At 41.2% G+C, this 72,089-nt stretch overlaps 2 protein-coding genes across 2 annotated transcripts; both read right to left on the bottom strand.

Annotated features, from left to right (window-relative positions):
• Positions 1-2,702: 2,702 nt before the first annotated feature.
• On the bottom strand, positions 2,703-13,048 carry LOC136365684 (phospholipid scramblase 1-like). The gene is made up of 9 exons (XM_066326371.1): positions 12,718-13,048; positions 12,001-12,032; positions 11,109-11,189; positions 9,417-9,571; positions 8,367-8,409; positions 7,074-7,294; positions 6,103-6,264; positions 4,443-4,604; positions 2,703-3,240 (listed from the first exon to the last, which is right to left on the bottom strand). The coding sequence occupies exons 2-9, from the start codon at positions 12,005-12,007 to the stop codon at positions 3,208-3,210; spliced, it is 864 nt and encodes a 287-aa protein (XP_066182468.1). The 5' UTR covers positions 12,008-12,032; positions 12,718-13,048; the 3' UTR covers positions 2,703-3,207.
• A 15,268-nt stretch (positions 13,049-28,316) lies between these two features.
• On the bottom strand, positions 28,317-40,232 carry LOC136365475 (phospholipid scramblase family member 5-like). Its single transcript, XM_066325967.1, has 8 exons — positions 40,140-40,232; positions 39,507-39,646; positions 36,713-36,920; positions 32,575-32,617; positions 31,504-31,724; positions 30,078-30,239; positions 29,284-29,445; positions 28,317-28,389 (listed from the first exon to the last, which is right to left on the bottom strand). Exons 1-8 carry the CDS (start codon positions 40,230-40,232, stop codon positions 28,351-28,353), a joined length of 1,068 nt encoding a protein of 355 aa, XP_066182064.1. The 3' UTR covers positions 28,317-28,350.
• Positions 40,233-72,089: the final 31,857 nt, after the last annotated feature.

Here is a 72,089-nt window from a genome sequence, read left to right on the forward strand (position 1 = left end):
TTTTTACCTTCATGAGAGAGTGTGAACTGTTTCACAAGACAGAAGTTTATGAGCTGTGTAAGCAGTGTCAGAGTTATCCAGTTCCCCAGCTGATGGAAAGTTCCTCCAAGTCCAAGGCTCTCTGTTGTTTTATGATCTGAGGCTGTAGAACTTCTTTCCAGTTCTTACCACAATTCTGGCAAATCTAAGATGCTTAGCTGCCACTTCTTACTCCTTAGCTGGATTCACTTATTCTCTCAGGTTATCTAAATTTTCACCTTATTTACTAATTTTGCTAATTATGTGCTAAAAGAATAAACTGCAGCAATCTGACCACTAAACTTGAGCAGCACAAATTCAAAAAATATTAACAGGCAACAGCAAAACTTACACAACTTCACTGTTGGATTTCATTGTATTTGAGAAACCTGTGTGTAAGCACAGATATCTTGGCTTTGATTAAGCTTCACACAATTGTTACTCTTGCAACTGAAATTCTCCTTAAGATACAAGAATTTCAACATTGTTTTCCTACACATCTTGATGTCAAGTTGATCACTCTTAACAATTTGCATTCTCCCATTCTTCCCCTACTGCCCAACAGAGATGTACATTCATTTTTCTATGTAAATTTGTATGCAAGGTTATTGGAACAATGGTGCTTTCAGGACTTAGGGTGAATACCTAAGAAAAAAAATTTGAATTAAAAAAAAATAATTACTTGGAGGAATGAAAATAAATTCTCCTGGTTATGTCCTATTAGGCCAACTTCTTAATACCTCACTTGAATTTGGATGCATTCCCCAGTTTATTGTCAGCAGATGAATTTATGATACAAGATCCTTTTCACCAAAGAAAAGGCATCCCTATTTTGCCTACTACCAAAATATTATTCCATCTATTCCTCAAACAGCCATAGACCTCACTCTAATGCAAACTGTAAATTCAAATTCTATGCAGCACCTGCCATGGAAGTAAACAGGTATTTCCAAATACCTCCCAAGCAATGTTTGTGGAATACTTGAGTAACTGCTGAAGTGCAGGGATCAAATATGCTTGAGCCTGGGATTCAGAGCTACAGGCAGAAATGAAGCTGTGTGCCACTCCTTGCAGAAAAAATAATAATGATGGGCTTAACCATGTGAATCCCTAGAGGACAGGTCTGGTTTCTAACACGTGTAGCTTCTACTCCTAACTCAAGTAATCAGAAACTTTTTAGCAGATTTTAGCAAGATTGGATTTCTGGTATCTCATTAACAGCTGGTCAGTAAAGCACAAAATATTTTTTTAAATAATAATGTTAATTCCCTAAGAAGAGTGCTGATGAACCAAAAATGCACTTCCGGAAATTCCATATACAAAGAACTTTAGCAGCAGAAGCTAATTTAACAAGGAACATTATACAATTTAAAGACTTTCAGAACAGTCTGGACTGATGTCCCAAATTTGGACAATTATCCCAACATCAAAGAGAGTCCAGGTACACAGCAGCAATGGCATTTCTCTTTCCTTTTGCTTTTGGACTGGCCACAAGCAACCAATAAATTGAAAATACTGAACAAAAGGACTGTTAAGCTGGACCAGAATGCAACTGAAAATACTGGCAAGGACTTCTCCCCATAGCTGGATCCCAAGAAGCATTCTGTGCATGTCCTTATGCGCTGGGGTAATAAAATGCAACTTATCCATTGCCTGGAGATTTAAATATAATATTTAAATAATTTATATACAGCTATAAATGCTAAGAACTAGACCTGCCATTTCATGTGTCTGCTTCTGAAGTGAAACTGTTTTGTTTACACAGAACACTTCTGTTCACTCCGTGCCCTCAAAACAACAGACAGACTCAGAATCTGTGAGAACCAAGGACTAAATGAGGAGCAAAGAGCACTGGAGAACCTGAGAAGTAACTCACTGTTTTTTTTCCTTGCCTCAGGTCACACTCATGCACAAAGCAAATACTAAAGGATTATTAAACAGAAGCAAGCACAGACAGTTATACTTCCTGTCACCTCTGCATTTCTGATGGTGAACATGCAAGCCCTAAGTTTCGAAACAGCCCAAATAAGAAAATCAGGTCATGCTCAGGAGGAGTCATAGTTGACAACATATCCATCACTAGATGTGGGTTGGTCTTAGCTGGGTGCCAGCTGCCCACCAAGCCACTCTGTGCCTCCCCTCCTCAGAGGGACAGGGGAAATAAGACACAAAACAACTTGTAGGTTAAGATAAGGCAGTTTGCTAAAATAAAAGTTTGTGTGTGCGCAAAGAAAGAGTAAAAGAAAGAAAAACGTTGCTCTGTATTTCCCATCAGCAGGCAGTGCCCAGCCGCTTCCTGGGAAGCAGGGCTTCATCATGGAAGTGATTGCTTGGGAAAGTAAACACTGTAAAAAATGAATGCAACACTTCCTCCTCCTTTCCTTATCTTTTCTATCCGAGCTGATGCCATATGGGATGGAAAGTCCCTTTGGTCACTCTGTGTCAATTGGCCTGGCTGTGTCCCCTCCCAGGACCTTGCCCGACCCCAGCCTACTCCAGGCAGGTGGGAATGCTGGAGGGACAGAGCTGCTGCTGGGCCAGCACTGAGTTATCAGCACCCTCCCAGCTCCCAGGGCACAGCACAGCTCTGTCAACTCCAGCTCAGACACACCCAGGACACCAGAGTAATAACATCTTACACCGATTTCGGATAGTTCTGTTCAAACGCATTACTTTGCTCTGAATGTATATATTTGATATATTTATTTGATAGGAATATGGAAACAAGAGAATGTGAACACCAAGGCAAAACTATCAAAGAACACCCAGGAAAACATCAGTGTCTCCTTATTAGGCTTAGGTTATTATTAATATTAAATATAGAAATAATTCTCTCTTTTAGGCTCAAAGTATTATAATAGTAGTTTCAAGTAACTATTATACGCAGTTACTTTAAAATTACAGAGTTCTTGGATAAAAGAAGGTTGCTATATGTTTCTCTAAATCACATTATTGATCTGTACAAATAAAGAGTCCTTATTTGAATACCACAAATTATTTCTCCAGATTAAAAAAAAATAATAAAAAAGTCCATAAATCTTTTAGCTTATAGAAATGTAACTACAACATGTACATTTCTCATATTCTTACTGAAGCTCTGCAGTTCATTGGAAAGTTGGGACATCCATGTTCTTCCTCCTTCCATATGGAACATCTAGATTTCATCACCAAACTCCTGCTCGCTGATGCTTAGTTACCACTATACTCAAAAAACATGAAGTCCTAAGGGAGATTTAAAAAAAAAACAAAAAAGCAAACACATGAATTCTTAAATGCGGTTCTTAGTTCCAAGATCCCCTGGCTGCATTGCAAGATGTACACCTTCCTCTAAGATACCTGAAAGGGTGAGAAGAAGGTGGGGGCACATTGGCCATGGCCTCACCACCTGGGTCTCTCAGAATGGAACATCCAGAGAGACAGAAAGATGGTGAAACACCAACACGGGAACTTACAATTTTTCACTAGCCAAAGCTATGCTTCCTTTACTCAGGACTTCTGCCCTGACTTTGTTCAACCTGACGCATTCCCTCTCATTTTACCTCAGACAGAAGTCCATCACAATAATGGCTATCTTTAGTTGACTGGTGGGGCCTCATTTCTGTGCCCGAAAGCCTGGGTTGCTCACACTGACTAATGCTGCACTTGGTAACACAGGAACACACACAGCTGATCAAAACCTCGCTCATGCACAGGGCTGTCAGGGGTTGGTGAGACCTTTCCAAATGCAAGGTGCTTCACATGCCCCTTTCCTGCCCATCAGCAGCCCAGCCCGCACAGAAGCAGTGCACATTTTGAAACGGAACCTCGATGCAGAATTGTACTGTTAGGTGGAAACACGAGTGTGTTCCACACTGTTTCCAAAGAGGAAGGTGAAGTGCACTGCACTATTGACACTGAGTGCAGCTGAGAAGTGCTCTGACAAGTTCAACGACCTCAGCCTCCACAGTAGTCCCTCCATTTGGAAATTACTGCTCTGAGAACATAAATCCTGCTCAATTCAGTGCGTCACATGCTTCCAAAGAGATCTGGGAGGCAGTGGCTGCAGCACTCAGCTGTCCACAGAGGGCTGCTCAGGCTTTGGATGGGTCTCTTGGCTATTGCTAACCAGGATTTTTCTGGTTTCCCCATCCATAACCTTGCCTTCCTCTGCTAATGAGTCTGTAAGAAGTCTTCCTTTTTCTTTTTTTTTCAGTTCCACCAAATATGAAACTTTTCTTAAATACACTAAGCACTTCATGTAGTCTAGAAAAAGCTCCTTGTCTAAAATAATTCTGTGTTGCCTTTTGTGGTCAGTTTTACACATAGGAGTTCACAAGCTGTCCCCCACTTGAAGGAGCTCAGAATTGACTCCTTTGCCATCCCAATTTAAACATGGAGATGAAAAAGTTAGTTTATGTTCATGTATCAGTGAATGACAGACTTACGATAAGGAAGCAAGCACCAATCATGACAGCTTTCATTTTCACATCAAGGTCCATTGGGAATGAGATTCCAAAGTTATCTGTATCTGTAAACATTTCCTGCACCAAACCAGTCCACTTCTTAGAAATTCTCCCAACAGCACAAGTCTCATCCAAAGACTGCACCTATAGTTTAACATAAAATTTAAAAAAGCATTATCAAACCTCTCATTCATAATATTCCCAAATCCATTTTGGAATTGATCCATTTAAAAGCTGCAGACTGTTATTTTAATTAATACAGTCATTGAGTGCAAGGGTTTGTACCAAAAGGCAATCAGGCTATCAGAGAGTTGGTCTAAAGTATCAGAGCCATGAACTTGACGCTGAATCTGACTGGGAAGTTCAGTTCCTTGATGGTGCTGGGATACAGTAACCATGGGCACACTCTGCTGGAAGCGGCGTCTTTTAGCCAAGACACTGAATCAGTTTCCCCGCTCAAGTGAAAATTAAACAAATTACATTCTTCTGTTCAAAAGCAGAGATTAACCCTCTGGAACATTATGTTTTCTACAGTGAGATCCAGTCTTCTGGGACATGTAAAAGATTATTTTCCAAAATAAAGAGATTATAAATTTACAACACTATTTTAAAGATGTAATCGTGGCCTTGTATATATTTTACTTAACGTCCACAAAAACAATGTTGCATTAATCAGTATTATTTTAAAAGGAAAGTTGTAACTCTTCATTCAATCAACTCTGTATTTCAGGTCTAAATTATCTTAACTTACTAGTTCATTGAATGATTATTAGATGATTAAATAAGTGGTTGAAGGAAGTAATTTTAATAAATACCTGATACAGCTGATAACAGATACCTGATAACGGATTCAAAATAATTATGCTGCTAAATATTTTAATTAAGTGATTTGTGTGCAGCTGTTAGGATAGGGTTAATAATTTCTGTTACCACAGAAGCTGGGAATAGAGTCTCAGCTTCACTGCAACCAGGTGTTGCTTCCATTGTTCCAACCAAATCAAGTATAACTCTGCTTGGGTAATCGGGATGGGGGGAGAAGGAGAAGATTGGGATGGCTTGTACTTGGAAATGAAGTAGGTCGGGTGAAACTGTACCTAATCATCATAAGATAGATGATCGAATTGTAATGATTGTTGGTAGCTGAACATGATTATTATTTCAAACTAGAATCGTGAGAATCGTAAAGGAAGGTATTTACAAAATTCATGCTTGGATGTATACAATAGAACAATGTAAGTTTAATGATTAACATAGAGTTAGGTAATGAAATGGTATAATACAGGGCCCCTTTTGGACCCTCGTTGGAGTTGGATTTGGGTCTGCACCCCGACTCCCAGAGCTCTTCAATAAAGCACCTCATAATCATTCCGATGGTTATGCGTTTTCCTCGCTAACACAGCCACAGGGAATTCTCAGTGATCACGAGTGGCTTTAACATGTCATCTCTGGAAGTTTGTCTGGTTTATCTAGAGTAATTTAGCTATATAGAGAAGTAATTTGATTTTACCAGCATTGAAAGATGATATAGCAATTACTTAAAATATACTATAGTTCATCTGATAGGTAGTTAAATTGGGCAACAAACTAACATCAAACTACTATCTGAAAATAGATACATGCAAACAATTTTTACATTCCGTACCTCAAAATTAACGTCCTCGCAACACCGACACACAATACATGGGCCAGTAATTTTCAGTACATCCATTTTTTTTTCATCTTGAATGGTAAACTTTGGCAGACAGGGATGCCAGTTCTGGACAACATAGCCAACTGTTGTTCCTGGAGGTGACTGGACTTCCAGCTTCACAGGGAAGAGAAAACCTTCAAGTGAATGATTATGCTTCCATATGCTTGTGAGACAAAACCCACACTGGCATACAAATGTAAAGCAACTTATTTTTCCACAACAATCTGGCCTTACAAAGCATTTTGCTGTAAGTGTTTTCAGAAGACCACTCAGACTGCAGACTTCTTATTCAGTTTTTGCCTTCAAGAAAACAGTAAGAGGCTTCTCAGGCTCTGGAGCACACAAACTATTCATCTACAATATAAAGATCGAAGTCCAGTAAAAGAAAGGCAGTGAATATCCCAAAAGCATTCAGTGAAGGAATTATAGGGCACAGCTACTACAAACACCTCAGCAGGAGCTCTGAGTAGGCTTAGATTTAGAGCTTCAGAAGTTGCATCATTCCAGAATTATATTAGTATTTACAAAATTTCATGATCTCCTGTGTTGAATGTCACTATAGCTTTCAGAGCTGTAAAATGAAAATTCTACCTGTTGTATTACGAAAGCTGTTGCCTTACTCTTCTATTCCAAGTCCATCCCCAGTGCAGATTTTAGCACCAGCCTGACAAGTTCCCTGACATGCTGTTCAATCAGGTTTTTCATTCCCACAATCAGAATTGGCCAGCAAGTCCAAGTGTTGCAGCACGCTTGCTTCTTCCCAGACCGAGAACCGCCGGCACAAATCCCACAGAACTCTCTTCCCACACCTTACCAGTAAACCATGGCTCATTTCACCTCACCTCCTGATTCAAGACCACCATAAAACTGCACAGGAGGTGCCTGTCCCAGGAGGAGGAAGGCAGTGAGAGGCAGGGACTCACCTCCTGCAGGCAGCAGGGGCAGCAGCAGGAGGCACAGCGGAGAGGTCTCTGCAGAGTGATCACCTCACGGCCCAGGTTATCAATAATCCGCAGGGTGAAGGGCCGGGCTGACCCACAGCAGTTCCTGGTGAGGCAGTCAGTGTCCTCTGCTGCAAAGTACACCCTTTGTCCCAGTGAATTCTTGAGTTCGTATTTGTTGCTTGTTTCAAAGCCGGTCACAACTGAGAAATGGGAAAAAACCTGCTCAGTTCCTAGGAGAAGGTGGTCAGACACTCCCTGCTGACTCTGCTGCTGCCCTTTGGGAAGGCAAGCCTCGCTCAAAGTCTGCCAGAGGCAGCTTCTGGCAAAGGGAAATGACAGGGAAGGACCCTCAAGCATCAAAGCCTGACAGAGAAGTTCAGAGGGAGGAAGCCACCATGAACAAGGACAAATGGAGATCCCCATCTGTCCCCAGTGTCCTCTCCAGCCACAGGCACCTGCTGCCTGAACAAGCATCACCACTAACACAGCAGGGAAGGTTCTCAGGAGAGACACGAATGGATAAGAGGTAAACAGAGTTGTGAATTTGGGGGTGAAGCCAGAAAAGGCCACAAATCTGTTCAGAATTAGAAAGCCACAAAAAGCCCTCTCAGTCAATATTCACAGCAGCATACATGAAAAGCCATAAGAGACATGACAAAAATTTTAATTTATTTCTGTAACAAATGAAAGCATTCTTAAGTTTTAGAAAGAATCAGAAAGGAAAATGCAAGAGCAACATTAGGGGTCAGCTGGGATGTATGGTCCATTTTATTCCTTCTATTTGAAAGACATTGATAACACAACTTGGGTATTCTTAAAGCACAGAATGAGGGCAGCAGAAGGAAAGCCATTCAGTTTGCTAAAACAGCAGGATTGCCTGTAAAATGGATCAAAGCTACATGCCAGTCCATGGAATTAGGTGGGATATGACAGGACTGAAAACAAGATCCTTAAGTAAGGAAGAGAGGAAAGTAGAAAACACTGCTAACAGAAATGTGTGACTGCATCTATAACTAGCTATATACCAACAATAGCATCTATAACCAAGATTATTCAGTTGCATTGCTGTGTAACTTTTGATATATAGAGCCCACTGAAAATCTTCTTCCCTCCTATATTCTCCTTCCTCCCCTCCACGTCTTCAGGACTTCCGCAGGAGTTGACAGGTAATACAAGAAAGACAAAGGTGGTAAGCACCTTAAAAACATAGGGTCAAAGAAAGCCTGAATTTACTGTTCTTGGGATTATTAGATTTAAATACTTTGTACTTACTCTCAAGAAGTTCAAGTTGCTGATGAACCAATATCTGGTCAATCTGCTCATGGTTGAAAAATTAAACAGAATAAACAGTAAACAGGTTACAACTAAGAAAAACTGTAGTTTTAAGAACCACTGCTGTTTCATGTTAGAATAAAAATGTCTGGATGGATACATTGTGTAGAGGCAGATTATCTACCAGTTAGGCTATGGAAATAGCTCACTCCCCTCCCTGTCCTGTCCTTGCCAGTTTAGCAAAAGATTTTCATGGCACTGGAATTGAGGGAGGGAGCTGAACCCAAAGTGCTCTGGCTACAAGCACACACAGGGCTAACACACCTCTGCTCCTGTCAGGACTCAGAGCTGGCAGAACTCTGACATCCTCTCCCAGAGACTCCATACAGACAAAGCAGGAAATAGGCATATTTTAGAGGAAGCTCAGCTACTGCTCAGCTCTAAGGAAAATTCAGGAGAAAATTAGCCTCTTCTCAACAGTGCTTTTTTTTTTTTAATTTAAGCACTTTGCAAAACTGGCAACAATACATCAGTATTAATCATTCTAGTGCTAAGTTGAACTGTATTTTACAGTACAAAGACATATTCAGTAATGTGGAAACAATTCTTGTTTTGCTATTAGCATTCTCTATGCTGTGAAGTCTGACTGGCAGCTCTATTAACAATATTAATAGATGTGAAGAAAAGCATCATGTAGAAAATTCAGTGCTTCTAATGTGCTACAGTTGCCCATATGATGGGGATTTATTCTGTACACCTTTCCAAAGGACATTACATCTCCCAAGCAGTAACTTCAGAAATGGGAAGGATGTGTGACAGCCCTGTGTCCCTCATCCTTTAGCACCCTACTTAGCAGGAAGGTACTCCAAGTGCTACATCTCTAACAGGTATCTCTGCATTCAGACATTACAAAAGTCTTCACTCAGCAGCACAAGCAGCAACCCATGCAGCTGCAACATAGCCAGGTGCTTTATTTAGCTATTTTATGGATGCAGGCCGCTTCCCAGAGCAGAATACCCCATCTCTGGGAAGGAGGAAGGGTGCAGGTACCTGTGTGAGGTACTCCAGTCCAGGAGGGCAGTTGGGAATAGAAGGAGGGATAGGCATCCAGATTGTCCCATTCACCATGGGCTGGTTCTGGACAGGTGGAACAAATCCACCTGGGAATCCCGTGGGCTGTGGCTGGAATCCATAGTTCACTGCACCTGTGACATTTGGCATAGTAGGAGAGATTTGGTTATGAAAGTTAAATGTTGGGAACGAATTGCCCCGTCCTTCTTCAAAAGACTGATTCATTCATTATTTGGAACTGTGGAGGTCCTGACACCTTATACATTTCAGTTAGGAATACAGTAAGTCTCATGAAGGGAGTTACACTGCTGTGGGAGATTCTGATGCCTCACACAAAACCAAACCAAATAAATTTTAAAAAAGCATCACTCTTGAATACAGAAGAAATTTCATTCACATAGAGACAGTCAATTAAAAAAAAAAAAAAAAAAAGTTACTTCTAAGTAGAAAAGAAAGACTACTTTAAATTATATGAAAAGCATTGGCATTTACACTCTCAGTTGAGCAAATGAGGAATTTTAAGACAAAGTTTTCCTGGAACTATACCTGCTATTTTGTGAAATAGCAAAATTCACAGCAGCAGATGAATTTTGGCAAAATTCACCTACAGTTTTTAAACCAGATAACTCGAAGACCTTCAGCCCACACCAGCTCAGCACCGAATTTCACATTACATTACAACACATGGACAAGTGCACATGAAAGACCAGGCTGTGGCCATAAGTAGGCCAGTGCCTCACGTGATGTGAACAGTAGCTTAAAACTCACAGGTGGCCACATTGCCCACCCCAGAGAAGAATCCTCCCCTTGGGAATTCAAAATCACTTTTATGTCTGAGCACAGGCTGGGCACACAAACCACTGACTGCTACTGTGGGCAGGTGTGTGCACATACAATTACCCAAAATAACGATGCTCCTGTGACCTCCATGGCACAAGCAGTGAGTGCTTCTTCCCTGCTAAAGCCAAGTGTACTTACAGACCTCAGAGTGCCATGCACAAGCTTTAACTTATGAACAGCACGGTAATTTAGGCCAAACTTTTTGCTTTTTACCTCCGACTTATGCTCTGAGCCTGACTGTTAGATATTTATTGTGATTTGGTTCTTCGGAAAGAAATCATTGACAGAATGAGAGAAGTTGTTCAGGAGTGCTGCATTTTGAAGTAGAAAATGAGACAGAAGAGGAGAGAGCAAGTGAGGGTAAGTGTAAGGTATAACCACCTGCAAAGTACAGCAACAGAATTCATAAATCAGGAAGTGAATACACGCAGAACTGCAAGAGGAAAGCAATTCTTCCTTCATCTCTGTATTTCTAGAGAAAAATACAGTGAAATACTGAAGTAACATGGTAATTAAAAAATGCAATTATCAGTAAGAACCTGCACATTAATTGTGATCAGTAACACCTAGCAAACCTCCCTAGCAAACTCCCCACAACGACCACTGAGGAACACCTGAATTTTTACTTCTCCCACTGTTGGTACTGCTCAGCACTTACTAACACGTAGAACCACAAAGGGAAGAAATGGCTTTTCAGCAAAACAGAAATTTAAAGAAACTCTATAGAATTAATAGCAGAGAAGTAAATTGGAGATGATCATCCTTTTACAAGCCCATATTCCCCGTGCCTATTTTCTAATGGTCTTAGAGGTCTGTAACCAAGCCACCCACCTTGGTAAGCACCTTGGTAAGCGCCAGGGACCTGCTGAGGGGGGCCATAGGGCATTCCAGGTGCTGTGGCAGGCTGAGGTTCTGGAAGAATGGAAAATACACTCTGAGTATGGATCATTACCTCCTACCCTGGGTGAAAGATCCCCAGTACTGACTCCTTTTCCAGAGTACACACAGAGCAAAATCTAGGCAGCTGTTTTCTGTATAGCAACAATATACATCAAGATTGTATTCAGGAACAAGGCATGCATCAATAAAACTTAACAGAGTTCTGGTTCTTAAAGCACAGAAAAAAGAAAGATACTGCACAGGATGTCATAAAGATGTCACAGGATCACAGAATCATTTGGCTTGGAAGAGACCTCCTGAAACATTGGACATCTAGTCCGATGCTCAAGCAGGTTCAGTTCACTCTGTCTGGAGCAAAGATGTCTTTGTTCACTGATACTTAGAAAGAGGCTTGAATTCAAAGCATTGCCAGGAACTGCCAGGCTGCCCTCCAGTGCAGACCATGGCAGTGAGCCATTCCCCTCTGTGTAAAACCTTTTCTCCCAACTTCTTCAAGTTCAGACTGTACTAATGCCTCACCAGCAGATGGAGAGGGTTATGGATTTAAAAACATTTACCAGCTTCAGTGTGTAAGCAGAAATAACTTGAATTTCAAGATTACTAAATTATTTATTATTTTTACTTAACTTCACAAATCAAGATCAAGAAAATGTCAGCTCTACATTTTGTAAAATATACCATTTTAAAATGTAAATAATTTCAGGTTAGAACATTCATACATATTTCATATAATTAGAAGGTAAGCTAATAGCTAAGCTAATATTGCTTAAATGTGCTGTCTGATGGTAGCAAAAGTTGACATTTTGGTTATATTTTTACTTACCTTGCATTGTCGCAGATCTTCTTGTAGTTGCTCTGCAAAAGAGCATTTTTGTGTCATGAGTTTTTAAATACATAATTTCACACAAGAGCTATTCAGAGTTCTTTATTATTGATAAAAGATATTTCCCTCCCTAAACTGTATGGGAAAGCAAAATTACAAATGCAAGAAAAAATAAATATCTCGGCCTCCTTCTAGGTTATATCACAACCACTATGTAAGTCGGAGTTCTCTATGCCTACAGTCATGCTTAAAGCATCCTGAAATCATCCTCAAGTCACAAAAGCACTGGGATGTGCAAGACTCCACTGTGCTGCCTTTCAGAAACATCCTGTAATTCAGATGAACAATTTACTGCAGTAATTTAAGGGCAGCTGGTTCAGTGTATTGATGCTGACCCCAAAACCTGTTCAGGTAAACCCTGGAGCAGCCCTGCTACCACCGACTCAATTCTGTAAGCTGTTCCATTTCTCAACGGGTACTACTAAATGTCACACATCCAGTATTTGCCTTCACAGGATAACAAGGGGTGCTTGCCAAGAGGAATAAAATAACAATTTAAAAAAAAAAAAAAAAAAAACAAAAAACAAAACAAAAAAATCCCCAGAACTATACAGCCCACATCAAAGAAAAACCAAAAGAACCTAACCCAAACCACAATAAAATAAAATGGCACATAAAAAAAAAACCCCAAAAAACATCAGAAAAAACCTCACTTACTGATACCAGCTTCAACCGTGAGAGTTATTTCTTTCTCTGGGGTAATGAGTGAAGCAAGACAACTGCAGCAACTGCTGTTACAGACAGATTCAAAACAGCCAGGAGACCCAAAAGTGGAAGTGTAAACAGGAATGGTACAGGCACTCCTTTTTAATAGGACTGAAAGCTTTAAAATAAAAAAAAAAAAAAACCTAGCTGCTCTGTGAAAATAATCTTGTTCAAGTTAAAGCATTAATGGAATTCGTCTGTTATGATTCTCCTAACTACTTCGTTTCCATGAAGACGGCTGTGGAAAGCCGGAAAGTGAAACTGAAAGCAATTCCTTCCTGTTGTTCACAGGAGTAAAAATCAGACGTCACAGGGTTATGTCTACTGCTTCTGGAAGGTCATGGAACTCTTCAAATCCTACAGAACATCCTATTTCAGAGCAGCTGATTCAGTTGTTCTTAAACCATCTCTTTTTTAATACATTTTTCTTTCCATGTTACTAACTTCTTTACTAACAAAACCACCCTCCTGTATCACATCCTTTAATTCGGTTCTGGTCATAGGGTAGGAATGTAGTCACTGTATGAATGTAGGAATATCACAAATTATAGAAGGATAAAACTAGCAAAAGATCAGTTTATATTGGGAGATGTTCCTGCTTCATGAACTTCAGTGAAATACTGAGAATTACAACTAAATCCTTTAGTAAAGGAAGAGACAGAATCACATGATTTATTTAAAAGAAAGGCTTTGTAGTCGTCCAGAATCTTGCATTGTCCCTACTACCACACATACAAGCAACCCACTGCACAATCTAGCATTTAGAAAGGTTGATATACTTATTCTATAGCAGAAAGCAATAAAAGGTTTTACAAAGCTCAGCCCTCATCTCACCCTTATACAGGTTTTTTTTATGAATGTCTGTGTTTCTTTTTGATCACTCCCACATTTTCAGAACTACATAGCACAGCTACATGTCCCTCAGCCTGATGCATGTCACTGGATATGCTGCAAGTAATTCAGACATGTCATAATTACAGCAAATATTAGGCTTCTGCTTTTTATCAGAAAAGCAGAATACTAGCAGGACAAGTAGTTTAGTTTCTTATCCAGGTCACTAAAATGCTGCAAAGAGCATCTTAAGGTTAGTTCCCATGCAGAAACACGCTTCCAAAACAGGAAGTCAAATGGCCGGAAGGCATGCAATTAGTTCACTTTTTTTTTTTTTTTTTTTTAATGTTGCATTATATTCATTCTATTAGACTTTTTTTTTTTTTTTGTCCAATTTTTATAATTTTGTTAACAAAATATTATTCAGAGAAGGAATGAATTTTTTGTTGACGTTGTAGATTTGTTGAAGCAGCGGAGTACCCTCTCCCCGCACACGGACCGTGTCCCCTGTGGCCCGGGCGCGGCAGCAGGGACAGGCAGGGACAGGCAGGGACAGGCAGGGACAGGCAGGGACAGGCAGGGACAGGGAGGGACAGGCAGGGACAGGCAGGGACAGGGAGGGACAGGCAGGGACAGGCAGGGACAGGCAGGAGCGGCCGGGATCCGCCTCACCCACACGGCACACAGCGGCTGCTGCCACTGCCGGCACGGGAGCGTGCCTCCAGGACAGACCTGTGACAGCCAGGACACACCTGTGACAGCCAGGACTGTGACAGCCAGGACTGTGACAGCCAGGACTGTGACTGCCAGGACTGTGACAGCCAGGACTGTGACTGCCAGGACCGACCTGTGACAGCCAGGACCGACCTGTGACTGCCAGGACCCACCTGTGACAGCCAGGACCGTGACTGTCAGGACCGACCTGTGACAGCCAGGACCGACCTGTGACAGCCAGGACTGTGACAGCCAGGACCGACCTGTGACTGCCAGGACCGACCTGTGACTGCCAGGACCCACCTGTGACAGCCAGGACCGTGACTGTCAGGACCGACCTGTGACCGCCAGGACCGACCTGTGACAGCCAGGACTGTGACAGCCAGGACCGACCTGCGACTCCAGGACCGACCTCTAAAGGGACCGGTTCTAAGTTAACCCGCACTCCGCAGCCGGAGAAGGTGCGGCCTCTCCTGGTCAGGCCCCTGGCCCAGTCGTGCCGATCCCTGGCATCCCTGTGCGGAACCCCCGGGATACCTGACAGCAGCGCCTGGAAGGGATCCCGCCGCTGAGGACTCTGAAAGCCGCAGCCAGCCCAACGCACCGGCCCCGAGCCGCGGCTCCCGTGTCCCTCTGTGCCTGTGGCCTGTGTCCCGGTGTCCGTGTGTCCCGCTGTCCGTGTGTCCCGCTGTCCGTGTGTCCCGCTGTCCGTGTGTCCCGCTGTCCGTGTGTTCCGCTGTCTCGCTGTCCGTGTGTCCCGCTGTCCCGGTGTCCCGGTGTCCCGCTGTCTCGCTGTCCCTGTGTCCCGCTGTCTCTGTGTCCCGCTGTCCCGCTGTCCGTGTGTCCTGCTGTCTCTGTGTCCCGCTGTCCCTGTGTCCCGCCGTCTCCGTGCCCTTCGGGCACTCCCAGCGCAGCGGGGCGGGGAGCGAGGGCAGGGCGGGCTCCGGGCAGGAAACTGCCGAGAAACGCCGGCGTTTCTACAGCTTTGCTTCTCGTGATATTCGCCTTTTCTACTTCTATCGGCATCAATACTGATTCTGTCCTCTTAAAATTAATTAATTCATTAACTTAATCTCTGCCTTTTAAGTCAGAGGATATCAGGTTACATACAGGTGATAACGCCAAGTTCTATGTCCGCCCTGAAAGGAGAACAAATGTATTTGGAACAATATTAGATTGCTTATAAGTAAGGACCTAAGGGGAAAATATATATTTATTTGGACTTCACAGTTCCAGGAACAAGAACGTACAATACTGAATTGTTTGGGAAACAAAGGACTTGGAGTAAGTTGGCTCACACCCTGATTAACAGCTCTGGTAAACAGATCTTTTGCATCCTTTTTTGTGCATTCAGGTACGTCAGATTGGAGCTGCTGGTGTTCACGTATGTCTCTTCAAAGGAAACTATGCATTTCATGTAAAAAAATTTAGGTCACACAAAGGAAACTATATATTTCATGTAAAAAAATATTGGATCACACAAATCTGATCACAGTAACTGGTCCATACCATACATGAAACACAAGCCTGGGAATTTAATAAGTGCAGGTCACCTTGTACATACTCTGTAGTCTTTGCCTTTTACCTCCCAAAGTAAAGTTTCCGTTTCAATATTGAACTTTCCATAAACAAAACCAAACCAAAAAAACCCCCAAACTATTATTCCAGCCCTACACTGGATTTCACCTAAACACCAGATTTGACAGGGATTTGGGGATTTTATTTTGCTTGTTTCCTCAGGTACAGAAGAATCTAATCTAAAGCTGACTAGCATTTTCCCACACATCTGCAGAGTCCACTAAGAGGATTAATAGCAGACACCAAGAAGTAGGTTTTAAACATCTCTTAAGAAATAGGTGTAGAATTATTTTGACATGGTGGGGAAATTGGAAATGCACGGTAGCTTTTGATACTACCCTTCTTTTTTACAGTAATATAGCATAGTTATATTTAGCTTAATTCAGACTTATGCACTGAAATTCAAATTGTGTTGCCCAGAAAACATGACTTTTTGACATAGAGATGAATGTTATTTCTTACGTGAGAAAATCGTTGTCCTATCGGAGTGAACAAAGATAGCAACATCTGTCTTCCTTTCACATGTCTTTAAGTAGGAAAAAAACCTATCCACCTGCAACGGCAGAAAAAAAGATGCCATGATTCACAAAATACAAAGTAATTTATCAGTCTTTCCCATATCAAATAATGTTCTAGTTCTTTTCTTATCTAGCTAGAATCATTGACGTTGTAACTGACAGTCAGTGCTTTTCTGTTAGATCAGAAACGGTCAGTATCTTTTTATTTTGTCCAGTGAGCAGATTTAATCAGCAAGGGAATGCCTAAAACAATAAGAAGTTGGAACGTTTCAAGAGAAATAATAAAATTATCATGCTCCTAGTAATTTAGTCTTTTACCTTTAAGCATGTTTACCTGAAAAGAAACATTATTTGTAGACCTCGATTTCTAGGATTTCTATGTTCCTTATGGTCTGGTAATTCAAAACATTACTTTCTACTGTGTTAACTTTCTGGTGATCCTGATGTTGGCTCCTCATCTGATTCTGTGGTGCCCAGCACCAGAAGTGGGACCATTCCTCCACCCTCTTCTCATGCAGAGGTCTCCAGTAACCTTGAGTTGAGCTGATGAAAGCAGCTCTCAGCTTTCTTGCTAACATCCCCTAACCAGCTCCTTTTCCCTCCGTGCTCAGGCAGGACATCTGTGGGAGGGCATATGGGAGGAAGTTCACTCAGGGCTGCACATGAAAGCAAACAGCTTTTGTGCAGCTCAAACTGTTCTGACTGCATTTAACCTCAGGCATGGCATTGTTTGCACTGCTAAAGGAAATAAAAGTGGCTGCTAGGGGGTTGCTTTCTGTGCCTGTGGACACAATCCCACAGAAGTCTCCCTTCTCTAGTGTTTGTAATCTGGAAAGCAAACCTGGAACAGCACACAGACATTGGAGATGAAGAGAAAGATAAACTGAGAATAGTCCTTGTCTTTATAGGAAAGACAGGGTGTGAGGTTTGAGCACAAACTGAGGGGGTTACCAGGAAATAAATTAAAAGAAAGAACAAAAGAAATAGAAAGAGGGAACAAAGAAAAATAAGATTTCTCTCGGGAGGCCAGAAAAAGCTCCTGAGCTGCACGGGCTGGAGCACCAGCCATGGGGTACAATTTTTTTTTCTGCTGTTTGCCATCCTTCACTTGTTCACATTTTGGGAAAACCTTTTATTGTTCCAAAGAATGCGGAAGTCTTGTGAATTCATTTAGCTTACAGTGCTTAGGCCTGTATTCATGTGTACGAGTGGATAACTTAGCCTTAAAAACTATTAGCCTCAGCAAAGCTGCTGGAAGGTCATTTAAATACACAGAAGAATTGGCAGGAATGTTTAGCATGTGTGTATGAGTTTGGGGAAATATGATGAGTTTGAATTGGTTACCTAGATTTAAACTCATCTGTTCTCTAGCTGTGGTGCAGGGGTTAGGCAGACAGATCCCCCTCACGCCCTGTGCAGAAAACAGAAGTGATTCCACTTTCTGATACTGAAATTACAGCATTGGTTTTATTCTCAACTTTTGATGACAAAGTGATAATGACCTGATATAATTTTCACAATATTTAGAACTTGATTAGAAAGTTTAGGTTTTAAAAGATTGCCTCCAACCTAACTGTTCACAGGTAAGGAATCTTCTCCAGAATCAGTAAGTTATTTTGGTTTTTTTCTATTTATACTACATGTTACATCCAAACTAGTAGTGATTTTGAAAGCAGCTATACAAATAATGTAATGTTCCAATAGGCAATATCTACATTTTAATACAGCATGCTGAGTCTAACCTGAGTCTCCCACCGCTGTGACAGACGTGATGTACACGCAACAAAAGGCAGTTTAAATCCAAGCATTTAAAAAAGTAGATAAATTGCTATTCCTAGTTTTACTATTACTATTAGTATTTGATGAGGAACTGGGGAAATGGATTCCATTCTACTAACTTTTGACAGGCATCTGACATCCCTTGAATCTCAGTGTAGCTCTCCTTTTGTTTTGGTAGTTTGGCCTTCTCTAATTTAATAAAATATGCATTCATGAAGTCAGAAGAAGCAGCTAACACATCATCTCTGTATTAAAGATTTGTAATTGTAAAATTGTAAACAAGCCTGTTCACATATGTGATTTCATTTAACAATGTCAAGTCAGTCATCAAGCCCGAAGTCTAACAAATGAGTGTTAGGTTTTCCTTTGAGAGGGAAAGTGGGTGAAAATGGGTTTAGTGATGTAATGTCTTAGTTAATTCAGCATCTAGATAACATCAATGGACAGTTGTGAGTTCCAAACCACATAAAGTAGCATTCCTTATATTTTTATGTATCCTGAGGAGCAACACATCCCCCTGGGCTGTCACTAACAATCATAATAATCACTCACAGAGGAAAAGCAGTTCCCACAGAGAGCTGTCAGCCATCACCATCAGTCCTTCCTCGAGGTATTCGAATACAAGGGGAAAACAAATGAACAACAATGGAAGCAATGCCACACATTTGGGTTTGCTACTAAATGTTTTTGTGCCACAGCAATTTCTTTCTCAGACTGAGAATGAAGCTAAATAAAGTTTTACTGCTGCCAGCCGTGCAAGGTTTTGAATGTCAGCACTGTAGATGTACTGGCATAAGCTGCTTTGCAGTCAGAAAACGGGATATTGGGAGGAAAAGAACAGCTCGACATAAAGAAAGAGGCCATTACAGTTTACAGCATTTAGGATTAACTGTGGTACCAACAACTTAAAATGCAGCTTGTGTAAATCCTGTTTTCTGCTAAAGGGATATTGCTACTGCAAATAGATTTTTACAGGGAACATTTTCCTAGGCATGATTTTGTTCCTAAAAAGTATAAGTAACACCACAGCCTAATTAAAGACATACACCAAACAATCAAGTCAGGACAATCCCCTCCTGGGCAGGCATCCAGGTCTGTAATCAAAGCCGGCACTCTGAACTGCCAGGCTCCTCAGTTATCTGTGTTTGTGCTTTTTCAGTGGAGAAGGAGGGGTTTTAAGGTTTTTGCAAAGCCAAGTTCTTTCATTTAAGCGCTGTTGCGGGAGACACGGAATCATCCAGCAGCAGCGACGTGTTAGTGGTCTTTGACCTCTCCCTCCATCCCTCCCTTGCCTTTTCTCACAAGCACACACCACGTGTGGGTGGGATTCACCGGCCAAACTGCTCTGGAGCCAACACTGCTGCACTGCTCTGGAACTGGAATCCTGTAAAGCAGTTGTGTCAGGACACCACGGGCCTTGAGCTGCCATTCCCCTTTGAAAACGAACATAAACCAAGGAGGCCTGTGAGCAGCAGCCCTTTGCCTTGGTGCACAGGGTACCTCTGGCTCCAAGGCAGGAGTCCCCCCCTGCTCCCTTTGCCCATCCTCCGGGGCTCCTGCTCACACCTCTGAGCACAGCAAAGAATGAAATGCAGCACCCAGGCCCACGTCTGCTTTCGTTTATATAGCATCTTAATCTTTTGGACACTAGCATTGCATTTGAATTCAGCATTATGAAAAAAATAAGGCCTTTTAACATCACATTCTTGATTAGGCACCCTTGGCTTGTTCAGGAGCTGCTGATAAAGGAGAAGCTGGGTTTGATTGTGCTGTGATATACACTGGCACTTTTATCAACATGAAGACAAACAGAGCAATGGTGATACACAGAACCAGGCTGAGGAGAGGATGTTATTAAAGCCAATGAAGTCTAAGTTAATGTGTTTCATAACAGACCCATCTGATAAAAATGTACTGGGACCTTGAGGCTTCCGTTAATTAAGAAGATAATTAAAAAGTTGTAAATGTAGAAGGACCACAAGATCTGTAAGAGTTTATGAGGTGAATTTACAGCTCAATTAAGAATGAAAATTGAGGAAGCCTAGCAGCAGGCACTGCTTCTTACCCAGACAGCTGGGGGACTTGGGGAGGTTTGGAAGCTGGAGAGGAGAAAACATAGGAAAAGGAAAATGGAAAATATTTACATCAGATATAAATTCTGTTCACTATTAAGACCTAGTGACCAATGTCAGGTACTGTAAACTCTTTCCTCACACTGATTACCTGGGATGTGGAATAATCACACATGAAGAAATTGCTCATCAAAGCAGTGGGCCTCACACTCATGCCAGAGCCATTTCCCAGAAATCCTGAGCACAGCTTTCAGGAGGCTCACATTTAGTGCTATTATTTCCTAAATCAAGTTTGCCAGATTTGTTACTCCCAGCTCAGAAGGTTTTTCTCCCCAGTTGCTGCATCATGTGGTATTATAAATTGTATTTGCCATCCAATCTGTGATTCAATTTTTTAGTGTAACTGAGCTGCTGGTTGTTACTGATCAGGTTGTTACAGATGGCTTCTCCTCTCTTCTCCTCTCCACTTAACCACTCCCTGCTGGCAAAGCAGAGCAGGATGCATCCACTCTGCCTGTGCTGAGCGGAATCCCAGCCAGGCTGCAGCTCCCCTCCAGCTGTGACAGGTTTGCTGTGTGCTGCCAGGGGCACACACCACGAGCCAACCCTGCCCAGATGCTCCTGCCCTGCTGCAGGACCAGGTCTCGTCCCCCTGATCCTGAGAGGTCCAACAACTGCACTCGCAGCTTCTGCAAGTTGGGTGGGGTGGCCCATGAACTCTATGCAGGCAGGCTCTGCAAGTTTCTGGAAACAATATATTCCTGAAGTGGGTTTTTGAAATTGAAGTAAAAGTTGTTTTTTTTTTTTTCACGCTGGTATTTATAATTATCCTCTATTGTTCTCTTTCAGTGATCTTTCCCAGAATTTCTGGGTATTTGATTTCTGCCCAATTAGACCTATATTAGCATTAATCAGTGTTTTCTATGGCTTTGCAACAAATTTTTACACCATTTCTAGTTATTCTCTGTGAACTAAAAATATAAAATACTTGCTGTTAGAGCTACAGTTGCACTGGACTCATCTGACAGAATGCCTTATGACCTGATCTAAACCCCAACATTTGTTTTATCAGACTTCAATGAAACCCTGTGGGTTTAATGCTTCACTGAGGTGCTGGAACTCTAAAAATCTACTACATCAGCCAAGACTGCAGTTAAGATAATATTTTTGCTTTATAAATTAGACACTGAACAAAGATATTTACAAAATTTACTTTCTGGGACATCATGGGTAAAGAGAAGAATCTGAGATTTTTCTTCTTTTTAACTACATCTGCAATGATATATCTGCTTCTATTTCAGTTTATTATAATGGTTTTAGATTAAAATGTTCACCAAGAAACCTTACACGTATTTGTAGTAATAAATATATATGGTGCTGAGCACATCAATGCTGCATCAGGAATTTTTCATCTCTGCAGATTGTCTTAAACATTTTTTCTCTGTTAGTCATGTCTTATCAGTTATGTTCCTGAAGTACAAGATAAAAGAACATTTTAGTTTGAACAGATCAGCAATGCAGTAAAGAATTATGACTTCACAAGCAGCAAAGATCCATAATTCTTTTCCATTGAGGATGCATTTGTAAAGACCGTGTTAGGCTTCACTTCTGATTGAAAACATTCATTTACTCCTAGAAATATCTTATTCTCTTTGTGGTCTCCTCCACCTCCTGCTAATTTTGTTCCCATTCTCTTTCCTTAGCTCATGTTACCCTGATTCTGCAGGGATTTGTTTCCATCAGACTCCTCCTCCTCCCGAGCACTACAATCATTTCCCCCTTCCCTTTTTACAGGACCAAGTGTCTTTCCCAGGGTGGTGGTGGCAGTTCGACTAAAACCTCGTGTTCAGCGAAACCACTCAGACCCAGCAGTGGCAGGAGAGAACTGCAAAAGGCCACAGGAGTCAAGATAAACCATTTTATGGGGCTCATTTTCAAAGAAGCATGTTAGTCAGGTCATGCGTGCATCCTTTTTATGACCCAGCCATAAAACCACACCTCCTTATGACAACGGCAGGTTGTATGGAAGTCCAAAGCATCAACATATAGGAGGAGGTACGTTCAGCTGCTGATAAAACACAAACCATGAACAAAACACCTGGTCCCACCGGTTTCAATCACTGCAGCTAAAAGCAAACAGTTTCACCTTACAGAAGTTTTTGTGGATCACATGCACTCGCCTTATTTAGGTGTTACGCTTGCTGGCACAGATGATCTTTGCATGTCAAGTGGCGTTTCTATGCTTTTATTGAACAAAGTATTTGCCAAAGACACACCTGCCTGTTTGCACAAGGGCTTTTCTCTCCAGTCCTGCCTAGATTTAGTGTCTCTTGTCCTCATTTTATTGCTCTGAGAATTTCACATCATCTCCTTACTCAATGTTTGCAGTTATTGAACAAAGCACAAAGCAAATGCAGCCGTTCAACCTTTTTCCTCAGCGGCAAGGAAAGAAACCAGCACACAATGTGTGATTTTTTAGCAGGGCAAGTACTGGTTTGGTATCACAATGACAAATGTTGTATGAGCATCCACAGTAGACAAAAGACATCTAATGACTCATCTTGAAGATCAGCAAAAGGAAAAAAAATTTCTTTGATCTTCTATTAGGCTCAACTAGGAAAGGGGAGTGATCAAACAGTGGGACTGCACTGACTTTTTTTGAGGGCAATATGCACTGTGTCAAGGAGGATGAAATACACTGTACACCACTAATTCTTGACAGGATTTCACTCTTCTGTGAGTTTTTATTTCATTTTATATCAGGTCCTTGAGAGTCTGAAAGCAATAAAACCAGACTTTTCCTGATAGGATACGATTCTATTAATATTTTTACGAAGAATGCACCCCTTGGGTCTTTACCCAGGTGTTCTGAGCATTAATCTGCAATTATTCAGAACTAGAGATAGAAGATTAAATAAACGATTTTAAATAAACAATATTTAAATAAACAATTGAGTTGGAATGGACTTAAAGCTCATCTTGGACTTAAAGCCATGGGCAGAGACACCTTCCACTCTCCCAGGCTGCTCAGAACTCCTTCCAGCCTGGCCTTGGACACTTCCAGGGGTGGGGCAGGCACAGCTTCCCTGGCAGCCTGTGCCAGGGCCTCACCCTCACAGGGAAGAATTTCTTCCTTGTATCTAATGTAAACCTGCTCTTTTCCAGTTTAAAACCATCCCCCTCTTGTCTTGTCACTACACACCCTTGTGAAAAGTCCCTCTCCAACTTTCGTGTATTAATTTTAAGAACTAAGAGATGCTCTAAGGTCTCACCAGGCCCTTCTCTTCTGCAGGTTGAAGAACACCAACTCTCTCAGCTTATTGCAGAAAGTCCTCTGAATTATTAACAAATCTTTTTAATTTTTTTTTACTCCTGTCCTATACACTCAGCACACTATCCTATACATAATAGCAAAAATATCTCCCCTGGATTTGCAAAGTAAAAAGGTTTTTACTTTTTTAAATAAAATAGTATTTTGACACTTTGGGTTCTTCAAGGAGTCCAGAAAAAAAAAAAAAAAAAAAAAAAAAAAAAAAAAAAAAAAAAAAAAACCAAACCAAAAAAAACCTCAAAGCTTTCTCTTGAATTCTAGAAAAGTGAAACACAAGGTATTTCTAATAGTCATCATTATTCTGATCCCAGGCTGCATTTCTTCTCTCAGTCCTTGTTGGTATAAATGGGCATTATCATGACAGCTGCTTAAAATGATTCCTGATGACAAAGTAGAATTTTTCAAGGGTCTAGAAAAGACACGTGGATAGAAAACTAATACAGTCATTAGCCTGGTCCAAATTTCACCCAGGATTTTGCAAGCAAATCATAAATGACTAAGAAAAGACTTACGAAGCAATACTGGACTTTGCCACATGCATTGTGACGTTCCCTTTAGGGGTTCGGGCAACGTGATCTAGTGAAAAGTGCCCCTGCCCATGGCAGGGAGGTGGAACTAAGTGGTCTTTAAGGTTTCTTCCAATCCAAATCATTCTGTGATTCTATGATCGGGGGGGACAAGGGATGGGGCAGAAAGAGAAAATGCCCATGGCAATTTCTAGACAGAAGCAGGTATTTCTCATAGACAGTGTCTGCAACAGAAGCTTGCAGGATGTTTCATGATTTGGCTGTTGCTGTGTATGGGTCTTTCTAATACAAAACATCAGAAGTGTAAATAGAGCACTTACCAAATGTGACTGGAACAGAGAAAAACAAGACTTTCAAATGAGGGTCTTAAAGTGGAAAGGCACATCAAGTTACGAGCCCTGATGAAATGACTTGCAGGTAATTCTTCCTTCAGTACTCACCTTGAGTTGAATTAAACTAGGATTTATTGAACATACCATCCTAATTGGAAAGAAACCAATACAACTGCGGGTCAGAAGGAGGAATTTCATATTACTTCTTTCCAAACTGTTTCACTTAGACAACTCTATTAGAAAATGTGCATTTTGGATCGTTTCCAGGTTCGTCTAATCTTTAAACAAATAGGATTAGACAAATTGACACAAAAAGATTTTCTAAATGCATACAGCGAAGTCTGTGAAGAGAAGTACTTTTGCATCCACCAAATTATCAGACAACCAAAGAATCTCAGAACTTACAACTTACAAAGAATCTAAGAATTTACAACTTTGAGCCTGTTCTTGGATGCCACAGAAGCTGCCTCTGAGTGTAAACAGAGGCATTCAAACATACTCATTAATGTTCACTCTCCTGCAGGAAGTGCCTGACCTTCCCATGTGCTGGTGCCACCTGGGTTTGTGGCACTACAGGGGATTTCCCCGTCTGTCCCAGCACAGGGCAGACCATCGTGTCATTATCTCTTACCACAGAAACCTTCTACCCTTCTAGGTACACCCCCACACAGCAATCTCCTTTACACGTGGCACTTTCTGTTTCTGCAGAAGGTGAGGCTGCAGTGTTCTGGGGCTGGGTCTTCTCCTCTCTCCACGTGCAGAAGCTGGAGGGGTGCTCCAGGTGCAAAACCTAGGCTGGGCACTGGCCAGAGGAGTTCACTTTGTGGTAGACTGTATTCTGTCTACGCCCTGACTAGATCTCATAAAATAACCATTCGTTCAGCTGTAAATTGCAGGCAATAAAGATAATCCAGTATTGTGTGGTAAAGATTTAATATCAGACAGAGAAAATAAAATCCTTAAGTTAGGAGTAGAAATTAATTAGAGGTTAAAGGTATGTTGAACTTCAATCAGCATCCTGGGTACAGCTTATGATGTGTGAAAAGCTAAATGCTGTCATAATGAGCTGTTGCTGCCATCTACTGAACACAAGGTGTGTGAACTACACGCATTTACAGTTTGGCTACTGATCAAAAATATTTGCTTGGCTGGATTAAGTAAAATTTCTGTTTCTTTAGAGTAATCACGTTTCTTTCTAGATGATATCCAAGGACATGAATTTGCTTTAGAAAAAACTTGTGATCCTTTGGGAGATTCTGAATTCTCCTTTGGGAGCCTCTCCTAGCCTGTAGGGAACCATGGCAGGTGAGCATATGTAACTCCCATAGCATGAAACACATTGCTATTAATAAGAAAGAGTTATTAGTTAGAGCTGCAGGTTATTAAGATCTCAGAACACATTGGCTCTTCTGGAGCAATCCCATGCAGAGCAATACCATAAACTCTGCTGAGGATGGATACCTGCCCTTGTGTGGCAGCTGCGGCTCAGATGGAAAAAGCACTGGCATTGGCACTGAATTTCTGCAAGGATGCTGAAGGGTGGCAGAGAGGTCAAGCAGGCTGCTGAGGGACTTCTAAGCAGCAAGAGCTATCCCAGCCCCACAGCTTGTTTAATCCGTGGGACGAGCCTGTTCTTGGATGTCACAGAAGCTGCCTCTGAGCGTAAACAGAGGCATGCAAACACACTCATATATATACACATTAACAGCAAAAATTCCTTGTACTAATTAAAAAAAAAAAAAACAGCAACAAAGTCACTAAGTGCGAGAAATCCAATTGGTCGCAATTCATTAAAAAATATATGCACATATTGCTCACCTACAAGGTATATACATGGACACTCACAGCCAAATTCAGCCCCGTGGGCGATAAAACCTTATGTTGTGTTGACTGAATGAGGTCGGACACATTTGCTTGGAGACGTCTTTGGGAGTTCAGACACACAGAGCTCAGGAACAGTGCACAGAGCCAAGATTACGGGCTACAGCAGCCGCGATTTCTGTCTGAGATGGCAAAGGGATTTCAAGAGGAAAAAAAAAAAAAAATCTGGTTCTTTTTCTCAGTCTCCTGTCAGGCCTTATGATTACATTTAACAGAGTGACGCCGGTGTGAGATCAGCGAGGATAGCACGAAGCATTCCTCTGAAGCAAAATCCTGAATTTCCACGCGAGGGAGCCTCTCGCCCAGGGAGCAGCCGGGAGAGGCGGCGGGTCTCTGCCGGAGCCGGCAGCGAAACGGTTAACACATAATGATGATTGTCAGAGCTTGTTAACCACAATTATCTTCAAGACATATGTAAATCTGTGTAACTACCTAAGTGTGGTATATAATCTAAAACATACTGTTTAAATCTAGAAGCGTTCCCGAGTTAATTTCGCTAACGGGAACGTTAGTTGCGACTTCCTGACTTCGCTGTGTTTGAATGCATATCCATGAACATTAATTTAAAATGAGTCTAAATATTTGTTGAGGATTAATCACCTGATAAATTTAGCTCTTTTTCATTTTTTATGAATTATTCATTATCTCCTCTCTTTCCGTTGATGTGTTGGTTGTTTGCAAGAATTGAATTACTGGTTGACACTAAAAAAAAAAAAAAAAAAAAAAATCAGCATTTCTTGTGATTTGTAAAATGTTCCCCTTAGAAGCTTGGCTGGCAAATGTGAGAGCAATCGGGCGTGCCACCAATATTTTATGGTATTGGTTTGTTTCTTGAAGGGAGTTTTTAAGAGGCATAAGCAAGTTCATACAGCAAATATTTTGCAACAACAGCAAAAAATCTGTTTATGTCTTGCATATCATATCATTCCTCCAAAGGAAGTTTGTATTAACAAAAGCCTGTTGATGGAAATGTTTGGGAAGCGTACAATGAGGTGTGGCTGCAGGAATGAACAGCTGTGGAAAACTGCTGAACTGCAAAAAGCTCCTTCTGCACAGTCATCATTGAAAATACTTGAGCTTGCCAAAGGGAAAGAATAATTCTGTTCCAGGATGGCCTCAAGCAACTCTGAATGAAAAAATATCAGCCACCAGATATTACAAAGAGGAACAAACCTTTTAAGGAAAGTAGATGGCAGCAAGGATCCCTAATGCTGGCTAGTATTAGTGATTTGTGAGCCTCCAGCACACAGAGGACCATCTCTCAAACTTTATCTGTGGCCTGCCTTCAGTGAAAATAGTGGAAGACCAGATTTTCAGAATAGACCTTACATTCCCAGGGCTGGAAGCCTAATTTCTGGCTGCCGCTCATTAAAACAATCTTTGTCACAAAATTAATTTACTAGCAAGCATAACTTCCCTTCTTCAGCCTCACTGAAACAGATAACATCCTGAACTTCCCATTGGGTATGTCTTTATATTTGTTACTTTCAAATCAGTTTGCTACTATTAATTAAATAACAAATCAGAAAATTATTTCTAGAATTATAAAAAAGCAAAACCCCCCAGAACACCCCCTCATGTGGTTAGTAACTGGTACCAGCACTTGCAGAACATCAAAGGCTTCTCTAAACATAGACTTTCATCAGTGATGCTGCAAGCCTTCATCTAATCTTTCATGATTTCCCATGCAGGAACATCAAAAGAGAAAGAAGAGAATAGCACTATTCCAAAGCAACAGTGCTCTGTGTGAAAAGTACGTGTTTAGCTACATATAAAATGTAAGTGGGAAATTATTATTTACATGAGACATATTTTAATAAACATCATCATTAGCTCACTGTCTTTTTCCTATAAGGAACAAGGATTTTCGCAGTTCAAAATCATGTCGAAAACTCAGGCGATTTCTGGAAGGAAATGAAAAAGAATTAGAAATGTATAAGCCTTCAAAGCAAGAAAATCAATTTATGTTCATTTTTACCTACTGAAACACATTCTGCATATTTCATTGTTTCTGTCGTCTTGTTATAATCTATCCAAAGAGTTTTCAAAGAACATTAAGTCCTACAAATAAACAAAATGTGAATTAGATATGGATAAAAATGCGACAATTATTATCAAAAGTCTTACTTGTAGGCTTTTGTTACATAAAGTATTTATATTAGTTAATCACTTTTTATCACTGCTACTGAGAAACAGGAGTTTTGGAGGGGACAATCCGAAAATCTTAACTGTTATTTCTATCCTACTAAAAGCAAAATTTCTGAATTGTTGTTGGAATTTTAAAGCTAACACTTTTCAGTGAATAATTTAAATAGTACTGTAATTTTGGTTTATGGTTTCCAATGTAAGTATCACAGATGATTTTGAAACCATTTCATGTTAACACAATTATGTTGGCAAAAGAGCTACACAGGAAGATTCAATTTTCAATTCTAGAAAATATGCATTTTAACTTCATCTTTACCCCTAGCAATGAGTATTCTCCTTCTCATAATCCTTATGGTTATCTTCACAAGAGAATTTTTGTAGGAATTCTCGTATGACCTGAAGGTCTTACGTACAACACTCAACAGAATTATTGAATTAGTTTGAAATTACCATTAGAAATGCCATAACTTTTTTTTGGTTCCTATACTTGTTCAAACACAATAAGAGGTTTAGGGGAGTTTAGTTGGTTTGACATGTACGTTGAGATTTGATTCTGCCATATAAAATATTGAACTGCATGTGTAATACTATTTAAACAGCTTAATAATCAAAAATTTAAGAACATTAAAAAAAAAAGAAAAGAAAAAAAGCACATAAAAATTAGAAGGTTTTAGTTGATTCATCTTTTATGTATGGTTTGGTTTTCCAATGCACTTGCACTTTTGTAGTTCTCAGCAGACAGCAAGGGCCCCTTTGGCCCCAGTTTGCACATCTCTGTGGGTCTGCCTCTCCACCTTGCACACTTACAATGAGGAAACAAGCCCCAATCATTACTGCCTTGATCCTCACATCAAGATCCACAGGGACCTGGATCCCAAAGTTGGCCGTGTTGGTGAAGACGTTGTTGACAAATCCAGACCAATACTTGGAAATTTTGCCAATCGTTGTCATCTCGTTGAGAGCTTTTACCTGCACAAAGAAAAAACAGGAGCAGACATAAATGTAAACAAATCAAGTGCACGCTGATGACATCTCCACGGAATTAATGACTGTGTCCTGACATGCAGAGTATGCTAGAGTTGTCAGAGTCTCCTTTTATTCTTATTGCTGCAATGTTCTATTAGTGTCAAATTTCCCTTTACAAGTGGCACCCAAAAAAAGGGCCTCAACTTTGGAAACATCAGCATCTTTAGGGCTGGGAGGAAGCAATCTTGAAAGTTTATGCCAGTTTCGCCTTTCTTTAACAGGCTTGTGGGGTCTTTTCCCTCTCCCATGTTTTTTATATTCTCCTAGCCCCACTGCTGTTGACCACTGTCCCCTCAGGGGACAGGCATGTTCTCAATTATGCAGCCATTTGCATGTTTCTCACAGTATACTGAAATTTCAGACAATACCCACTGGAGTCTTTTGATTTGGCTAATGAGTTGATAAGCTGATAAATCCAAAAATTCCTTTATGATTCTTAACCAAGGCAAAGCACCTGTTCACATCAGAAAACTCTGTTCAGGGTTTCTTCAAGTATCTCCCATTCTCCCTCTCATCTGAGAAATTTATTCAGAGTAGTAAAACTTTTAAATCGTTAACGCTTGTACGAAACATACCTCAAAGTCAACATCTTCAAAACAGCCACAGGTTGCACATGGGCCAATTATTTTTAGCACATCTTCTTTGCTTTGATTCTTTATAGTAAACTTTGGCAGAAAAGGGTCCCAGTTCTGTACAACGTACCCAGCTATTGTACCTGGTGGGGACTGAACTTCTAACTAGCAAACAAAAGAACATAGCAACAAAAAAATGTTTTTAGCTGATTATAAATTTTTTTTTTTCTGTGATAGCATATTGTTTATATAATGACAAGTATTTATGTAGTGAATATAGTAACATATCATTTTACCAAACATGGAACTGGATATTGCAGAACTGTCTAACAGTGTTGTTAAATACAGTAGACAAAATGAAGCTCAAAAGCTGCACCAGAAGCCAAGATCTTACATACAATAAAAGACTTTATAAAAGCTATAAACTAGGGAAAAAATCGTTATTGTATTCAGGGAGTATCCTACAAGATTTTCCAAGTAGTTATATTACCAGAGGACTTTTTCTTTAGAAGTGCTAAGGATAAGTGCTAAGAAGGTACGTGGATGAGCTAACCTGTAAAGTATTTTCACAACACAAGAAAGATGTCTGAATAAAGGAATGCCAAAAAATATGGAGGAAAGATCTGATGCTCTATGGGATCTGCATTTTTCATTCCAAGCACCTAACTTCTATGTTCTGCAATTTCCCAGAGATGAATGGCCCTGAAGAGGCAGATCCATGGAGGGAAGGCTCAGCCTCCTCAAAGAGCGGCTTCCAAGTCCTAGCCACAGACCCCCGTGGTCTCCACAGAGTTTCCATCCTTCACCCTCCTGCACAGTGAGTGCTCCTGCCTGTGTCAGGGCAAGCAGTGTTTTGGGGTGTCACTTCACTGCAGAGACATCACCAGACCCCAAAGCTTTGTGTGGGGTGTCACTTCACTGCAGAGACATCACCAGACCCCAAAGCTTTGTGTGGGGTGTCACTTCACTGCAGAGACATCACCAGACCCCAAAGCTTGGTGTGGGGTGTCACTTCATTGCAGGGACATCGCCAGACCCCAAAGCTTTGTGTGGGGTGTCACTTCACTGCAGGGACATCACCAGACCCCAAAGCTTGGTGTGGGGTGTCACTTCACTGCAGAAACATCACCAGACCCCAAAGCTTTGTGTGGGGTGTCACTTCACTGCAGAGACATCACCAGACCCCAAAGCTTTGTGTGGGGTGTCACTTACTGCAGAGACATCACCAGACCCCAAAGCTTTGTGTGGGGTGTCAGCAAAGCTGGGTCCCATGGAAGGGAGGAGGCACACAAGGAAAAGAACTCATTATGTCTACTCCAAGACCTCCCCACAGTCCCCAGGCTGAGAGTGACCTGGAATTCCTGAATTCCTCCCTGCCACCCTTGGAGCTGCACCCCAGGAGATGCTGGGACCAAGGGCACCCCCTCACCTCCTGCAGGAAGCAGGGGAAGCAGCAGCTGTTGCACCTCAGGGGCCTGATGACTCGGATCACCTCCCGGCCGGCGTTGTCCGCGATGCGGATGGTGAAGGCTCTGAGCGGCGAGCACAGCTTGCGGTCACAGCAGCCGTTCTCTTCCACTGCAAAGTAAACTCTTTGTCCCAAGGGGTTCTTTATCTCGTATTTGCTGGAAGTCTCTGTGCCAAGTATGGCTAATAAGGCAAAACAAGTAGAATAATAACTTACATTATGTTTGTTATTACCTTAGTATAATGTTATTGTATATATATACATATATGAGCGTTTATTCTGAAAGTCTCTGAGACAGGTTGTTTAAAAGTTTGTTTTGAAGTAGCAACACAAAGAAGATATACAAGTATATGGAAATAATAGGGCCAGGTCTGTATTTTGAAGGAATTAATTCAGACTTCTATTTGCTGTACACTGAAGTACATGGCACAAAAGATAATTCAGAACCTGGGTTTTGGTTTGGGCTTTTTCTGGCTTTATCATTTGTCAAAAGTAATATCCTGAGACTATCCCACTTCAGTGGCAAAGCTTTCACCCAGCAGGTCATTCAAGAATCAGGCCAAAACCATTTTGAATGGGAGAAATGTATTTTACAGTGTTTTACTGGCAGAACTTAATACTTGTTCATTACTTGAAATTCTGAGCAACAAAATAATTAGAAAATCTTTTGCTCCATTTTATGTTTTCTGACCTTCCTTTCTCTGTTTGCTTTTTTCTCATAGTACGTTATTGTTAGGGGAAATAAAATTTTCCATGGATTGGAAAGATGGTTAAACTTTAATAACACTGAAAGGGAAGTGTCTGAGGGAGAGGATTTAGGACTGTTGTAGAGGTTATTCACCCCTCAGTGGTTTGCTGCTGAACAGACAAACAATAAAGTGAGTCTTCCCCACATTATCACTGCACAGCAACCTTGCACAAGGCAGCAGGAGGGTTCACAGTGACTTCAGCGAGCTGGGGGCAAGACTTGGATGCCTTTTGGAGACACCCATGTACCAGCACCGTTAAAGGGTGACAGGGATTGCGCCATACCTTCCAGAAGCTCCACTTGCTGATGAATTATTATCTGGTCCAGCTGTTTTAAAAGAATAAACAGGATGGTGAGTCTTGGATAGGTCTGGGGCTGCCGGTGGTCACGTGTCTATTTTTATTGCTCATCTCCCTGTAATTAAGATTTCTTTCCTTACAGAGGAAAGAAATCGGGGTGGGTGCCTGAAGGATATCTCAAGTCGCATTTTGGACTTCCCCTTGAAATTATGGCTGAGGAATGTGACATTAGGTGCTGTGCCCATGTAATTCATCCACATGCTTGAAGAAAAATAATCTTCACTGGGGGAATGAGGAGGACAACACCAACAGAAAGCTCTGTGCAAGAAGCAGAATCCACTTCTTGCTCCTGTTGCTCCTCTTTGTCAAAGGGGAAGTTCCTTACCCCAAATCCAGTGTTGGTGCTGGGCACCAAGGCAGTGCAGGAGTGAGGAGTGAGTGAGCCTGGGCTCAAGCACAAAACTTGCAGTGGCCACATCCCAAAGGATCTTGGCTGGAGCTGCCCAGCAAGGCAGTCAGGGGATGCCAGTGATGGCACACAGCAGCTTTAACACTGATCTCAGGAGCTCTGCACCTCAAATCTGGCAAATGGTCATGCCAAGGTACCAGGATGAGCAATGAAACATTCAGCTGGCTGAAAATGTCTTCCCCCATGAGCTAGTTACAAATGCAGAAGAAAAACTGCTTGCCATGACACCCAGCTTTGCTGTGCTTATCGTCCCTCTGGCATTATTCTTTCTTGGAGAACAGTTGTTAGCATTATAAAACCAGCAAGACTTAATTTCAGTCTACCTTTCAGTTTTATGTGGCTTTTTATGCCTGTTTTATGTGACAGTTTTAGGCTTTACCAATCTCTTTTCCGTAATTTTTCTGTAAATTCCTGATGGGCAAGTGCTTGGTACGAGTTTTCCCGTTACTCACAGCTGCAGACACAAAGCACACAGCGACCTTCTGAGACCAGCCTGTCACAGCTCTCCAGTGCCTGGATTTTTTAAAATTGATAAATCTTGCCTGGTACTTATTCAGACTGTTGCAGCCATTTGTCACTTCTAGTCAGCTCCTGCAGATAGTTCAGGCTGCAGAGAAAAGCTGGTAAAAAGGGGACCTTCTTTATCTCTTTGATTAATCTCTGAAATGTGCATGCCAGTAATTGGAATAATAAAAAATATTTAGACGTAAAAATATTCTCCCAAGAATCTTTGCTGTTTATTGTTTGGGTCTCATGAGAGAGCTCTAGGAGCTCATGGGAAGGGCTCTGCTGATGGAAAGAGAATAAACAAGTTAAAGATGGCAGAACTATTTTAATATTTTAGAATTTATTTTAGTATGGATTTCTTTGCCCCGTGTAGACTTTTACAAGGAAAAGAAAATTAGTGAGCCTGAATTGTTAAAAGCTTTAAGTGATTTTGGGCTATGTATTGGTTCATTGTGCACAAAGCATAAAGAAGTCTGAGACAACACAGCAGTACCACTTGTTATCCTTGTTCTGCCCTTCACGGGTTTCTGCAGGGCAGTTTTTCTGATTTTTATTGAGGTACTTGTGGATTGAGAGAATTCTGCACTTATATTTGAAAGCACCCAAAGCCCTTTGGCTTAACAAGGGTCTGGTCCTCTTGAGCTCAGATATGTTAAAATTCCTTATACATAGTTAATTCTCAATATTCAGTTCTGTGGGCATCAAATTTACATCTGATCAGCCTAAACAAGTCTAAACAAAGAAGATTTTTACAAAAGTAGTTAAACCTGAGTGGTGGAACAACATTCAGCTGAAGTACTCAGAAAATTCTTCTCCAAGGTTACACCTGCCTATTCCTGCTGTGGGAAAAGGATCATTTGATTTTTGTTATGGACACTGATCTACTCTTTGAGCTATGGCTGTAATCTGGAAGATAGTAGTGAGGCTTAGGTAACTTTAATAATTAGGTAATTTTAGGAAGTTATTAAAGAGTGATAGTCCTAGAAAGCTGATGTGTTTGCTGAGGCAGAGCAGTTTCTTACCCTTCTCTGGTGTACCTCTAACAGCCAATTGGAATTGTTCCTTCACCTGGACTCTGGGTGTGGATCTGCAGAGAAAAATGGTGCTGGCTGGCCTTTACCTACAGGACACACATTTTCCTTTCCTCTCATCCCCTCTGGATGAGAAAAAAAGAGAAAGTTATCCTTGGGTTGCTATTTAGAATAACATTGTAGGGATCTCTCTGAGACTCACTAAATTTGGATCCTTGTATCAGAGTCAGACATGGTCTTGCTGAGAAATACATTCAGCTTTCTCAAATCTATCCAGGTATCTTGCCCACTCTTTCTGGAGAATGTAATATCTATTTGTTATTCTTAATGATTCACAACCACTCTCTATATAATTTTTCTTCCAGTAATGTAATCCTATAAATTAAATATGTCTCTTTCCCACAGTCTGTTTACTCTCGTAGGCACTCAGTATGATTCCCTCTCCAATAGTGTTGTTTTTAGTCTAGAGATAAAACAGATAGAGTCTTGTTTTAAGGGAAGTTTTCTATTCCCCGTGCACTTCCAGTAGCACCTCTCTGTGCCTGTTTCAGTTTGGACCCACCTTTCCCCAATGCACCCAGCACCAGAACGACACACAGGCTTCTAGAAGTCTTCTCAGTGGCATAAATAACTCCAAGTTCTGCTAGAAACATCTTCATTCAAGCATTTAATTCTTGAAAATCTCTTCCTCCACGAGGATAAATCCCAAGGGATCATCCTGGCAGCTGTGAATGCCACATGCATCCTGCAGGCAGCCCTCTCCCTGCTGGAGGGACCTTTCTTCTCCCATCTATCCGGAGTGAGCCCCTTTCATTTGCCACACAGCCAGGATGGCTGCAGCATCACACACTAAAGTGTTCTGCAAGGCACAGAAACTCGAGCTGTGGGCACATGCCAACAGTCAGCACTGCACACCCGCTTCCCACTTTTCGGACTGCAGAGAAAATTAAGAATACTTAGCAAGGGCTGCAGCACAGGCCAAGAATAAGCAGGAATTAGGTCTTCAGTTCCAGTTGTAGCTCTGAGAGCAACCTGCTTTTTTGTCTTAATGTCAGATGCAAAGCTTCTCTAAAATGGAGTGATGGTATTTGCTTGCCTACATTGTCTGGGTAAATCTCAGGTGTAATTCGTGTTCATACAGGAGCCTGAATATGTAACTGCCAAGTAATTACTATCACAATCACTTTTAGACTGAAAAATGTACCTTCCACGGGCTGTAAGCAAATGCTGTGTCATTGACAACACGTATCATTTTGTGTGTTCAGGCGTCTTGAAACGAAAGTCATCACTCCACATGAAAGACTGCTTCTGAAGAGTGTCCCCATTTCATTAGCTATTTGGGTAACTTAGCTCCAAATACAAAATACATTCAATTCCTGCTTCTACACAAAGCTGGCAGAAATGTGTGCCTAAAATACACATCTTGAGTGAAGTAAACATTTCCCAGCATCACCAAAATGCAAACGCAGCAGAGATGTATCAGAAACGTGGTCTGACTATGCTGGGGGCCTGATTCTGTCCCTGCCACACTGGGCAGGGTCTGTGACACCTTATTCAGCACGTAAGAGTGGCACAATCCAGCCACAGGTAAAACCTCAGCCAGTGGCAAAGCAAGAGCAGGGAGTGACCCTCCTGGTAAAAATGTTCAGGAAAAGATGGAACTTCTGGAGCAGACCTGCAGACCATCAGTGCTCTGAGCTCCAGGAGCTGAGAGGTTTCACAGAGCAAAAAGGACAGCCACATGTTTAGCAGTAGGATGGAGAAGACTTAAGCATTTATTTTTCTTCCCTCACCTACAACCTACTTCTCCACCTCCATTTTCAAGCATTTTCCTCTCTCAGGCATTAGCACTTTCTTCCTCACACAGGGTTAATGCAAGTTTGCAGCACTCAGACTTATGCTCATCTAATTTCTATAAAATTAATGGCAGCAATGAGGAAAAAGCTGCTTTCTCCTATGTTCCTTATTTCATAGTAATACCAAACAACAAAAAAGCTTCTCCATCCCAACCTACCCCTCCCTCAAGGGGACAAACCCTTACAGCCTCATCCTCCAGGGTATCAAATCAACACAAAATGAAAACATAACAATTCTAACATTCAGAAGGATTCAGGACCTGGTTCAGATACTCCAGACCAGGTGGCAAATTATGAGTGTGTGATGTTTGCTTCCAGAGACTTGGTTCAAGAGGTGCATTCTGTTGAGGAACATCAGAAGAACCAGGGAGGTAATCCTTGAAGATTGAGTTGGTTTGTCCCTGAGATTCTGCAGAAAAAAAAAAAGAGAAAAACCCAGAAACATCAGAACCAAAAAGCAGCTGGCTTCTTGGATCAAAGCTGGAACACTAATATCATTCTGCATGTGACTGTATCAGTGCTTCAGGTCAGGAGTGAGGACCCAAAAGGAATCCCCTGACTGTCCCACACATTGAGCACTCTGATTTTAAAACTGCCTTAGAACATGCGAAGAGGAATCACTGCAGATGAAGTTAAATCAGGAGATGTGGTCTTGGAGGGCACCGGATCTGCTCTGACAGCTGGTGGGCACAGAGCTTGTGTGGCAAGGCTGGAGCTGGCCTGGGCTCATGCACAGGGTGGCCAGAAGCCCCTCAGCAAAGGTTGCCCAGCCCTGCTCCCTGTGAGCTGCCCTGTGTGCCAGTGTGCCCTGAGCTGCTGAAGGCTGGCTCCCAGCAAGATGCTTTTCAGCGTCCTGTGGGCACTCATAATTTATCTTAATTAGAGATAACCTTCCCAGGGATCTCACATTCCCCAAGATGGGATATTACAACCCAGATATCAAAGTCTACATAGCCTCTTATAGTGCATTATTCGTTATTATCTTAATGAACAGATCAGATATAATTATGCTGTGTTTTCTGGTTTGCTATCACAAAGAAAGCCTTTAGGGCACAGTGATGGAGACCTTGGCAGTGTTGTGAAGATGAGATCATTTACTGCCACAGGCACCTGTACATCCACACTCTTGCACAGGCACCATCTCCCACAGCACAGTGACCACCTTAAACACTGGATTTCCCAAAAAAATTCCTGCTAGTTTTTCCAAGTACATTGTTCCTCGGCCTTCAACGACTCTGGTTCTGCAGGAACCCGGGAGAGCAAAGTGAAGCTCTCCCCATATAAATGGCAAATCCTTGTATTGAGCTAAGCCCCTGTGATTTGGCAGGAAAGCAGTCCCCAAACTGATCATTTTTATCTCCTGTGTGACAATAATTAGACACAATGGAGTTTGAGGTCCAAAAGGAATTTTGGCTCTAAGTCTGAATCTTTCTTTTGCTGTTGTGGGTTTAAATGAGATCCTTTAGTATTATTTGAACTCACTGTGAAAGATTCATCATTCAATCATATTTTGATCTTAATTTGTCTTTGCAGCCACTGCTTTCTTTCAAAGTCTGAGACCACAGGAAGAAGTAACCCCTTTGAATTTGTTGCTGGCTTTTAAAAATGTATAACTGGGTAATAAATATTTTATATGCTCTTCTGCATCATTTTACCTCTCAGGGTTCTGTTACTGCCGTAACTCTTGTTGTTACATGAAATGCCACGAAGTAGCCCAGTGTTGGTGTTATTCTTGAATAATAAAGAGGAAAAAAGACAACAAATTGCAGTTCTACCTGTCAAATTTTAAGCTATACAAAAATCAAACAGTAAATACATTAAATATTAATGACAATTTGAGCTAGTGTGACACTTTGTCTATTTTTGTGTATGATTCCCATTTCATTACTAATATGGAAATCCTTAAAGTTACCATATGATACAGCGAGTATTCTGTAAAAACACAATTTGTAGAGTTGCATGTTCCTGAAAGAGGTGTATTGTCAAGTTTCTTCATACTAAAAACCATATTTCACACCATTACTGTTTAACTGTTTCTCCTAACTGATACACATCAAAAATATGCAAAACCAGATTCCTCTTAAACAGTTAAAGCGAAATAAAATAATAAAAAAGCCTTATATTGCAAGAGTACAACAATTCCGTAAAACCTGCTTGCTCCTGTGTACCTTTTAGTGCTTTAATGCAGATGTCTGGAGTGTTTCGAGGGCAAGAAAAAGGAATAAACATTTGGCAAACCAAGACAACCATTGCTGAAACTCCCTGGGTCAACACGTGCCTCTGCACATGCCAACAGAATGACATCCATGGAGCTGCACTCGTGTTAAGGGAAAAAGAGATTTGTATCCTTCTGTTTAGTTTGTTTGAAAACCTGGAGAAAATTAATTGGGAAGGCTGATTAGATCAGATGCTGCACATTTGCACATTGCCCTGAGTACTCAACTGGCTGCAGCTAAAGTCAGTATGTGACACACTCAGGAGTAATCTGATTAAATTCAGTTATTCTTCAGTTATTATTCTTCATATGGGGTTATCAAGTCTCTGGCCAGTTTTGAGTGTCAAAAGCATTTGCTGATGTAGCATTTTCAAAGCGAAATAGGGAAGTGTGCAAAAATAGTGACACCCTTGGCTCAGTACCCACCCTTCCCAGGCGTTCCGTACTGACAGGTTTAAACACAAAAGATACCAGCACTAAATTTTCTGACTGAATGCAGAGGCTAACATTTTGTAAGGTATTTTATTCAAATAACATCCTAGTATAGATTTTTGCCTCCTTAGGAGCCTCTTGGATGCTGAAAAATTAAAGGAAGACAAAACAACTCTGTTTTGACTGATGTGGTTTTAGCCTGAAACACTCATTTCATCAGACTGCTGATTGCTGGGAACGCACAAGACCAGTTTTCCGTAAACACCATCTAAAAATACAGACTATAGATGCGCTTACCTTGAGAGGCCATGAAGCTTCCTGAGTTACTTCTTCAAAGGAAGCCGGGTTAAAAGAAAAGGCTTTTCTTGTTGCAGCGAATAAAAAAAGGCGCACAGCATGCACCAAACTTCAGAAGGTGTCTGTCTGCTGGCTGTCGGCTGGCAGAGCACGGGAGGAGCTCACGGGAGGCGCTGGCGGAGCCGGGCCACGGGGGGAGAGGCTGCGGGAACGCCGAGCCGTGCCGTGGAGACAGGGAAAAGGCTCTAGCCTGCGTGGAGAGACAAAGCTGCGCTGTACCCACGGGCTAAATCAGCGCCCTAAAATACTGCTTTATGATGTCTGGGTTTATTCTGAGAATACAGAGAGTCTGTGGGTTTAGTTCAGTGTTTGTGTTGCCACTTCTTCAGGCTGTCTGGTGAAGACAGCAGTTAATGAAGTTGTGGATGGTCCATCCCTGGAAGTGTGTAAAGCCAGGCTGGATGGAGCTCTGAGCCCTCTGGTCCAGGGGAAGGTGTGCCTGTCCCAGCCAGGGGGCTCGGAACTAGATCATCTTTAAGGTCCTTTCCAACCCTGGCCATTCTATGATTCTGTGATTTCCCTACAGCTGGCCCCAGTCAACATTTTCCATGCACAAAGCAGGAAAAGCTGCCTTGGATTCCTCACTTGGACATCAACTGGAGGATGTCCTCCGAGGGATGTGACACCCAGTCCCAGAAAATCATCTTGCACATTCCCCCACCACCGTGTCCCCCGACACTCACATCCATGCAGGGTCCTGCTGATCCCTGCAACGTGTGTGAACTGGATTTGGAGAACTGAAAGTCCGGCAGTGCTTTGTCCTTGACCAAAATCATGGCATATGTAATTGCCCCCGTTGCACTGGGAGGAAAGGATGAGAAGGAGGGAGAGTAACCTTGACTTACCAGCTCATATTCCTGCCTTGAGTGCCCAAGCTGCTGTGGAAACCATCAGGCAGATGTGATCTGCATGGCTGCAAGAATGGCTGAGCCTATGCACAGAGCCCAGCAGAGCAGAGGGAGGTGCTGGGGACCATTTTCTGTCCTCTGTGCTACTGCAAGTTCCACTGGTTTGAATCTATCTCAAGTATGATTGAGCAGATTAAATTCCAGAGTTTACAGCTCAGGAAGATGCTGATGAGGATTCTCTGAAGAAAGAATACGGAAAAACCCCAAACTACATGGAAGCCGATTTTTATAGACTACAGTAGCAAATGCAAGAGCCTCAGATCTACCTATGGATTTGGCAATGGGAAATTTCCCAGGAGTTTATCATTGCCTGCTCGAGAGCTCCCTGGGTGCAGTGGCAAGCACAGGGCAGCCCAGGAGCCAGACCCTGCTGTGCTCAGCCTGGAAACAACCAGGGAATTGATTAAAATTTTGGTGACTGAAAAATGAGTACTAAACAAATCCTTCTGGGTTAGGAGGAAATTTGACATAACAGGAAATGAAAGTTAAGAATGACCAAAAGTTTTTGCTTCCTTTCTCCCTGTCAAGGATGGGCTTCTTTGGAGCAGAGGCTCTAATCCAGACAGCAGACAGAAAGCCTAAAAAAAAAAAAAAAGAAGAAAAAGTACAGGGAAAGTTCTGGTTAAATATAGTAAACCTATCTTTAAAAATGACAGATGCAAATTCAAATGAGATGGCACTCATTTACCTTTAAAAATGAATGAAGAGTTATTTCACCTCCCAGAAAATTACACAGGAAAAAAAGTCCCAATATTCTGTCAATGCATAAAAAAAGTGCTCAAACAGACAAAACACACTAAAAAAAATATGAAAGAAGACATTCCAAACGTTTAAAAAGTATTTTTTTGAGAAGTCTCAGTGATTAATTTGCTGAGCCAGAGGAGGAGTCGGCCACAGCCTGTGCTGCCCTTTGCCTGCAGCAGGGGCCAGGCCGGGCTGGCCGTGCCCCAGAACTGCCCTGGCAGCTCCAGCTCCTGCAGGAGCCAGGTTTCATTTTCCTGCTGCTCATGAAATAAACATCACTCTGAAATAGTTCTGCCCCAAAAACTGATTTTGCTGACAAGATTTGTGAAATTGAAGTAAATCGGTAACAGAAAGATACAACATTGGCTTTAAGGACATTTTGTTGTTTGTTTTTTTTTCATTTTTTTCACAAATTTCTACATCTTTCACAAAGTCCCCTTTTACCCCATTCCTACTGTTTTATACCAATAAGCAATAATTTTAGTAGATTATATCAGTGGATTTCTGAAGGATTTGCAAACCAGAGTCTTGAACTGGCATAAATCCTTACAGGTAAAACCACATATTTAATAATGTCTTTAATCTGAATTTTTGGTGTGCCTTTTTTTTTTTTTTAAACTAATACTCATGTATTGGTCCAAATAGGCTGCTGCCATGATTAAAGTATTCTCAGTAAGACATCAGGTACAGAAGACTTAATCATATTTATTCAAGCACAAAGACAGTCATGCTTTGGTGCCCTTTAGATATGCAGAGGAAGAACACCCAAGAAATGAGGACAAACATTTTAAGAATTGTGTACTGTTACTTCTGACCATATTTTAGGGCCTTCAGGAAGTAGACCAGCAGCACCCAAAGGACAATTTCACCAAGACACAGAACTGGCTGCCTCTGCCCTTTGAAGAAGGCCCAGGGAAGGGTTATCACTGCCTACACTGACTCTATCAGTCAGAGTCTCAGCACTAAAATAGAGTACACCACCTTCCTCTGCATGAATATGCTGGGCATCTGAAGCACACTCACAGCTATTAAAACAAAAACAAAAACAAAACCAAACCAAACCAAAACAAAACAAAACAAAACAAAAAAAAAAAAAACAACAACAACAAAAAAAAAACCCAAGTTGAGTATACATACATATATTCCTGCTACCTCTAAAATACTCTTGCCCCATCCTATGCTGTAAAGCTGATAAAATTGATGGGCAGATCCTTAGAAGGCATAAGTTAACATGGATCCATCAAAACCAATGAGCCTGTCCAGATCAGAGCAAGCAGTGCTTGGCTGGAGGAGTTTATACATCTAAGACCTTTCTTTTTCCCTTAAAGAAAAATTACATCTCTTCTATAACTACCACTTCCACAAAGGCCCAGAGATCCATCCCCGCTGAGCTGATGTCCAAGCACCACTGCAGTTAATGGTTATTACATAAATTACTGCAGCCTGGAGGAAACGTGTCCATGGACTAGGACATCCTTGTCCTCAGCACAGAAACAGAACACAGATTTTCCTCCAGAAAGCCTGTAGTAACAGTCAACCAGGTGGACCAAGGGAGCAAAAATGTCATATGGCTCAGCATAGGTGCCCTTTCTCTGGAGCCTAATCACTCTTCCATTTTCTACAGGCACCACAGCAGGAATATGGCAACAAAAACCATCTTCACAAGACAAAACAGGAGACAGTAACAAATTTCAAAGTAACAAATTTCAAGGTATTAGGAAAAGCTGTTTGATTTCTCATCCTGCTCCCCGCTGTTCAGAAAACCGCTCTGTGAACCTGGTGTGAGGTGTCTGTCCTTGTACTCAGCAGGAGAAGATGGCACTGCCCTTGCCCCACTGTACCACTGTGGGCTCCTCCAGGTGAGAAACTGCCTGTGCCCTTGTCCCCACAATCTCCACAAGCCCAGGCAAGAGAGCTCACCACTGCCCACCTGCCCCTCCCAAGCTCCAGGCACCGGGGATGCCCTGTGCCATCCGGCAGCAGGCAGGCATCAGGAAACGCTCCTGAGCATCACCAGGCAAAGCCTGAGCTCCCCTGCTGCTCAGAGGGGTCATCACCAGTCACCGTCTGCATTCTGAATTTCCTTTCCTCGAAATATCAGCGTTAAAACGCATTGTCATTGCCATTTTTAAAATAGGAATTATTATAGCCTTCTTTCTTCCCTCTTCTTGTCTTCCCTTCAGCACAGGGAGAAATGCTGAGCGTGATCAGAACTATCAGACTGTGACCCTGAGCATTTACAAGCCCCAAGTCACATTATTTCACCCAGTATTGCTTTCTGCACTGGAGAGGAAAAAAAAAAAAAAAAAAAAAAAAACAAAAAAAAAAAACCAAAAAAAAACACCCCAAAAAAACAAAACCCAAAAACCTAAACAATTTCTTAAATGAGCCGGCACGTAGTAGGGTTCTCACCTTGAAGTTTTGTTTGTGAGGCGTCTTGCTTGAGCCGGTGTCCCCAGGAGCTGCTCCCGTGCGCGGAGGGCTGCGATCCCGCTGGAATCGCACTGCGGAGCTGCCTGCTGAGGCTGCACTGCCAGCTACCTGCTGCACGAGGTGTCTGCGGTGCACCAATTAACAGCTAAATGCGAGCCTTAAAATAACAGCTCTCCAGCAACCTGATCTTTATTTCGCATTTAACTCCGCTGGGAGAAATGGGATCAAAATAGCGACGGTGGAAGGAAAGAAACCTTTGTTTGTGTTTAGAGATGGCACATGGTACTGAAATGTATCAGAAGTTTTAATGCTATCCCCAGCAAGTATTGATGTGGATCAGAAACTAAATACAGATGTCAGCAAAATACAACAATCCACTGGGAATTCATAAAGCAGGTTCCATACCAGATCTTGCTGCAGGAGAAAAAGTTGGCTTTGGCATGGGGTTTGTCTGTTTGGGGGGCTTTAGGGGAACAGGTGTGTTCGGCTTTTGGTTTTGTCAGGAGTTTTTTGGAAGTAGATTTCTGTCGCACTGAGTTTTTAGGTTTTTTTTAATAACCTCTAGAATCTTGTTCTTATGAAAATACAACCTTCAAGGGGCTGCGGGCGCTGTCACTAAGCCCCTGCATGTTCTGCTTTCCTACCAGTTCTGAAACAGCTGCACGAAGCAACTAGTCCAAAAAACTGAATTCATCCCCATATCCAAATGTTTCAATTTTAATCACATTGAGCAGGTTTTAGAATAAAAGCAGAGGAAGCATAGCCATCAAGAGACTGATTTATGTAAGCAGACCATGTGATTTAAGCAAAAAAATAAGACCAAGAAGGAGCAGCATAAAAGACGTGAATATGTGTCGCACCAAAGCCTCTACCAAAACTCACCACTGGTTACGAAGACGTTTTCAAACTGGTCTCTCACTTCTGAGAGATTTTGTTCTAAATAATGAACATTTGGAGGGAATCTTCTTATGTCTGTCCTGAAGGTGAACCTATCCTAAAGATCTATTCTGCTTCAGATAAATATCCTTTAATATTAATTGGGTTTGAGTGTGAGAAAGAATAATTTTCTCTGTGGCCTGGAACACTGGAGAACAGTGGAGGTAAACAAGAGTTTACTTGATTTGACTGTACATTGGAAACAAAGATATTTTAGGATATTTTTGATATTTTCTGCTTATGTTAGTAAACTCTCATTAATCTACTCTTTGAGAAACTGAGATTAATTTCACCTGCTATTATTTTTATTTTTGTCTGAAACCATCTGCCAAGTTCAACTGAAATTCGCAAAACATCTCAAATTCTGTCTGCTGATTAAACACAGATGGTTAGGAACAGCAACAGAACTGCATCCTGCCTGTCTTACACATAACCAACCAATGCCTCTGAACACTTTTCAGGCTGAAAGCAAACAACAGACATTCTTCCTGGGAAGTCAGAAGCTTTCACAGGACTAACCAAACTGCAACTGCTCAGCAGTCCCTAACAATTAGATTTAGTGCTTGTCTCTAATTAAATTTTACACATTTAAGCCTATGATAAAATGGGATAAAGTGCTCAGTATACACTGAGGTATATTAATAAGATTATTTCTGTCTTCTAGTACACTGAATTACAGAAGTCTTGGATACAAATTGCAATTAACACTCTTGGTGATGATGGAGAGCTTCTTTGCTGGCCTTTGAAAATTCATCAAGCAAAATTAGAAGAATTGTGCTTTTCTGTAGAAGAAAAATACACACTTAACCCTCCTTTTCCCTTTCTCTTCTCTGAATCATCTAAATTGGAAGCAAGAGTACTGAAAAGCCAGAGCATCAGAAAAGACTGAGGATATGTCAAGTGCTTTTCCTTCTGTAAAAATTACTTACTTTGAAATTGAGGTTGGCACCAGCTGTCACATCAGCAGTGTCAGCTCCTGCCAAGGCAGGTCCAGGGCAGGTCTGCTCAGCCCCAGCTGACCCAAGAGCAGAGCACAGCAGCAGCAAACCAGCACAAAGAGGAGACACTCAGGGCTCACCATGCCCAGGAGCTGTGGGCTTTGCTTTGGCTCTCAGTGGCTCTTCAGCCCAACGCCTCTGGCAGCTTTTGGTGCACTCCTGGAGCACCATTTGGTCCCACCAGCAGGAATCAGTCTGCACGCTCCAGGGCTGAGACAAAACTACTCTCAAACACAGCAGGTGAGGATGAGCAGGAGACTCCCCTAAAACACTCTCTGTGAACTAAATCACCAGCATGGACATACCCAGCCCACCACAGGATCTGCTGTCAGATAGCACCTTCCCTCCATCAAAGACATCCCACTGAAGGTGCAATATGTTTTTAGCAGCCATTAAAATGCCTGCCCAATGGTTCAGTTTTGCTAGTTCCATCTCTGGAAAATATGAGCCAACATGAGCCTGTGACTCTGGCAGGCTGCTGAAGTGGCTGTTCACTCATTACACAGAGCAGCTCAGACCTGGGGATCCAAAGGTGAACAGGGGAGGGGATCAGTCCTGACACTCATCTGAAGGCCACATTCCAAGATTTTTGGAAATCCAAATTATTCCAAGATTATTTGTTGATCTTCTCCACATTTTCAGAAAGTCACCATTCAATATCCTGATTTGAAATTTAAACAAAATAAAACTTTTTTTTTTTTTTTTTTTAAGGGAAGGGAAAAAAAAAAAGAGAAGTAGATAAGACATCCATAAGATTTAATGGCATAATGGTAACTCTATTAGGACAGCAAAATTAATTTCAGTTTCCCTGAGGTATCTTATTTTAATTAACAAATTCATGATCATGCTCTATTAATTAGCATAGTGAAAGAATAATAAGTTTTAGATGAGCTTAGTTCTAATAAAGCTTTTCATCCCCTAAAAAAATAATAAAAGGAATTAAGAATCTCAATCCAATTTGTTTTTTACATTTAATATCAATGTTTTGAAATTCTACCCAATAGTACAGAACAACTATTAGTGTTTTCTTTTAATTTGAAAATGCTTTGGTTTTGCATTTGCTGCATTTAAGACATTTTCCCTACTGAAACAGATGGTAGTGGTCCACTAAGAAAAGTAATCCTTGCAGAATTCCAGGTAATTTTATTTTTGATATTATTTCCTAGTGATAACCAATAGGAGGAACACATGGAATTTATTAAAAACCTTATCTACTTTGGATTTACATACAGCACATTTATATACAGTAACAGTTATCCATTAGCATCCCAACTGGGTCAAATAAAATCCTAGGAATTTGTTTGGGACACCAAGCTATACTGCAAGTGTTTTGTGCCTCAGTTTGCCTAGACCATTCAGTGATCACTGAGTAGGGACCACTTTACTACTGGTCCAATCACTTATTTTTATGGGCAGGTTCATTAGTCTGCTTAAAGCAGATCTGGAAACCTGATTCTTTTTTTCTTAAGTTTGTTTTATATTCCTCTCTTCTTGTATCACACGTTAATTACTGGCAAAGGTAACAAAAAAAAAAAAAAAAAAAACAAAAAACAAACAAACAAAAAAAACCACCAAAAAAACCACAACCAAAGCCCACAAGTTTTTCAATTTGTTTTTGATCCCCAAAGCAACAAATCTGTACTTGTGATTCCTGCAAAGCACTTTGCAGATTTCCTGTTATATGAAGTAAAAGAGAAGGGGAAAATGTTAGCACGTCAACAATGGCTTAGGTAAGCAAAGAAAGCTAAGGAGAAAACTTGTGCATATACGAAAATGTTGAGATGCTCAGAAGTTCAGAACTGCTTGTCCTGCAAAGACAGACTGCTTCTTTGACCTAGCACCATCTGTAAAACAAATGGGAGCAAAAGTGAACAGGAGGTTGTGTGTGCACAATTTTTCTAATTAATATATCTTGACAACATTTTGCTTATATATTTCAAACTCCCAGGATGAATATTTTTCAATGCTTTACTGAAGTACAGAAGCCAAAACAGTTACGGTGTAACAGAAAGACAATTAGCAGGGAATAGAGTTTGTAGAAACAGTTGAACAAGTTAAAATCTGTGTTGCAATGGAAAAAAGCCATGTGAACTTCCCTAACACGTCTGCCAACCCCAGGGCTGCACAGCTCCTCTCTCCCCCAGCAGTCACAGGGAGGGGAATGGCAGGAGCTGCTCTATTCCCTTAACAAGATGCTCTGGCAGGAAGTTATCCCTGCTGTCTCCCCATCTCAGCTCCCTCAGGATTGATCAGTTCGGTTATATATCCCACGGGATCCCAAAGTGACGCCCTGGTGCTACCCTGCCTCTGATGTTTGCAGGAAAATGACAGGTATTGTCTCAGATGTTGTCTCTAAAGACTTTAAGACCATGGACAGTTCATTGTCATAGACAACAACTCCTTGCAAGGCTGTCTAAATACTTCAGCTTTGTTTGCTTTATTTTTATTTTTATCTCCTTTTCATCTCCATGTGGTCCATCGAGGAAGCCTAATTAGCATGTCCCTCTCATATCTTTGTTTTTTCTTCAGGCACCTAATAGCAATTATTTCCTACTGTTTATGTCCCAGGCATGTTAAAGAAGGATGACTCTCAGCAAAATTATTAACATGTCTTATCACCACTTTATTATGTGTTTTTTAGAAAGGCTTTGTAATGTGTTTGGTAGTTTACTCAGAAAAATGCAGAAGTTTAGAGAAACTTTCCTGTCCACACAAGAAAGCAGGGCAGTGCTTTCAGAGATTCATTACTCTGTCATCTCAGAAGAATCTGAGACATGGAACACTGAGACCACAGAAGGAGGGAATATCCTTATTTCATATTTTATGTTTTCTAATTATGGCTTCAACATCTCAGGACTGATATTTTTGCTGTAGTGGGGATTGGCACAGATAGATTTTTTTTTGAAAATAATTTTCATTAATAGGAGTACTAACTTAATGCTTAATAATAGACTAAATAACATCTTAATTAGCCTGTACTTGCCAGCTCTCATACTTATTGTGTATCAGGTGATACAGAACCAGATGCAGAACTCCAGGTTCCAGATTCGTTCAAAAGAATGGGAAGTTAAAAGAAGAGTCCCCCTCCTGCTAAACACACACAACCATTTCTATGTGGCAATTATACTATTTTACTCTAATACTTACCATTTGAATACAGTAGAAAGACAGGGAGAGACTTAGCATGCCAATACCAGAAAATGTATTAATTATAGCAGCAAGAAATGAGAATAATGAAATATTAGAGGAAATTCTACTCTTGTTTATTCCAGCATAATAGTTTGTTTTGGTGACTGGTACGTGAATGTGGCCACTATATACACACACACACACATACATATATGCATATATGTGTATATATGTGTATATATATGTATGCATATATATGTGTGTATATATATATATATATACACACAGAACTATACATTACATTTTATGGACCCCAACATTTGGTTAATGGTTACTAAATCTGGCATTTACAGAGACATTAGTAAAGATGGTATTTATTTGCAATTTTATTTCCCTCAGAGTGAAACATGGAATCCATACAGCTGTACAATGAAGATGATTAGAATTGCCAGAAATGAAGGCCTCCTGGGAAAAAAAAAATATCAATAGCATAGTTTAACTACATGAACCATAATTGCATTATTAGCTCTGCTGTGCTCTACCACAGGAAAGCTAATGACATGATTCTGAAGAAGCTTTATAGATTATGGAAAACTATATAACCTCTTGCTCTCCCATTGACAACACAACTCATTTGAGATCCCTGTCATTAAGGGAGGGAAAACTGTCTCATTTTTCATAAACCCTATGAATATGTCTTTTTGTGGATTTTAAACTTTAACCATATATATGCCCATGGACCAGTAGCTGAAATAACAAATAACCATTTGTACAATCTTAGCTGTGGCAATTTTAGCTGTGAAATGTATTTTCAGTCCCAGTCCAACACATAAATGACTGTTGCAGAAGGAGTGAGGAAGAGGCATTCCCTGCTCCAGATATGGACTTGGCAGCACCTGGAAGGTAGCAAGAGGATTATTATCATAATAATTACTATATTATCTTATTATATATTGTTATTATTATCATCATATTATTATTATCATCATCATAAACTGTCAGTGAAACAAAGTGTCTGGGGTTTTTCAGAATTCTAATTGTACTTACTGTTTAATCAGTCTGCCTACCGTTTACTAGCAGGAGTCCATCTTAAAAGCAGAAGACCAAAGCAATTTTCATTATGTTCTGACAACATGCAACAGTTATTGCCGGTGAGTGACTCCCACATTGTCCCTGTATTTTGCCCTCCCTCCCAGCCCACAGGTTGCAAAGCCATAAATATATGATAATCATGACTTTTTCAGTAATTACTGAAATAGAAATGTGTAATCAAGTTTATTAAGTCTTGAAACACAAAACGATCCGAAACAAAATCTTCAAACACTGGGAGACCAGGCCAGACCAATGTCTCCTCCATCACATGGCACAAAGGCAACTTGCTCCAATGTTAAACTTGTTCACATTTGCTCCAGGGCTCCTCGGAGACCTGCAACACCCCTCAGGGATTGTCTCTCTGTACGTGTGCACTGAGAGGCACCTGTGGGTCTCCCCTGAGTTCTCCACCATACGAGGATCAGCCTTTTCTTTTTTCACTGGGAAAGCTTAAAAGTGAATTTGTGACCTCTATGAGAACTGAAAGAGAACCAGCCCTGGGGGGTGTTTCCCAATCCACAGCTCAAAGGTGGGCATAATTCATTGAATCCAGTTTAGGTCTCGGATCACCTCAGTATCCTCCCTGGAACACCCTGAGCACACCGTGCAGGGCTGGGCTGGGCTGGGCAGGCCTGGGCTGGGCTGGGATGGGCAGGCATGGGATGGGATGGGCTGAGCTGGGCTGGGCTGGGCTGGGCTGGGCAGGGCAGGGCTGGGCTGGGCTGAACTGGACAGGGCAGGGCTGGGCTGGGCTGGGCTGGGCTGAACTGGACAGGGCAGGGCTGGGCTGGGCAGGGCAGGGCAGGGCAGGGCAGGGCTGGGCTGGGCTGGGCTGGGCTGGGCTGGGCTGGGCTGGGCTGGGCTGGGCTGGGTTGGACTGAGCAGGGCTGGGCTGGGCAGGGCTGGGCTGGGCTGGGCTGGGCTGGGCTGGGCTGGGCTGGGCAGGGCTGGGATGGGCTGGGCTGGGCTGGGATGGGCTGGGCTGGGCTGGGCTGGGCTGGGCTGGGCAGGCCTGGGCTGGGCTGGGATGGGCAGGCATGGGATGGGATGGGCTGAGCTGGGCTGGGCTGGGCTGGGCTGGGCAGGGATGGGATGGGATGGGCTGAGCTGGGCTGGGCTGGGCTGGGCTGGGCTGGGCAGGGATGGGATGGGCTGGGATGGGATGGGATGGGATGGGATGGGATGGGATGGGATGGGATGGGATGGGATGGGATGGGATGGGCTGGGCTGAGCAGGACAGGGCTGGGCAGGGCTGGGCTGGGCTGGGCTGGGAAGGACAAGGCTGGGCTGGGCAGGGCAGGGCAGGGCAGGGCTGGGCAGGGATGGGCTGGGCAGGGCTGGGCTGGGCTGGGCTGGGCTGGGCTGGGATGGGATGGGCTGGGATGGGATGGGATGGGATGGGATGGGATGGGATGGGATGGGATGGGCTGGGCTGGCCTGCCGTAAAGGGACCCAGGGCACAAGAGGGAATGCTTGCCTTTAAATGGGGCACGGGGTGGCAGAGCAGAAAAACGAGCAGTGATTTATCAGCAAAACGTCCTGTCATTATTTGCACATTCTCTCCTGCACAGTTTACTGCTTACTACTGGAGCGATTCCCCCACTCTGCAAACCTGCCACTGCTTTAGAGACCTGCCAGTTTGTGCAGGCTGCAGCTGCATGTCCTCTCAAGTCAACAATGAGGGAACACTTTCATGATGTGCAGAACACAGCACTGTCAGATGGCCTTTTGCATCTCTTCCTGAAGGTTAGCCCCTTGCTTTGTACATTCACTCACTAACAGATTTGTGACACTTTACACATTAATCTGCACATTACAGAGCAGATCTAAACGGATCAAAATGAAGTTGCAGACAAAACCACTCATATCCCATGCTGCTGGCCAAGTCCGGCTGCCTGAAGGAAGCCCCAGCAGGCTGCAGGAAACCCTCCAGCCAGGGAATCGCTGACACGGCGGAGGAGAGCCTTGCACGGAGATGGTACCCATGCGGAGGAGAGCCCCGGGTGCGTGTCCCCATGAGCGGGAGGATGTTGCCATCCAGCGGCCGCTCGCTCCATTACAGAGCGCTTCCCTCCGGGATGCTTCCCGCCGGAGCCGCAGCGCGGCTGCTCCACCCTGACTCCAAAAACACTTTTGATGCCGACTGCTTTGACTCTCCGAAAATAAGGAGGATCTTTAAAGCATCGAAGTGAACAGTATCTGACCTATTTATTTTAATAAAATCCATCCAGGTGTTTTTTTTTTCCTCTCTAGCTGAGGAGTATAGCATATAATTCTGATTCTGCTGAGAGAAGGTATGTAGGAAAGCATTGCCCTTAAAGCTGTTGTACATACTGCCTGACAAACCATAGGGGGCATTATGTTACCATGGTTTGTTCCTCTCGTTTGTCAGTTAAAATTATGTCCTGCTATTGTCATATTCATCCAGCTCTCGAAATGCCTGTCTTTACACCTACGTAAGGAATAAACACAGAACATAAAAATATGTTCTACGTAGTCTGCTGATTCAAAAGTCCTTTTCAGGACATTCAAAGCATGGGATATGCATGTTTTTATCTGCAACTTCATTTAGGTCCATTTACATGCTCTGAAATGTGCAGATTAATGTGTAAAGTGTCACAAATCTGTGAGTGAATGTACAAAGCAAGGGACTAACCTTCAGGAAGAGATGCAAAAGGCCATCTGACAGTGCTGTGTTCTGCACATCATGAAAGTGTTCCCTCATTGTTGACTTGAGAGGAGCTGCAACTGCAGCTTGAACAAACTGACAGGTGCCTAAAACAGTGGATTCCACAAACCTTTCCCAGTCTGTGCCAGGCATCCATGGAGGAAGGGTTAAGGGCTCATGGCTCCAGGTGCTCCCAAAGCACAAAGGGAAAGGTTTTTCCCAAAGAAAAAGATTTCTGTGCTTTCTGCAGTAAGAAGGTTTAAGGATCTTGTAAACAGCAGAAATAAAGGTAATTTCAAAGCTGGATCATAATTTTTGCTTACCGGAATTATCTTTCAGGCAGCAAGAAGGAAGCCTTTAAAGGGTAAAATCGCTGTGATTTAGCCCAAATTTAGGTTAAAAAAACAGGCATTAAGTAGCAGGCTTTGTGTTGAATCTTATTTTAAACTTTTGTCTGACAGGAAAAGGTTAGTTGAAGAACAGATTCTCATCTTGTTTTCTTTATTAAGAAATATAGGAAAAAATGGCATATTTTGTAGATTGTTTTAACAAACAGTATTTAGACCACTTCAGAATAAATATCAACCACTCAGGGTGAGATTTGGTACCCTCTATGGTATCAAGAGGTCTATCCAGTTCCTTGTTCAAATAAAGGCTTGCCAAAATAAAACCCCAGGAGTACTAGACAAAACCTAAAGTGTTAGACTGAAAAATGGCACTGAGGCTTGGGTTTTACCAGGGAAAAAATGAAATATCAGCCATTATTATCAGGAATCTTTAGGAAATTTTAAGCTTTTAGTATTCATAAATAAACTGCTTATTATAGACAGTGATCCTGAGAAGAAGGACAATATAATGAGAAAGGCAGGAACATTTTGTGGTAAAATGCATTTTTCTGAACCACTTCTAGGAGCAAACTGCCAATTTGATTCTAAGGTGGTTCTTCAGAACTGCACTCCATGTTTTATTTTGAAAGAGCTGGGATTGCATCACACCATCCAGTTCCTCTCCCATTCCTTTCAGTACAGAGATCTCACAGATGCAGAAAGGATGTACTGATACTCCTGGCTCTCACATCACATCTCAGCCACTAAATGCTGGCAAAAAGCTTCTGCTGAAGAGAACAAAGTCAGCTGCACCTTTCTAACAGCAAACAGGGCTTGAAATCTTTAACAGGAAGGTGTGGGTGCTGACAGCGATCACCATGGGTTTGGATAGCTCACACACAAACAGAAATGAGGCACTGAACAAGCAGCAGAAGACAGGCTCTGGTACAGGAAGAGTGCCAGCTCCAGGAGCGTTGGGAAAGTGCTGCACAAAGACACAAGTGACTGAACAAGGGGAGAGCTCAGCACTCCTGACACCTACAGAAACTTTACCCAGAGAAAGGAAGGGAGATGGGGCCATCTGATTTTCCATTATTAGCAGAATACTTGCACAATTACAGAGAGTCTGTGACAGCTGCTCACGGTGTCTGTACCACACTCTGCAGGTGGAGATTTCTGAATGGAAAGAAGCAGGGGGTGGGCTCTTGGCATCCCACATAATGGCAGACACTTCAACTACCATGCCCTAGGCCCCCATTTTAATTCTAAGGAAAGGATATGGACACACCTAGTGCCAGAGATGGCACAGGACAAATTGGAGATGAGCAAGGAGCTCAGAGTTCCTAGGGCAGTTTGCTATACAGACCTAGCTTCTGGAATTTTCCCTTAAGATGTATTCCCCATTGAGTGTTTTTTACAGGAGATGATAAATTGTTGTGCAGTTTAAAATTCAGGACTCTAAAATACCGGCAAGTGCAAAGACAACTGTTGGTAGTTTGAGATAATAATGCATGTCTACAAAAGCCTTCTTTGTTATTTTATTTATGCCTCAATTATATTACTTCTGAAAACTCAGTTTGGAAAGAAGGGCACAGCTCAGTGCATATCCTTTCACCTCCTTCATGCATATGAGTACACAAAATTCACCTCAGGGTCAGAAATCAAATGGTTATTATGGCTTCAGAAGGAACATCACACATGCCGTGCTCTGTGGTATCTCACAATACAGTCTCTTCATCTCCTCAGTTACCATCCACTCTTTATTAATAAGCAGTGAGCTCAAAACAGAACAAAGCTTTAATCCTGTACTTCTTTTGTGCTACCCTCACTTGTTACAGCCTTCTCTTAGTGGTATCCACACACCATATACTTACAGTGATATTTACATTATTTTCATTTCCATATAAGAGTGTGTTTTTCACATTTTCCCTAGTGTATTCTAATCACTTGTTGAGCAATGGCAGTCTGACTGCCCTGGTCTTACCATGCTTGGTGAGCTGCCAGAGCTTCCAGCACTAACAAAAGCCAGTTGCAGCCATTCCTATTATTCTCACTGCCACTAGGAAAAGCTGGCAGATTCATTTTGTCACTTTTGCAGCTGGGTGGCATTTATGAGGTGTGTTTCATGTTTTCACAGCACTAACTTGCATCACAGAGAAGCACAAAACTATAATTTTAATTGGAGTGATCATAGGTATCATCCTTGCCTCTGTATATTACATTAAGTTAATGAACTCTGGGAGATACACTTGAACACATCATCACCATCAGCCCAATTCATTACAAACCTTATGCTTCATTTACATGGGTTCCTGGGTTATTTTACTGGAGATGGGGAATATGCATCCTCTCTTAGAAGCTCAACTTTTTTTCTCCCACTCACAAATTATTACTTCTGACAGACAGCCTGAAGTGACAGGGGAACCAAAGAAGCATGAAAAGAATATACAGGACCCTAAAAATCAGTACTGTACATTCAGGATTGGATGCTAAATACCAAGGAGGCATAAAATAAGGTTTTGCAAAGCTGTTCTCTTTTTTTGAGGGGGGAGGGTGGGGGGTGGTGGTGCGTGGGAGGCAAGGTTTGATTGGTTTTGGGTTTTCTAATCCTTATATTTGTCAACAGAGACGGAGGCAGCTTTTCCTACTATTCAACTGGACTCTGAAATTGTGCTTTCCAGCAGACTACACGCACAGGAGGGATGGCTTCTACCTTGCAGCTTTTGGTTCTTGTTTCCCTGGCCCCTTTCTCCTTAAGGCTCAACTTGATTTAAAAAAGAAAACAATCACAGCTGGTTTAGAGTTAAAATTAGCGTGAAAGAAAATGGAGCATCTCAAAAACAAAAACCACAGAAAAGTCACGCTCCCCACAACTTTGTCTGAACAATCTTTTCCATTAGTTGACTAAGGAACTCTCCCATCTCATTTTACTGTTGTGTCATGTATAGGAAGCTATTTCTAAATGCAAACACACCTGTGTATTTTTATTTACTGTAGCTGAGACTGTTATTGCTTCAGAGTTTGGTATAAGGCCATTCCAGGGACAGGAGCAATGATCTTTCTCTACCTGCTGCTTTTCCTTGGAGTTGTCAACCAGTCCACCTAGAAACTCTTTGCTCTTGAATAACTCATTTCTTTAATTCATGCATTTTCCTTTTTTTATGAAGCCAGAAATCAGCAAAGATTTTGTAGCTTTCATCATTTTTACATATGCTTGTTAAAAGAGAGCATTTAAAAAATACAACTGTGGACTAACTCACAGCTCTAAGGGCAATTTTGTTGAAACAGTTCCAGAGAAGCATACATGAAGTATAAACCCCTCAAATTTCAAGGTCTCTTTCATCAGAACACCTGACTCAAGCCCACGGTGTGACAGAATTTGCAGGTAGGCCATGCAGTACTTCTTAGGAACTCTGTCTGGGAAGATGATGAGTAGAACATACAGATCCTAATGACAGCATGCATCTATTAACTAGTTCACATGTTAACTAAAGCTGGCAAATGTATATCATCCAAAGAATATTTTGTTCCCAAAACCAAGAATTTTCCTTCTAGTTTTGTCAAGTCAGGCACTGTCTTTAGATTTGCACATACCCATGTGATACCACTTTCTCCTCATTAGCCATTAATACATTAAAAATGGACAGCTGTAATTAAGATCAAAATTCCCATTACATTCTCTCTGTTCTAAGGATGAACCGACTGTGATACCCAGCAGCATTAAAAGACCTCAAGCTCTTTATTACAACTCCCAAGCTATATGAAAACTGAAAAATTTGTCACGGGAGAAAAAATACATTCTCTGGAGGAAAGCAGCTCAGGCTGTAACACTGCAGTGTTGAGAGAATATGTCTCTGCCCATGCAGGAGGTATTCCAGGGCTGCAAGGACTGATGCTGGAGGGAAGTGCTGTACAGAACCTTGAGACTTGTGAATGAACGCCAGAGGCACTGGGACAATACTCAAGTCTCAGCTGCTGTAAAGTGTTCTGCCATCCTGAAGGTGACTCAGGCAATCTCAAAGGCTGGAGATTTCAGCGTATTTTGACTTCTGCTAATCTTACCAGTGAGGCAGCACCAATTTTTAATTCTCAAAAATTTCTTCTCTATCTCCCCACTCTTGCTCCCCTTTGCAAGTTTTCCACAATGAGAATATGAGAGTATTACTTGGTTGTAAGAGAGTGGGTGGATAAGAGTAAAAAAAAATATTAAACTGGATGATGTGAATAATTAAAACCACTTTTCTATCTACTGAAGGAGCAGAAAGCACAGAGATGAAAGTGAGGTCGCTTGTTTTATGAGTGGCCTGGCCTATCAATACCATCCGTCAGCAGCAACTGTATAAACACATCCCCTGAGCAAAGCCTTTGTAGAGCCACCTGCACCCTGATCCAGACTGAACCTCAGTGACACTTGAAACATTCTCACGAGAAGTTTTCTTCATTCACTGAGGACAACGTACTGCATGGCTGAGCAAATTACTGGAACATATGCAGTGGTAGTTTAGGATTTTTAAGCAGGGATTTGAGTTGTTGGGAGTTTTTCTAATCAGTGTTGCTTTTTAACGTTTGAAACCCCATATTCGTTCCCATCCATGTCCCAAACAGATTTGACAAAACTTATGCACGCTTCGCAGCATGATTCACAACCGCCAAATTCCCCACCACTGAAAATCAGTTTAGCAGCACTGAACTCAATGGACAGAGGTGAATTCAATCTAGCTGAGGATTTAGCTGTTGCATTTTAAAGAAAAAAACAAAACAAAAACAAAACAAACAAAAAAATAATCTTGAGCAGTTATTTATTATTGGGCTATCAGGTTTGTTTGGTTTTTGCAATGTTTGACAGAATCATAGGAGTGAATTGTCAGTGCAGTAAGCAGGGGGTTATACATACAATTCTCATTAACAGTAGTATTTTTCTGGGGATTTTGCAATGCCAGTGCTACCTAATCAGTCCTAGCTTTCATGCTTCTGCATGCACAAAGCAGAAGGAATAGGACTTAAGGAAGGCGAAGTGAAATTACTGTGCCAAAAAAAAATCCCATCCTGATTTCATCACTGAACTTGACAATCCCCAAACAATGTGAACCATGATATTTAACCACATTTTACACTGAATTCAAGGCAGTAATGACCTTAACCAGACCACTCTCTGTGTCCAGGTTTGCTCTATGGAATATTTACTTAATATAGACTTTAATATAAAAGGTCTATTTTGAAATTCTATTATGAAGTCCATCTTGATATAAAACTTCTGCCAAAAGAAAATTTATTTATTGAAGATACAATATACTCTTCTGTTTAGGCCAGAAATCAGCAGGTATTTTTCAGTTTCTTCAATGATCAAAAACCAATAATCCACAACTGCTTTAGTGCGTGTGAATAAAAGGGGAAAATCACATTGTTTCCGTCTCCTCATATTTTTTACAGGGTGCTGCTTAATTTTGTTGCTCCATTCTCAAATTGTGAAGTGGTTGCCTAGAATCAGGGTAATTCAGTGTACAAAGGAAGAACAGAAATGAGAGCTGTGGCAGAAGTGATGTAAGAAGTATTTCTTGCTAGCATTTTCACTTTCTTCTCTGCCCAGTCATACACATGGCAGGTGGTGCTGTGGATTCACCAACATTTACCTTTTCCTTCTTACACAATATAGGCAAATTCCTCAGCAAAACTTTTCAATTGATTGATTCTCAGCACTATCGTTGATAGATCTTCAAAGCAGATGACATGACAATACCAACAGTGACACTGGGACATAGGAAATATTAAAGGAGTAAAAGGGGTTGAAACATAAAGAGCATGACAGAAAAATTGTTTTTCCAGTAATAGCCAAAGGCATTCATTGCCAATCCAGTAAGATTATGAGGCTCCAGAGCGACTAGTTAGGCAACCCTATGTGTCTTGCCTACACAAAACCTTTAGTGCAGTAACCACCTAATAATTCATTGGTAGATGTGTCAAAAAACAAGCAAACAAACCCAAACCCAAACACCCCTATAGGCAGAACATGTTCAATCTCCTCATAAATCAGTAATTGTCTTTCTCAGTGCATTTCCCAGAACAGAAGAGCATTACTGGAAGTAGTGGCTAAGCAAATACCTCGCATTTTAGCCTCTTTCTGACCTTAACCAAAGGATAATACAGCGTAAGTTTTTTGTTGGTTTGGTGGGCTTTTTGCTTTGTTTTGTTTCGTTTGGGGTTTTTTTAGATCTTTTTCTTGCAAAAATATTGTGAAAATGGCTTATTCAAGATTAGAAGAGCTTGTGTTTTAGCTTGGGAGTCTGAGCAGTGGCCATCCCTTGGTGGGGGACTCGATGTTCACCTGTGCCGAGCACTCAGCAGCACACATGGAGATCTGGGGTTAGGTGGGAGAAACAGCACTGCCTCCAGGGCGATATTTTCCTGCAAAACCCATTCTTAAGTTTCCCCTGCAGAGCTAAGGAGTGCTCAAAATCTTATGTTCTTCTAATGAAATAAAATAAACATCAGGAAAAAGCACCGAAGCATGTTTTTGAACCAGAATGAATTCAAAGGTGCTGCTGTCAAGATCATACACCACATAATACAGAAATGTGTCTTAACTGATCACATCCCACTGTAGTATAAAATAATTTTGAAAAGGCACCTTTTTCTGTCACCTTGTCTGACAAGCTTTATGTATTTTATTTGTATGCAAGTGAATGGCAGTTTATTGTGTCCCAGGGGATGAAGTATTAATGATCATTTGCTCCCTGCTGTGTGGCCTGTCATAATTTTGAAGAAAGACTGACAGAAGTAACAAACAATCAGTCTGGTAATACTCACCTGACAGTGGCCGCTCAGCCCCTTTTAACCAAGGTCTTTTGCCAAATCCTTAGGTAATTTTCATTTTAAAACCACAATTTTTGATAGCATCTGCCGATTGCTAGATAAGAGCAGACTAAACAAACTGTGTATTTCTTTTGTGCAGCTGTCAGACTTCTATCTCAGCAGGTGTTTTCTGGAAAAAAATACTTCCAATCTGAAAGCCCATTTTGGTCAGCAAGAATCAATCTCTAAAACATTTGGCAATTTGTTATATCAATATCTTAACATGGTGAATTCCTTGCAGCGTATAAGAATTAAATCCAGTTCTGACAAGTAAATAGAAGGCAGAATTTTTTAAAATGATAGTACAAAGTCAAGTGTCAGAAAATCCCACAGATTTGTACAATGTGTTGTCATTCATTTCTCTCTTCTCTGCAATGCTGCCTGCTTCATTTTACCTCGAGGCTTGTGGAAAAACCCAGATAAAGACAGTTGTTACCTACTCTGACATGGAAATAACTCTACATTTTATTAGTCATTTTATATCCTACAGCCTCACGGTAGATGCACTCTGAGCTATTAAAAAAGTTTCAAGGAAATTATTTCTGAGTGTTTGCTGAGCACAAGGTACAGATGATTGTGGAGAAGATCAGCAGACGTTGGTATCGACAGGCAGTTGCCATGTCCCCTGCAAAAAGAGCTGTGCTCCTTTCCAAGCAACTGCATTTTATTCCTATTCACAGTGAAACAATATGGAATCCCAATATCCCTGCAATCTGTCTGAGAGCTAAATACTGATATAGTTGATCAGGGTGAAAGGCTGATATTGGGGAAGAGGGAAATTTAAAAAAATAAAATTAAAAAAAAAAAAAATATATATATATATCTATATCTATCTCTCAGTGACAGGTGCACATCAGCTTGAGGCAAGCCCTGCCTCCTGGGTGACAGATAGGTCGTGACAAGGTGTGACACGGCTGATGGACCCTACCTGGAGGAAGCTGCACCACCCGCTCCCTTCCCAGGGCGTGCTTCTGGGACCTAACGACAGCCAGTATCACTCAGGTGTTGCAGCAATAACATTTTGATGGAAATTAAATAGATACATTGCATCAAAGGCATTTGTATAAATGGCATAAGAAAGGGAAAGAGACTTGTTTGCTGCCTGCTGTTCTTTATATGCAAATCTTAATATATTACATGGCAACATACTTGCCTTCCATAGCCACATAAATGTTTTACTGTTTTATGAGATGTTTGCAATAAATGTGATTGATGATGATTTTTTTTTTCATAATTGCCTATTAGAAATACACTATTTTGGTGACAAATCCTTAAGGGATATCTCAGTTTCAAAACTGAAGGGAATGAGAAGTACCTGTGCTAGGAATGGGGTGGTGCTGCTAACAAATGTCAAAAGGCACATTCAATCTGCTGGTTAATTTTACTCATACATTTCTTTAAGCTTGTTAGCATCCTTTCCAGGTTTACTGAGTTTTGCATTTCAATCAGATACAAAGATGTATAAAAATACTGCTACTGTACCTTAGGGCAGGCAAATAGCTTTAAGCTACACACACAAATAGTCACAAGGGTGAATAGCTATAATTATATTGGAGTGCATCCAAGAAACCAGCTATTCTGTTTATACTTCTTGCCTCTTTGAATTTATGTGCACTTCAAGCAAACATACTGTAAACTGATTTTAATACTAAAAATGTTGACCTTAGTATTACAGCTTCCTGACTATTTTTCATAAGATTGCTGTTGTGCTGGAAAAGATGTAAATATCTGGATAAAAATTTGTAGCAGGAAAACCGGACCATTTGTAAAATCATCTTGGATATCACGAATGGTCACTTTAAATGCAGGAATGTTAAAGATCTTTGCCCTACAGATTTAAAGCCAAATCCTGTCCTGAGCAATTCTGAAATTGATCGAGGCACACAAACAGAAGGAAACCAGCTCTATTATGCTGATGTACACAGGCATTTTGAAATCCTGGGTATCCGTAGGTTTCTTCCAGCACAAGCCACATCAGAGCATGGAGACAGCTGCACGAATGCTCTAAAGGTCATACATGGATTTGCACTCATTAGTGGCCCTTGTAATTTATTTGTCAGGGGTTTGGCTCCATTGTTTACATTAGACCTCTCCACATATATTAAGCAAGTGGCAGGAAAGCAGGACTATAGCTGTTGGCATGAAAAAAAGGAATTATCTTCCCAGAGTATATGCAACTATATCCCTCTTATCCATATCCTGTCCACATAAAATCAAAGTAGCAGCACAGACAGGCTTATGTTTGTGTGGTGCTGCTGAACCCACTCCCACAGCTTGGCTTTGGCTTTTGTGAGGACTTAGAGCTTTAGTTTTTGCAGCATTAGGACATGAACAATGAGAACTCTTTTTGTACCACTTTGAGTTCTAGCAGAATTGCCAGGGATGCACTGGTGCTGATGAAAATGCATCACCCACTCATTAGCAGTGCCCACGAAACATCAGTAATGTATCAAGGAAACCAATTGGAGACTATAATACTCAATAAGTATGCAAATAATCACTTAGGACAGAAGAATCTTCTGCAACATTAACTGACAAGAAATTAATTTTTGATCATTTATCAAGCTTTTCAAATGCATGCATGGTACAACGGACTTTTTTGAGTTAAATTATAGGAAACAGAAATAGCAATTGTAAGCTAGTAAATGAATGGAACCAAACGCAGGACTTTCACATCTGTGAATTATTAGTCCCAGATTTCCACAACAATACATTTTTTTTCTTCTAGGTTAATTGAATTAAGTGGAAATTTGTCCAATTTTTTGCCAAATAAATTAGATTTAATATATTAACTTGGGAAGACATCAGAGGAAATTTACTGGGTTCATTAGGCTTAGGAAATTAAGTTACAGAAAATTGTGCTTCCTTGTAATGGATTTAAGCAGTAATATTTAGCAGTCTGCCAAAGATACACATTTCTCATACAAAATAGATATCTTATAATCTGAAAGAGCCACTACTTCACAGCACCTGCAGTCATGACTTGTAAAGGAAAGACTATTCCTACTTGTAGAACATCTAGAGAACTCTACAGCACGACAGACAATGTTCATTACAAGCACAAAAATGAACCACTTGCCCATTATCAGGGGTAATGGCAAGGGGAGGTTACTCTGAAGAACCAAAAAACTTGGGCAAACTGCTGAAGACATCCCAGCAGACGCTGCAGACTGGGCGGTGACCACATTCTCCCCTGCTCAGCTGTGCTGGCCCTCAGCACCACCCAGGGAGGGCAGTCAGTTCCCAGTCCAGTGCCCAGCACAGCTTCTGTGTGGCTTCGAATTCACAGGAAGATTAATCCACAGCCCAGACAAAACTCCCGTGCTAACAGTTTGTTCTGAGGTACAGAGGTGCAAATTCATGGCTTGGGAGGCTTGGGATATGTTCTGGTGGGCTGCAGGTGTGCCCAGGAAATGTAGGGTAACACACACAACACTTTACAGAAGTGCTCCTACAGCACTACCTTGAAGCATTTTCCAATAACAAGTTAAACAAGGTGCTCACTCCATTACTCCACACAGAGAGAAGCAGCCCAGACAGAACTATATTGTAGAAATTCCTTTGTGAATACATTATCTCTTATTGAAAAATAACCACGTCAAAGAAATGAGGACAGGTGGGAAATAATCTTCCCGTCCTGTAGGGAGGTAAAGACCAAACCCTTTTCCAAATAAGCCGAAGGAGGAACCCTCTGCTCCTGTGGTTGTATCCATGGCTGTGACAGACCTGAACTATTCCTAATCTGGATCAGGCCAAGGAGTTCAGTATCCTGTGTGGTTACAGCCATTTCTGACAGCTGAGTGTACAACAGGAGAAACATTAAAAACACTCCATCTAATCCCCAACCTGAATAGGAAGAGAAGAATTTAAGATGCTGAGTTCTCCTCCTGAGCAGGATGACACAACCACCTGGGCTGTGACCTTTTAGGAGAGCGCTGCCAAGTCTCATTAAATTCCATCCTAGAGGTACAAAGATTTTCCAAAAAGTGTTGGCACAACTGTACCATGTTCCTATGAATGCTTGATGTTTGAAAAGTTACCTATGGCATGAAATTTTAAAAAGGATCAAAAATTCTGAAATAGAACTGCCTTCCACATGAAACAGAAGCTAAAAAGTTTTGTCATGATCACCCTTAATTCTAACAGAGGGGATATTGCTCAATATGAGGTCCTTCCTACCAAAGCAATTTATTCTGTCCACATAAAGATTAATCTGAGTCAGAGAATAAAGTGGCAGCCTCCTCATGGTGTCACATGCGTAGTTAAAACTCATATGAAATGTAGTCTAGTTTGCAGCAAAATTTGGCCAAAATACCACAAATTAAAACCTTCTATTGGTAAAAAAGCACCAAGGGTTACAAGAGTAGTTTCTTAATCTAAAGACTTTGATAAATTGGGATCGCACAGTCACTAAAATCTATCCAGAAAGAGCACTGCAGACTCCAGAGAAAATCCTCAATGCTACCACCTAAATTCACCCACCCAAGTTCAGTATCCAGCATTGGTTCTAAAATAGAGAAAGACACAATTTTTTCACAGGGAAAAATAAAAGCAGCTCCCAGTTATTGAGAGGTCTTATAGCAGAGGTTCTCTATGTCGCTTGAATAACTGACAGCAAGGTTGCTCTGGAGCACCACTGCAGACACCTGCAGCAACCAGGAATGGAGCAAGACAGACCTGTACCACTGCACTTGGGTCGGTGTTTGTGGGCAAACATCCCTTTCTTCTAGGGTTTTATCAAGTGAAGCAACTGGAGTTGTTACTACTTCCCTTCTCTTTGCTTTCCTTTCTTCGCACAAATTGTCTTTTGTATCTTATTGCTCTCCCAGTTAGCAAGCAGATAATTTGATTTGCAGAAGAGCGCACAGAGGACTCCTTAAGTGGCTTATTCCAAACTGCTGGCACTAACAAAATAATACTTCCATGGGCAACCTCAGCTCCCAGAAGGGTTTGTGTGATCTTGCAACTATGAAGCAAATAGCACTTCATCAGAGGTGCATAAGATGGCACTTAAAGAAGTGGATTGAGCCATGGGTTTAAAATTCTTTATTTGGTAACAAGAACAATAATTTGATGACTGAGACATTCTGGTATGTGATACTGGTGTAAAGCTAAACACCAGAGAAGCAGAAATGTGGTTTGGGAGGACTTCTTTTTCCTTGTCTCCCTCAGCAGTATTTCTAAATATGATGTTTGTACTTTCATCCTATTTTCATCATGCCTTTAAGCATAGGCTGCTGGGTGTAACCTCTGAAATATTTGATGATATTTAGAAGTGTCTGCTTAAGGAGATGGACAAAAATGGGTGGGAATTTATGGCTTTCTTTCAAATTCTGGCATTGAGAACTAATGTTTGAGAAGAATAAAATGAGAAGCAACAGAGGTAGTGGATTATCCCTTGTGGATGTAGGCTCAACTCAGTCATATTCCACAGATGCACTTTTTAAATTATAAGAGATTAATTGTATGGCTAGAATGTACAGGGTTTGAAATATTTTTATCTTTAAAACAATTTCACTCAGGAAATAAAAAATTTGTTTAGATTGATAAGGATGCAAAAGCAAGTGTGACAAGGGAATGGGATTTTCTATGAAAAATAGAAATACTCAGCCATCTGAGTAGAAGTTGAGGCCAAATTCTGGTGTGAAACTCTGCAATTCTCTTCTTCTGTTACATTTATCTAAATAGGTTCAAGAGAGTCAAGAAAACACAAGCTGCTTAGCAACCAGGACCATCCTACTAGGATATCCTAGGATATTTGACCATCCTAGGCTAAGGATGCTGCTGCTAATTTCCTCCACTTCTTGTCCTATGTCTAATGTTTCCCCTCCCCACTTTAAAAGAACACGGGTCTAAAACAAGTATCTGGACCATCAATAAGCACCGGGAGGGTTAGTATGATTTGTGCAGTGTCATGTGCTCAGATAACAAGTAACTGGCAAAGAACTGCCCAAAAAAGGAAGAGAAGGGAAACCAAGACATGGTGCCATTTTATAATGGGGCTGTATTTTGGAACCAGGCAGGTACAAACAGTTAAACTGGAAGACTGCTCAAATAAATTATGATGTGCATTGAACTGGCTCTTTGAAGAATATTTCCTGTCCCATCTACCACAGAGGGAACAAGTCCCTTCCTGATTCTCTGATCCCAGCTGAGAGACAAAGTTTTGTACCTTGCTTAATACACCCAGTAAAGAACTCTCTTATTTTTTCAGCTAAAATCTCAAAAGAAGGTGCATGCTTACAAGTGCCAGTTGCACTGCTGAACTTTGTGAAAGACTTGCTTGAAACTACTTAAAACACCAACTTCACCCCATATAAAATATCAGCTCTTCAGCATTTACTCCTGAAGCTTGTACAGCTGGGACTTCGACCTCAGTGGAGCAGATGGTGTACATGGCTTAGCATATATTTCCAGGATCCACGAAAATGAAAAGCACACTATCGTATGAACTTCTTTATTATTACTCCTTGCAGCATCAATGGTTGGTTAGGGAGAAAAACAAGACCTAAAAATTTAAATTTTCTAGACATTTTAGAGGTGTCCTCAAATATATACTGCAGACTGTAAAACCATTCCTTGCATTTAATGAATACACTTAAAAGTGACCATCTGGAAATTATCAAAATTCACAGGAACTAGAAAATATATACACAGTGTGGTTTCATTATTCCCCACACTCCCACATTAACTCCAATATTTAGGAAGACAGAACGGCTCATTTATTTATTTCTAAAATTCTTGAGCAGATTAAACTCTTAGGGAAGGTGACTAGAAGCAGAATATAATGAACCAAACTGGACAATAGGGCTTTTCTATTCTTGGCCATCTCCTTCCCCTTCCAGTGCCATTCCCCTATTATACAAACAAATGCCACTGGACACAGGCTCTCCCCCAAATGCCACTGTCCCCAGGCACTGGGTAAAGGCTCTCTCACAAGACACCCTCATCCCTGGTGAGCTCAGTCTGACACTTTGCCCATGCAAATCCATGGCCTAATGAAGGCTCTGCTTTTTCTCCCTCTAATTATCACATCTTTATTGACATGCAATGACTCAACCTACCCACTCCAGCACTCTCCTAAAGCTTTTTTCTTTCTTCTGAGGTTTACAAAACGCCTGGTACTATTGCAAAACATCAGCTAAGCCAGTGAAAAGTATAATTTCAGTTTGGGGCTGTCTTTTACTGGAATAATAATAAAAAAAAAAAGACCAACAGTTTTCACACAATTACTTTAGACCTGTGGGGATTGATTCATTAAAAAATAACTTTGTGGCTTCCATGGTTTGATGCCAGTAGAATCATTAAAATAATGTGTCTTATATTTCTTAATATGAGAATTCTCATTAACATGATACATCCACTATTACCATATTCATCTCAAATTCGGTGCCAACAATTTCCAGAGTGACTTCCCATATAAAAAGGTTGATTGGAGAACTAATAATTGAAACAGACATTAACGAAGACAGTTTGATTATTAATAAGAAACCTGGGCACCTTCCTATGGTAGTTTAAGCATGAATTGATTTTCTACCTGTAACATCTATTTTTCTCTGAAACTTTGAAAATAAATCAAGAAAAGCCAAAACAGTTACTGTAGGTCAAAGTGTATGAAAAAAGTTTTCTCCTACTTCCATTTTACTCTTTAAGGGAAGACTGAGTATTTCAGGTAGTGTACACAGAGTAGCTTTGCTTAAGACGCTGTCTCAAGGTTCTGTAAATTTTTAACAGTGCCCTTTATAAATGTTTCAGGGCTATAGAAATGAGACAGGCCTATAAGAAGTTTAATGGGTCCCTGTTTAGCCATTTGTAATGGGGATTTAACTGCTTTGTTTGTGAGCTTCAGCCAAGAAAACAGATTACCTTCATCAAGTACTAATACTCCAGAGTCAATCTAAACTCTGCTCAGCTATGGAAAGGTATCATGGGATGTCAATAAGTATTATAAACACTAATCCAGCAAACCTGTCAGCTGCTTTATAAAAAAATTATATCTAAATTCAAGCTCCAAGTTCAATACTGTTCTTCCATGTCCAAAGCCTTTAAAAAAATTGTGATGGATCATCAGGGGCACATTTCAAAACATTCCAGTCATAATTGAAACCCTTGCAGGGAAAGTGATGTTCTCTCAGCACCAGCAAGATAAAGACATGTATTAAAGATTAACTAAAACAACAATTTTAAGGCCTCAGAAATGACATCATCTCCACCATTTCCATCAGAACAGCTTCCTCCCCGTATTTGTTGTGTCCAGCTCACAGGAATGAAGCTGCCAGCAGAGTGTAGAACCACTGCTGAGCCCAGCCACAGCATCCATGGGCAAGTCCATCCAGGATTTACTGACATCACTCCCTGTGAGTCCCCTTGACTCTGCTACTGCCAAATCTTAAACACAGTATATGGGAGTAAAGAACAAACATCTGCCTCTCCAGATCTACTTGGCCAAGGGCAAAGAAAACGTGCTTTGCTCCTGCACAGCCTGGCAAAGGCTGAGCTGGCTGCAAGGAGAGGTGGTGCAGGATGCACTCAGAGCCTGTGCTCCAGAGGGAGAGTGGGACAGAAACCCAGGAACAGCACAAGCCAAGCCAGTTCTATCACAGAACTCTCCCAGCAGCAATCACGTCACCCTGCTTTTGCCTCGGGGACTACGAATTCCCATCTCTCCTTGAAAAGTTGCTCTTCCCTAAACCAAGCAGAGTGGTGGTTCATAGCCAGCAGTCTTATCTTTTACTAGCACAGCTAATCCATTTGGGATGAGAGAGGAGCTCTGGGCTGGGTAACAACCTGCTGCAGCCCCTGTGGCAGCCAGCCCTGCTGCAGCCAGCATGGGCAGCCCTTGGCTGAGGTGCTGCTGAGGCACAGGCTCAGCCTGGTGAGGAGCTCAGCAACCTGACCCAGCAAAATTCCTGAGGGTCTGCTCAGCTAACCTTGATTTCTCCTTGACTTCAGAGAGCAAATGTGTCTTACCAGTCTTTGAGACCAGGGGCAACACCACTGTGTTTTGACCCAGCCAAAGAAATTCTGCAGTGCAGCTGCCTGACACATAAACAGAAATTTCCTTTCTTCAGAGCTTTCAATCTGGTACCTTTTATGACCATTAAAAAATAGAAAAGAAAAAAAGGAGAAATTAGGGAAGTAACATCTTACAGGCTTTATCCTTCCATTCCACATCTTTGCCAAATAATTATTTACAAAATATTTGTAATGTCATTGTCATTTTCCTAAAACAAGCTCTTTTCTCAAAAAGTTTGGGAGGCTATAGCAGGCTGCTGTAATATAACTGTCATACTTACTGCACATTGTGTGCCTGGTAGTAAATATTCCTATGAAGAGGAAGGTTTAGTGAAGGAAAAATCATAAGAGTTATATATGATTGGCATATGGAAAATATAAACAGAACACTATTTGCATAAGAGTACATTAGGAGAATTTCTTTTATGTTTATTCAACAAATGTTTCCTAAAAGGTTTTCCTCCAAACCAAGCAATTTAATTTTCTTTTTAATGTTATTCTCAGTGGTTATAAACTTAATTAGCTTCTTAAGCTTCACATTTATTTGCATTTGAGATAAATGTAATCTCTTCTTGGTATAACTTTTTGAAATCAAAATATGGACTAAAAAGGTGCAAGTTTGATTAGTGGAACAGATACTGTAGCAAGTAATCATAGCAATGAGATGTTAATTGGGGTCTGGGTGGTTCTATTCATAGCAACAATAGGCCATAATAACACCCGGTGTCCTCTACTCTTCAACACTATTTTGCCTTCTCATTTATCATACTGACAATTATATTGTTCTCGAATTTCCTGCCTGTCTTAACAACAGAAAGGTATATAAAATGAGTCAGGCATCTGTGATTGTTTTGAGGCAGATGAAATCAGAAGGAATGTGCTGTAGTTTAAATCCTCCTTCTTTCCGGAAGTTAGCAGCCTGGAACAAGTCAAATCTTTTTTCCACAAATAAATTTTAAAATAATTCTTTTAAAACTGCAGTCAGGTGGGTTTGTTTTTTTTCTCTCCTGGAAATTGTGCTCCATTATTATTGTGCTCTGTATATCTCCTAACAGACCTGGGGACTGCAGTGGTACTTCACCCAAGAGAAAAAGGATCAGGATGTCTCCCAGGGATAGTCCTACTCCTCTTCAAAATGCACACAGTAAAGGACGACATTTAGGGCCTGACACAAAATCTTCATCCACCAGCCTCATTGCTACTACTTTTGCTTCTCTCTGGCTGTATTTTCCACCTCTATCACATTTTCTTTATTTGAGCAGAAAGATTTTCACTGTTGAGTTTCTCTGGTTCTAAATTGAGTTGATTTTCAACTTGACGTCGAGTTGTCATTGATGCCTTAAAGCTTAAGTGCATAAGCAGAACAGGTATCCATGCTTGATTTCTGCCCAGTTTGGGGTCCAACAGCAGCATCACTCATTCCCAATGCCCCCAGCAGCACAGGAGGAAGCATTTGTCCATGGGCTCATGTGAGCAGACAGGTCAAATCATAGACAGGTCTCTGAGATGGACAGCAAGGGCAGGATGGAGAAATCCAAGAGCCCAGTGAAGAAGCACCCATGCTGCAGTTGCTACTTCATTGATAGCGTATACTTTACATTTTCACCCATAATTTTAAACTGAATGTTCATGCTTTCTTTCTTTTCCTCCACTTCCATCACTCCAGTTTCCAATTGTGTGGTCAAAATTTATGCTCAATAACTTTAATTCCTGGTTCCCTTTACCTGATCTTTGTACTATTTATCCCAAAAATGCAGATTTCTTCATTTAGGTAATTTCATTTCATTGACAGATCTGTTTTTCTCTTCCCTAGCAGAAATCTGGGATTCACATCAGCTTACCTTCCTTGGCACTTTCTGCTAATAGCATTTACCTCAGTAAGCCACCCATATCTCTGGGTCAGGAGCCTTTTCCATTTCCCCTCAGAATTTTGCTATTTAAATTCATCTGAACATCTGCTAATTTTGAGTGTTACTTCACAGATAGCAAGAGTCATGGAAAAACCAACAAGTTCCTGAAATCCAGAAAAATACACATTCAGGAGAGAAAAAGGACAGCCTCAAAGCTTATTTCAATTTAATGAAACAAAAGTCAACTTCAGATTTAAGAAAAGAATAACCCACTTTATGCTCTAATGTGCGTAGTGTTTCCTTAAGACATGCAGACCATGAAATTATACTATGGGCTATGGTAGGAACTCAGTGATGAAACCATAAGTTGCTTCTTTTTAAAGGGACACATCATTTTGCTGGATTGAAATGTTTACTTGACAAAGATTCCCAAACCCCATGTTGTGTTCCCGTTATAATGAAGTTCTGCTTTCATTCTATATACAGTGAGATGCATCCAGTGTGTTAACTGGCCCATTAGACAACAATGTAACTTATTTGACTGTCAGACGGGGAAAACTAAATTGTAATGGAAAAGAAGTAGGAGAGGAGAGACTTTCTCTCAAACAGTTTTGAGTAGAACAATTCTGTTTATCAAGAATTCCATAAGTTGCCCTTTCACTTTACTGCATGGCCACACTTCACAAACTCTTCCCACAAACACTTTGAAGTACTGTCTTTAATAAATAAACAACCCTATGTAGATAAATGAGAGCTCCTGCACAGAAATCCGGTGGCAAGAATCTGATGCCTTTATCAGAAAAGCTGCTGGAATATCAAGTTCAAAGATAGTTCTTCTCTTTCGCACTTTATTTCTCTTCAATTAAAAAAAATAATGGTGGGGGATAAAAGGGTTTTAGATATTTTTGTCCAACTTGTATATGAAGGATCCATACTCTTCTCATAGCTCAGCTCTATCATATTCCAAACCCAGTGTCACCCAGAACACATAAACCCCTTAATCTCCTAAAATAAAGGAACAGTTGACCTAAGGTGGTTTTCATCACTTCTGTGAACTGCCTGGAAGCAAACAACTCCAGCATGTAAAACAGGTTCCTGATCCTCTGAAATTGATTAACTAAAACAATTACAATCAATTAACACTCTTCAAAGTGTTGCTGCAATCCAAAGAATGAAATCAGCCAGATGACCTTTAACATTAAGAGATGCCAGAACATTTACATATTAAGTTCATATTTAAAGATAGAAAATAAACTCTTATTACACCAAGCTCTGATCCTAAGCTGATGTGAAGAAATAAACACGAATATATTGAAAAAACAAGGAGTTCAGAAGCTTCAACCAGCTGAGAATGGAGAACTCCAAATGCTTCAAAAGAAAAGTGCCTCAAAGGAATAACTATTTAATATAAAAATTGAAAAATGAGACATTGAACTACAATAGCACTATGCAAACATGTGGAAAAATAGTATGTAAATATTGTAAGATCATGAAAAGATACACAACAGGTTCAGCTTCTGTATATCCAATGTTCCTAATCAGAAACCCTTAAGAGCAAGAAGATTTCCTTAACTTTAAGGAATGTGAATTAAATCTTAACTTCTTCCATATAAGCAATTTCTGAATGGCTGCACACATTCAGACTGAAGTGATCAGTTTGATTACAGCTGCTCCCAAGAACTGTC

Source organism: Sylvia atricapilla, chromosome 10 (genome assembly GCF_009819655.1).
Source record: "Sylvia atricapilla isolate bSylAtr1 chromosome 10, bSylAtr1.pri, whole genome shotgun sequence".
Taxonomy (NCBI): domain Eukaryota; kingdom Metazoa; phylum Chordata; class Aves; order Passeriformes; family Sylviidae; genus Sylvia; species Sylvia atricapilla.

Coding starts and splice junctions, on each gene's coding strand:
- LOC136365684 (XM_066326371.1), bottom strand. Junction 9,572..11,108: donor TTACCAAGGTGCTTACCAAG/GTGGGTGGCTTG, acceptor CAAATGTCACAG/GTGCAGTGAACTATGGATTC. Junction 6,265..7,073: donor GCCCCTGCTGCCTGCAGGAG/GTGAGTCCCTGC, acceptor TTCCCTGTGAAG/CTGGAAGTCCAGTCACCTCC.
- LOC136365475 (XM_066325967.1), bottom strand. CDS start 40,232: ATGATTTTGGTCAAGGACAAAGCACTGCCGGACTTTCAGTTCTCCAAA. Junction 39,647..40,139: donor CAGCAGGACCCTGCATGGAT/GTGAGTGTCGGG, acceptor CTCTCCACGCAG/GCTAGAGCCTTTTCCCTGTC. Junction 36,921..39,506: donor GCAGACAGACACCTTCTGAA/GTTTGGTGCATG, acceptor CTTTGATCCAAG/AAGCCAGCTGCTTTTTGGTT.